This window comes from Pseudonaja textilis, chromosome 2 (assembly GCF_049901715.1).
Source record: "Pseudonaja textilis isolate UNSWEBS1 chromosome 2, rPseTex1.2, whole genome shotgun sequence".
Taxonomy (NCBI): domain Eukaryota; kingdom Metazoa; phylum Chordata; class Lepidosauria; order Squamata; family Elapidae; genus Pseudonaja; species Pseudonaja textilis.
Window position 1 is genome coordinate 92,914,694 of NC_141991.1, and position 72,089 is coordinate 92,986,782.

The 72,089-nt window shown below is 38.7% G+C and overlaps 1 protein-coding gene and 1 long non-coding RNA gene across 3 annotated transcripts; both read right to left on the bottom strand.

Annotated features, from left to right (window-relative positions):
- Positions 1-4,457: 4,457 nt before the first annotated feature.
- Positions 4,458-50,301, bottom strand: LOC148126964 (uncharacterized). Of its 2 annotated transcripts, XR_015741437.1 has the most exons (4): positions 50,251-50,301; positions 9,398-9,722; positions 8,169-8,240; positions 4,458-4,601 (listed from the first exon to the last, which is right to left on the bottom strand). It is a non-coding gene; the product is annotated as an uncharacterized LOC148126964 (long non-coding RNA). The 2 variants fall into 2 exon arrangements; XR_015741438.1 differs by lacking the exon at positions 4,458-4,601 and having other exon boundaries at positions 8,211-8,290.
- A 12,425-nt stretch (positions 50,302-62,726) lies between these two features.
- Positions 62,727-66,476, bottom strand: LOC148126965 (uncharacterized). Its single transcript, XM_087927677.1, has 3 exons — positions 66,255-66,476; positions 65,740-66,012; positions 62,727-62,879 (listed from the first exon to the last, which is right to left on the bottom strand). The coding sequence occupies exons 1-3, from the start codon at positions 66,474-66,476 to the stop codon at positions 62,727-62,729; spliced, it is 648 nt and encodes a 215-aa protein (XP_087783803.1).
- Positions 66,477-72,089: the final 5,613 nt, after the last annotated feature.

Below are 72,089 nucleotides of genomic sequence, written 5' to 3' on the forward strand. Positions count from 1 at the left end.
CCCTATTAGACAAATAAAATCCTTCCAGAACTGTGTGGTGAACTGAACCCCCTGTCAGATATAATCTGATGAGGTACCCCATAGAGTCAATATACATGGTTAATAAGTAATCTAGCTAAATGTTTGTCAGACGGTAGTCCCAAACATGGAATAAAATGGGCCTGCTTTGAAAATAAATTGAGGACTGTGCACATCACTGTATGCCCATTACTTTCTGGCAATTCAACTTTAAAATCCATTGCTATTTCTTGCCATGGTTAACTAGGATTAGCCACTGACTGTAACAACCCAGTGGGTTTTCCTGGTTTGCAGTAGCACAAATGGAACAACATTTCACATAATTTTCAATATCAGTTTTCATCCCAGGCCACCAAATTGTCTCAGACATTTCATGGGGAGGCAGTTCAGGTCCCATAGCCAAACATAATCATCGGCAATCCCCTGCCCTCCATATTGTTGGACCCCATTTATCCAACCATGATAAACATAATATTATAGATTCAGTCATTTTTACTACAACTACAAATCTGATCAGTTCCCAATGATCAACCATATCAAGTCTCACCAGTTCTGTAACATGGGTTGCTGGCACCCCTTCAAGAGTCAAACCATCCACCTGCTTTACCCATATAGACTGTCTCCAAGGTACCATCTGCAACCCCACTTTTTCTACCACATTTTGGCTTATAAGGTACCGAGTGCACCCTGAGTCAATTAGGGCCCCAACAGGATACCCTTGAGCCATTTGTAGATTCCTGATAAGCACAGGAACTATAAACAGATGTATAGGCAGTGATGGGATTCAGCCATCGGAATTCGGGAGAACTGGTTGTTAACTTCCTGAGCAGTTTGGTGAACTGATTGTTGGAAGAAATCATTAGGGCAGAGAACCGATTGTTAATTATTTGAATTCCACCACTGAATATAGGGTTGCTTACCATTGGATCTTCAGCACTGTCGTTCCCACTATCCGCCTCTGTTACTGGAACTGCTCAACTCACACTGGAGTCTAGCTGAGATATGGACTCCAATCAGCTCATCCATGGTGTTAGTTGCTTTGCTCCTCTGGACCCCTCTGGTATTCACCCCATTTCAATCGGTCTTCCTCTTCTACTTCCTCGTGTTCCAGAAACTGGTCTGTCTGCTGCTGGTTGTGGCAGTGGGGCTGTACATTCTGCCACTCGATGACCCCACATACGACACTGAAAGCATTGCAACCCTAGCCTCATTTGTCTCACTCCTGATGTTGAAGGTGCCACATCAGGATTGGCCTGACCAGGGCCTAGGTGAGACAGTTATGGTCTAACACCCACTGTTGGGAATTTCCAAACACCAGCGCCCCCCAGTTTCCAACTCCACAGTTATTTGGTACCATTCTACTAACCTAGGTGGTGACTCTCGGTATATACATGCTTGTCGGAGTTCTTTGTCCAAACCGGTTCAAAACTGGTGCACCAGCAGTCATTCCAGTTGCACCCTCAACTTACCAGGCAACCTTCTGAGCTCCATCACATAATCCTTCACAGCTTGTCCTCCTTGTTTCAATTTGGTAATTTCTGCTTCAACTCACTGGACTCTAGACCCATGCTCAAATTGCGACCTAAGCGCCTCGAGAAAGAGTCCAACATCTGCCAACATTCTCGCTTTTTCATTATACAATTCAGCCACCCACTTAGCAGCCTCTCCTTCCAGGACTTGAGTAATTGCTACAACCATTCCCACTGAGAAGGATAGAACCCAGTGTACAAGTCTAAATAACTGATTACCTGACTCATAAATAGTGGAACTCTATCAGGGTTCCTATCAAAAGTTACTTGTACAGGGGGTGGAACCCAATGGGCCTGGGAAGACCACTGCCCCATTGGCCCAGATAATCCCAAACCAATTCCAGGTCTAGGCCTAGAACCTCCAACAGTTGGTGGTGGTCTATTTCTCCCCTTTCCTGGAGCAACAAATTCCACCAATGATGAATCCTGTGATCGATGGAGATGTGTTCCCAATATCCCTGGATTGCCACTGGCTGTCTGCCCTGACCTTGTACCATCACCTCGGTACCTACTTTTTGGATATTGTAAAGCCTCCCTTTCTGAGGCTTGCTTGTCTATAATGCTAGCTTCTCCAAACCTCTCCCTCAATATGTCCAAGGTGCTGCTCCTGGCTTGGGTGGAATAACTCCACTCACTTTCATCTTCCACCAGAGTCATTCACGCCAATGTTGCCAGTGACTCCCACCAGACATAGACTCTTCCACCTCTGGACTACTCAGAGGCCCCAATCCCTGTACTACTTTTACAGGGGCCTAATGGCTGTCTCAGACCTTTGGGCATACCACTGGCTGTGGCACTTCCTGTTCTTCCTTCTCATCCTTAGGCCTCTGTTCGTCCACCTCTTCCAACACTTCCTCTTCCTCCAAAGCAGAGAAAGCCTCCATTGCCGTGCCTTCTGCCATCACAACCACAATATATAAATGTAAAATGGAGTCATTTCTTTCAATGTCCTGGCCAGGTCTGGTAGATATGAACACAGGAAACAAAGTCACCCAAACTCAGTTTGTTTATTGGAAGCACTCTCCAGCAAGATCCACAACAAAAAATGAGGCAACTCTGAGTAACCCCTCATGAAGGTAGCGCTGAGAATATCCATTTCCAACACTACCTAAATAATTCCATAATAACCGCCTTCTGCCCACACAAACCCCAATCCTTCCACATCAGCATCCACCTTTAATTAGGTACATTAATGTCTTTTAATTAAACAAATGTTTGCTAGTTGCACTCTCCTTCTGCTCCACAGGTCTGCAGCATCTCTTGGTGAATCATCACTCCTCAGCAGTCGCTTTCAGACAACGTCATCCACCAGTGACAAAGAGACATCAGAGACACCACAGCAAAGAGAACCTTCTCAACATTGTGGAGGTCAATACAGTTCTTGGCAAGCATGGTAAGGCTTGACACAAACCAACTCCAAAGAAGGCCACAATTACTTTAATTGACATTAGATATAATTGTATCTTATAAGTCTGTTTGTGCTGTATTTCCATGCCATTCTTAGACTCCACTGGATTTGGGGGGCATCTGTTGATCTGAAATTGTATAGTGTCTCCTTTTCGAGCAGAGGGTTTGACTACTAGAAGACGTCCAAGTTCCCTTCCAACTCTACGATCTATGTTTCTGAATGTTATCTTATTGCTCTGAACCTAAATTATATTTCAGCCCCTTTTTCCTACATAACTATTGCTGGATATTTCCGTAAAGTTAATCTTTCTTAACTGTTCTTTTAGTCTATAAATTCTACAGGATACAAATGAAAACTTTCCGGTGATTCTTCTGTCTGATCTGGAAATGGGCCAATGATAATAACTCATTATGGCTGTTTTCTTAAAGTTACGATGCAACAAAATCTGGTCCTCTGATTAACTACTCCCCTATTTTCAAGGAAAAAGCTTTTTCTCGTAGGGGGTTTTATGGTATTCCAATATAGCTGATAGAGAGATATTAAACTGTAGAAATGTGAAGGCTCTCCAAAATTTATTGTTTGCAAGATTGTCCAAATATTGTGTTGATTTAATATAAAAATTTGCTGCGACCCCCTTGAGCTTCAAGCTTTTAGATTCTTTTTGTTATTCTCTATTAAGAATCCTTTGTTGGAGAAACTCCATTGCCTGATCCTATATCAAAGACACCAGCATCTCACTTGAAAATGCCAATTTTGGTAATTTGTCTTTTATTTGATGTTTCCAAGAGAATTGATATTTATCTGTCAGGATAAGAAGTACTGTATCAAACTTTGAGGTTGAAAATAAGCTTTTAAACATATCTGAACACATATAGTTCTGCTCTCATTTCCTTTTGAGGCTCATTTCCTCAGCCTCCAAATGTAGAGCAGGGTTAGGCAATACTTAGCTACCTGGAATAACTTCCTTCAAAAGCTTTATTTCAACCCCCCCTCTCATTTCTCGTGATTAATGAATTATCTGAATGCTATATAGGATTGTGCCAGCATCTTGCCTTCTAAAAGTTTCAAAGCAGAGGGAAGGGGAAGAAAATTGACATGATTATTTGCTTTCCTAGCATGAAACCCAAATACTAAATGAAGAATTTGCTCTGTTTGATGTCCTTTGAGACTCTGATTTTCTTGAAGCCCCCTGCAAAATTCTTGACCTATGTCTTTACATAATTAATTTGTAATGATTGTTCCTTATAGAAATGGACTTCATGGTCCCATGGCATTTCTAAGATCTACCTATACAATTAAAAATGAAAATGGAACTCTGGTATGGTTTCAGCTGTTGCTCCCTTTTGAAATGATTTGGTCTGGAATAGTAATTTATCTTTTTATTTGACTGAAGTGCTGAAACATTCATAAACCAAAAGAAAACAAATGAAAATGATGAAGTGAATAGAGTTTATTTGGTATTGATCTAAGAACACTGCTGTGAAATATGGCAGGGGGTATAGTTCTGATCCTGTTATCTCCACATGACTTGGATCCCTTATACAGCTGAATGAATGGCACTTGGTGAGGCCCAAGGCTCCTGCTGAAGTTGTCCTTAAACAATTCAACAACTGGCAGTTGTTCAGTGGTACCCAGGAGTCTCTTTCCTAGGGAGAGAGGATGTGTGAAGAATGTGCTGAGCAAAATATGTTAGAAAAATATGATATCTTTTTACAATAAGAGAGAGACAAAATGAACTACCTTCCCAATAAGTCTGGGAAGCTCAAGGTATTTGTTCTCCATGTATTGCAATATAGCTGAATCTGCTCTATAGCCCCTGAATAACTTATACCATATATTATATGGTGGCTGAAAGAATTGTTTTCCAAAAAGAAAGTTCAATTTATTCTTTATGTTCATTTATTAGTAATGAAGTCATATCCTCTCTCTTATTATTTTTTATTAGTGTAATAATGAGTTATTAAATTATAATTTATAATATTGTAAAGCACAGAGTGTTATCAATGATTGGAATTTTGAAAGTCATTGGCCTGGTTGACTCATACATTGTACCACACTAAGTTTATTTAACTGTAGTTAAACAAGAACAGAACTAACTAAATTGTAGCTAAACAGAACATGGTTAATTCCAAACAATCAATCTTAAATGTTGTTTGCATCAGGCGTGTGTGTGTGTGTGTGTGTGTGTGTGTGTGTGTGTGTGTGTGTGTGTGAAATTGAAAGAGAGGGAGGGAGGGAGACAAATAGATACACAGATGATAGATAGATAGATAGATAGATAGATAGATAGATAGATAGATAGACAGACAGACAGATATGCTTACTACATATTGTTTATGTCCTAAGTCCTGTTCATGTCCTCAGTTCTAGTAGTTACCTTTTGTACAAATAGGTACATTGCAAAGTTATCACTAGATACCAGAAAAAGTATAAAAACAACAACACTTTGCTGCTTTTTAGTGATAATCTGCAATTCTGCAATCCAATAATGGCAGTAAAGTCTGCAGGGAAGTTTAATAGCAGTTCTTGCCCCACATTCAAAACACTACCGCTTTGATATATCTATATTTTGCAAATATATACATATACAACAGGGCAGGACTTTGCACAGTTAATACCATTTTCATTTCTTGTTGGATTTTCCTTGGATTTCAAAACATGAAAGCCAAACAAGCAGAAAGCAATACAGCATTTATATAAAAGTTCCTGTTTTACATCTACTACCACCTAAGGGTGCCTCCTGAAACATGTTACTTAATCAGGTCCATCCTAAACTTAACTCTAATAGGCAAACTTCAGTCTATTATAAAATACTTCACATCATCACATATATCATTTCTACTTTATTCTCTGGCTAAACTGAGCTCTGCAAAGGTATTGTGTTCATGCATGATACTATAACATGATTTGTTTGGTTGTCTTTTTCTTGCAAATGTGTGAGTTACTTACAGGTCTTGATGAAATTACAAAACCTTTGTAGAACTAAGCTGGATGCATTCAAGAAACAATCAACATTGTTTTTTAAACTAAAATTACTGACCTCTCTTTACAAAACATAAACAGCATAAATTGTGTTGTATCATAGAGCAGGGATTGCCATTGCTTTTGGACCTCAGGGACCACCAATCTCATAATTTTACATCTCAGGGACCACAGTTCTGTGGGCATGGCCTAAGTTGTGGGTATGGCTTGGTGGTCATGTGACTGGCTGGGCATGGCTTGTATGTAAATATGATAAATATTTATATAAATATTGTTTTTTTATAAAAAAGAGCAACTTTTACCCAAAATCAGGCAAAGCAGGCGGGCAGATTGAGTTGCTCACAGAATCACAGATTCATTCAGAAATCTATCTATCTGCCATTGGCTAGCTCAGTCTGTCACATAAAATTTGCTTTCAAGCAAACTCATAAAATTAACTCACAACACACCATGTATGTAAATGTTGAATTTTTTATTTAAAAAAAGATTAACTTTTACCCAAAACCAGGCAGGCAGATTGAGTTGCTCATAGAATCACAGATTCATTCAGAAATCTATCTATAATGCCATTGGCTAGCTCAGTCTGTTACATAAAATTTGCTTGCAAGCAAACTCGTAAAATTAACTCACAACACACCATGTATGTAAATATTGAATTTTTTATTAAAAAAGCAACTTTTATCCAAAATCAGGCAAAGCAGGCAGGTTGAGTTGCTCACAGAATCATTCAGTGATCTATCTATCTGCCATCGGCTAGCTCAGTCTCTCAAATTTGCTTGCCGTGAGTCTGCACTGAATTTGCTTGCAAGCAAACCTTCAGTCATAAGGAAGGTTTGGCTGTGCTTAGCTAGAAAGCAAGAAATCCAACCATTTCCTGTTTCCTAGCTAATCTAAATCTCCCGGCACAGCAGAACAGATGATGGTCGGAAAAAGGAAAAATAGCAACTTAGCAGACAAGTTTTCCGGGTAAGGAGTGAGTGGACAAGGAGGGGTCCTGTGGGCCATGTGGGCTGAGCAGCCTTTTGTTTCTGCACAGCCTGGATTAATTGCTTTGGGGGGGGTGCTCTGGGGGTGAGATTTTCTCAAGGCCCAACAATGGGTCACGGCCCACTGGTTGGTGACCACTGTCTTAGAGTGATGTGAATTCAGACACTGACATTTTTATAAACAATGTTTCTATACCAGTTGCAAAATAGAACCAAATAATTTGTTGGTGACTTAATAAGATTGGTATGGATAAAAATACATCTTTGACCTGTTAACTTTATGGATAACCATTTATTTTTCTACCTATCTTTCTGACAGTGAGAACAATCAACCAATGGACCAGCTTGCCCTCGGAAGTTGTGGGAGCACCATCACTTGAGACTTTCAAGAAGAGATTGGACTGCCATTTGTCAGAAATGGTGTAGGGTCTCCCGCTTGGGTGGGAGGTTGAATTAGATTACCTACACGATCCCTTCCAACTCTGATTATCTATTAAATCCTATCTAATCTAACTGCAGGTCCAACTCCATTCTCAATTCAGAAAATTATTCTTAATGGCTTCCGTATGCCTGCTCAGTAAATATCTCCAATAAAATGGTTCCCTGAAATTTATTTCTCCTATTATAATATTTTTTGGGAAAAAAGGGTGAAAAATATGGGAAGAATGGAAGATCATCTTGGAAAGGAGATACTTTATTAATGGAATTATATTTTTCATTAAAAAGGGCAAAAGTGAATAAATACAAAAGCCCAAAGAGAGGTTTCCTCAATTTAAGTTTTTTTTTTAAAAACATTGAGGACCAAGGACTCATTATTCTTTCACCTTTAGGTATGCAGAATATTCATCTTAAAGTGACAGTTGCTTCTCTAAACTCTGATCAAGAACACTACATGGTGAAGGTTCTACTCTTAGGCTGAATAGCAAATTAAAGGGAATTAATTTGCTAAAATACAATTAGGGGATGCAAATTCTAAACTACTGAAATGTAATTCTGCTTAATTCATGGTCCTATAAAAAGCTAATCAATTTCCAATGCAAAAAAGCAAAGCCTGAAACAGAAAGTGGTATTTCTGGAGAGAGAAAAAGTCCTTCTCTATGAAATGAAATGTCTTTCTTTAAATATAATCTATTTGTAGATAATTTGGTATCCTGCCTTTCCTAAGAAAACATTTTTATACTTAAAGAACATCAGCAAGGAAGCAGAGCATAACACATGGCAAAAATAAGACAGTGTCCAACTTACCAGGGTCTCTGGTCTGCTGAGTAGTATTTCCATTCTACTGAGTGTTATTTTGCTGAAAGGAAAGTTGGCTTTCTGGAAGATAATACTCTCCAGTGAGTATTATTATGGAATTTGTGTACTTTCTGGAGGAAAAGAGCTATGCTAGAAGTTCAATCATACTGTGTAGATCTCATCAGAGGAATCATAAAGAAACTTTAGACTTATTTTAGATAATGCTTTCTTCCCCTTAATGTGGGACTACTATAGGGCTAGGAAGCCTACCATAAAATTCAAAAGTCTTCAGATATTGAGGACCACTAGATTGTAGCAGAGATATACAGAAAATTCTAATTGGTCTTGTGGAACTTTATAACTTTATAGTAGCCTTAATGATAGATAACACTTTATTTTTGCTCTCTCTCTCTCTCTCTCTCTCTCTCTCATGTGTGCATGTGTGCGTGTGTGCACATGCATGTGTGCATGCATCAGAGTCAATATAGACTCTTGCAAATAACCTGCAGATTTTTTTGGCAACATTTCAGAAGTGGTTTGCAATTGCCTGCCTTGTACGGCTGAAAGGGAAAGGGGGAGGAAAGGGGAGAGAAGCAGTGAGAGAAGTTCAACGTTATCCAGCTATTTGTGCCTAAAGTAGGACTAGAAATCACAATTTACTGGTTTCTAGCCTGATGCCTTCACCACTACACCAAACTGGCTCTTAGATAACACAAATAGCTTCTAAATGCATGAACCATTAGTTTCTAACTATGTTTATTTTGTGGAATTCTTGGTGCTTGTCTATTTACTCCAGTATTTTTTGTGTTTTTGCACATTGCATACAACTGTGATAGTTCCTAAATTTAATTTTAGTAAGGCTTCTGTAATGTCATATCCTTGTATAGGTGGGCTAGTTCAGCTAAAGAGAGAGGATTCTTTTCCATCTCTGCTTATAATTCAGTTAGAGAGAAATGGGAGTAGGGCAGATATGATATTCAGCAGGTTCTGACCAGTTCTGGAGAACCGGTAGTGAAAATTTTGAGTAGTTTGAAAAACTGGCAAATACCACCTCTGACTAGAGATTTTACAGTATCCTTCCCCCTGCCACTCCCACCAGCCACACTCTTAGTAGTAGTAGTTTTACCAGTAGTAAAAAAACATTAAATCCCACCAGCCAGGTTCATAGTAGTAGTAGTTTTACCAGTAGTAAAAAAAAAAAAATTGAATCCCACCACTGGGGGAGGGTATAGACTTACCAAATCTATATAGTACATTTTCAAAAACCTGGTGTAGTTTAGATGTAAATCCGATTTATGTGTCCTCTAGATATTACAGAAGAATATTTAACTCTTGAAGTTAGGTTGAATGAGCTTTTCACAGATGAGCTTGGTGACATGGCATTATTGGAGAAGTATCCTCAATTTGTAGATTTTCAGAATGAAAAATGATCCATATAACTTTTTTTCCTCAAGTTATTGAAAAAAGAACTTGTTCGGATGTACTTGGCAGACATCCCTCCATCAATCTTTCTGCTCTATCTGGGAATCAGTGTTCTGTAGTTCCCCAGCATGTGTGAACATTCTGTTAAGGCAATTAAAGAAAAATCATTCTTCAAATATTTTTTTAGAAACTCTGATACATAAGAAAAAGGATTTTATTTTATTTTATTTTTGGCTAAAGAAGTGAAGTAAACTATTATAGGAAATCAAAGTGAATCATTCTTCAGGAAAAATAGAAACTCTGCTGTTATAATTCTCTGTTTCTTCTTCTGTCAAATAGTTAAGATCCCATGACCATTTTGCTTTGATCTTACTCATAGCTTTGCTATCTCTTTGAAGCAGCATGGCACAAACTCTGGGCACCAGCTTATTAAAGTAAAAGTTATTGTAAAAAAAAACAGCTGAGTACAAGCTGATTCAAATAAGATCCCTTCAAATTGTTTACTAAGAATAATGTTAAACTGGCAGGGAGAAAAAACAGGTAGAAAAGCTAGCCTATAATTTATTTTTGAATTATTTTATTCATAAGAACGATTTGCGCTCTCCCTCTCCCCCTGCCCCTCCCTCTCTCTCTCTCTCTCTCTCTCACACACACACACACACACACTCCCCAAAATAAGATAAAAAGAAAAAAAATGTTTGGCTTCTGTTCAGGTCCTACAAATATTGTCAGCTTACACAGGCCGATTTAGCAGATGAAACATTATACATATACATATACATATACATATAGATATACATATACATATACATATATTTCATCTGCTATTTTTGTATGTACATATGTAAGACAAGTCAAATGGTAAAGAGAATACATTTTTATTGTCTTCTCTTTTCATGGAAGCAATAGGAGCAAATTTCATCAAAAAGAACAAATGTTCTTTACTTGGCTTACATACGTAAGAAATAGTAGATAATATATATTTCATAACAGAACAGCCACCAATTTTACAGTATATGTTTCAGCGTTTGACCCCAATGATATATTCTCAAATACATTCCATAGAGACAAAAGCCTATATATCCGTGTTCTCAATAGGTAATAGGCAGGGGTGGGATTCAATTTTTTTAATAACCAGTTCTGTGGGTGTGGCTTATTTGGTGGGCATGGCTTGCTGTTCATGTGACTGGCTGGGCGTGGCCAACTCAACATCACTCATATCAAGGCACACATCTCCTCACCTGGCCTCTCATGACTGTGGGGATGCTGCAACAGTCGTAAGTTTGAAAAATGGTCATAAGTCACTTTTTTCAGTACCATTGTAACTTTGAATGGTCACTCTGCACAAGCAAAGTACCAGCAAAGGAGGAAAAAAAACTCCAGAGAAGTTCCAGAGACAGGAAGTCTAGTCCTGCCAAGAATGTAATAAGAGTTAATGGAGAGGCAGTTTCTGTAAGTAACTCCAGAATGTTTCCTTCCTGCCTTCCTTACAGGATTAGGCCAGTAATTTTTTAGATACAGATAATCAGAGTTGGAAGGGACCTTGTAGGTCATCTAGTCCAACCCCACATCCAAGTGGGAGACCCTATACTATTTCTGACAAATGGCAGTCCAATCTCTTCTTGAAGGTCTCAACTGATGGTGCTGCCACAACTTCTGAGGGCAAGCTGTTCCATTGGTTGATTGTTCTCACTGTCAGAAAGTTTCTCCTTGTTTCCAGGTTAAATCTCTCCTTGTTCAGTTACCATCCATTATTCCTTCTCTGACTTACAGGCGCTTTAGATAATAGCTTGACACCTTCCTCTCTGTGGCAGCTGCTTAAATATTGGAAGACCACTATCATGTCTCCCTTGGTCCTTCTCTTTATTAGACATGCCAAGCCCAGTTCCTGCAACCTTTCGTTGTATGTTTTAGCCTCCAGTCCCCTAATCACCCTGGTTGCTCTTCTCTGTACTTTTTCTAGAGTCTCAACATCTTTTTTATAATGTGGTGAACAAAACTGGATGCAGTACTCTAGGTGTGGTCTTATTAAGACTTTATAGAGTGGTATTAGTACTTCCCTTGATCTTGATTGTATCCCTCTATTAATACAATTTAGGATTGCATTAGCTTTTTTGGCTGCTGCTGCACACTGCTGGCTCATATTTAGCTGGTTGTCCACTAAGACTCCAAGATCGCTCTCACAGTTACTGCTATTGAGCCTGGTTTTACCCAGTCTATATGTGTACTTTTGATTTTTCTTGCCTAAGTGTAGGACTCTATATTGAATTTCATTTTATTAGATATGGCCCAGAGTTCTAGTCTGTCAAGATCCATCTGGATCTTGAGCCTATCTTCTTGGGTGTTAGCTATTCCTGCCAGCTTAATTTGCTTATCATCTGCAAATTTGGTAAGTTCCCCTTCTATTCCCTCATCTAAGTCGTTAATGAAGATATTGAAGAGTACTGGGCCTAAGACGGAACCTTGTGGCATCCCGCTGCTTACTTCCCTCCATGCAGACTTAGACCCATTAAGGACTACTCGTTGAGTATGGTTTGCCAGCCAGTTGCGAATCCATCTAGTGGGGGTGCTATCTATTCCACTTTTTTCCAGCTTACTAAGAAGTAGGTTGTGGTCTACTTTATTGAATGCCTTGCTGAAATCTAAATATATTATGTCCACAGTATTTTTCTGGTCTACTAATTTAGTCACTGTGTTGAAGAATGAAATAAGATTGGTTTGGCATGATCTGTTTTTAACAAACCCATGTTGACTGCTAGTTATTACTTTACTTGTTTCTAGATGTGTTTTTTTATTATCTTTTCCAGTATCTTCCCAGGTATTGATGTTAGGCTGATTGGTCTATAGTTTCCTGAGTCTGTTTTTTTTCCCCTTTTTTGAAGATGGGAACTACATCAGCTCTTTTCCAGTCCTTTGGTAGTTCCTTGGTGTTCCAGGATTTTTGAAAGATGTGGTGCAGCGGTTCTGAAATACCTCTGCTCCTTTAAAACTCTGGGATGTAGTCCATCAGGCCCCAGTGATTTGTTTTCATCAAGATCAGACAGGTGTTTTCTTACTATTTTTGTTTGCTTATTTTAACTTTTATTTCTGGTCTGTCTTTTACAGTTATGTTTTTGGTGGGTTGAGCTATAGTTTCTTTTTGCGCAAAGACAGAGGCAAAGAATGAGTTAAGCAATTCTGCTTTCTCTCTGTTGCCTATTACTTCCTTGCCATCTTCTCTCTAGTGGACTGACTGTTTCCTTGATTTTTTTCTTGTTATTTATATGTTGGAAGAAGCTTTTTTTATTATCTTTGGCTTTTGTTGCAAGTCTTTGTTCATTCTGAGTCTTTCCTATCCTGATGTCACCTTTGCAGATTCTGGCTATCTGCTGATAGTCTGCCTTAGTTGTATGTCCTTCTTTCCATTTTTTGTACTTGTCCTTTTTTTCTTTCAATTTGCCAAAGAGATCTTTGTGTAACCATGCTAGTTTCTTCTTGGAATTCTTGTTTTTCTTTCTCAGTGGTATTGTGCTGGTCTGGGCTTCTATGATCATACTTTTTAGAGTTTCCCAAGATTCTTGAGTTGTTTTCCCCTTTAGGATTTTCATCCATGGAATCTTTCCCGTTCTCTCTGAGTTTATTGAAATCAGCTCTTTTAAAATCCAACAACCGTTTTTTCTAACAACCTGCTTATAATGTTAACAACTGGTTCTAGCGAATAGGTGCAAACCTGTAGAATTCTACACCTGGTAATAGGAATCAATGATAATTTTTAAAGAATACTTGGAATATAACAAACTCATGCTTTGGTATTACACTATTATGGGCACCTATGGTATAGCTACAAAAATTATTGTGTGGACTTTATCAATGCAACAGTGAAATACTTCTCTGCAGATTATGTTTAGATAGTTATGATATTCAAACCTTGGCTGGTGTTTATTTTCAATCACAGCAAATCATGAGAAAATAAAATCCTTGGTTTTAAATTTCCTTTCTATTGAGTCTGGCCAACATAAACTATTATATTGCTTGGATAACATGGCAATTTTTTTAAACTATGCTGTTGTTTAAAAAAATACCCACTCTCTCATGTCAGAAATTAAACTAAATTGTCATTTTATCTTTCACACTATTGCTAATGTTCAAGCCAAGATGCCAAATGATTGTGTGAATAGTAGAAACTCTCCCAAAATCAAACGGTCAACATTATGATATTCTGAAAGCTCTATTAATATCCAATTTCTATGAAAGTATATTGTGTTGCAAGTTTATATTTGCATTAATCAGTGAAAGAACATTTCATGCAGTGGAAATTACTTAAAATACAATATTTAGCACTCATTATATTTGAAAAAACCTTTTAAATTTTTTTTGTTTTCTTTTTTTATTAAATGAAATACTGGCTGGCGATATTAATTACACTTAATATCACCTAAGAATTGATATTACTGAAGATGACTGATCAGAATAGCTGTTGGAAGTTGTAAATGGTCTGAACTGCCTATATGCATTTTTCAGGCAATTTGGGAATAATGCAATTTTGGGAGTAGTTTCAACATGCTGTGTTAAAAATCTTAAAGATATTCAAGATATTAAAGTGGCACTATAAATGGCAAGAAAAGTAAAAGAAATAAAGCAAATAATCATGTTGGAAGGGAACCTTGGGAGGGAATAATCATGCAATATTGGAATTCAACATTATGCAAGCACAAGCAACAGAACAAAGTCAAACTAAAGTCTTGGACTTTAAGAGAGCTAATTTCAATAAACGTAGAGAGAGCTTGGGAAGGGTTCCATGAATAAGAATCCTCAAGGAGAAAACAACTCAAGGAGCTTGGGAAATTTTGAAAACTGAAATTATAGAAGCCCAATCTAGCACAATACCAATGAAGAAGAAAAATAACAGCTTTCAAAAGAAACCAGCAGGGCTGCACAAAGAACTCCCTAATAAATTGAAAGACAAAAAGGATAAGTATAAAAAGTACAAAGAAGAGCAAATAACTAAGGCAGAATATCAGCAAATAGCTCGAGCCTGCAAAGATGAAGTGAGGAAAGCTCAGGCTCAAAATGAACTAAGACTTGCGTCAAAAGTAAAAAATAACAACAAAAAAAAAAGATTTCTTCAACAAGTAAAAGCAAGAAAAAAAAATCAAGGAATTGATTGGTCTACTACTAAGAGAAAGTGGCAAGAAAGGTGACCAGCAACAGAGAAAAAGCAGAACTATTTAACTCATTTTTTGCATCTGTTTTTTCACAAAGGGAAAAACAGTCTAACCTATCAAAAATAGTACCATAAAAAAAGATGAGAAACACAAGTTAAAATAGACAAGAAAATAGTAAGTGAGCATCTGTCCACCCTAAATAAGTTTAAATTACTACCACCAGATGGATTACTCCAAGGTTCTGAAAGAACTGCCAGATATGATCTCAAAACCACGGAACTATATCTGGATTCTAGAGCACAGGGGAACTATCAGAGGATTGGAAATAGCTGATGTAGTTCCTATCTACCTACCTACCTACCTACCTATCTAGGGGTGGGATTCTACAGGTTCGGACTGGTTTGATAGAATAGGTTGTTACAATTCTGCACAGTTTGGAAAACTGGAAAAATCGTGCCCCTGGCTGGCCCTTCCCCTCTTTGCCCACCCCCCTCCCTGCCCACTCAGTCCTTATTGCACATGCGTGACATCATTGACTGCATTCTCCCCTACCTGCTCTGTCCAGTCACTCCTTACGGTATTTCTTTTTTTTCTCCTGATGATCAGCTGTTCCAACAATCAGCTGTGCCGGGATCCCCCTCACTCTTACTGCTTCACCCAGGAGCTTTTCCTGAGGCCCAGGAGGCAAAAAGGGCCCCTGAGGGGGCAGGTGCTGCATGCCCCTCATGCTGGTTTTTTTTTTTTTGCTTTCTGGGCCTCAGGGAACACTCCTGGGAGCAAAAACAGCCTCCCAGGAGAGATCCCTGTGGCTCAGGAGGTAAACAAAATGGAGCACAGGGGGAGGGCTGTTGCAAAAAAAAGAATAAGAAGCCATGCCCACCTAGTCACATGGTTACTCCCACCTAGTCATGCTCACCTAGCCATGTCCACAGAACTATCTATCTATCTATCTATCTATCTATCTATCTATCTATCTATCTATCTATCTATCCATCCACCCATTTATATAAAATGGAGTATTAGATACTACTCCATACCCAATTAACATGATCACCTGCAAGCAGTGTCTTACTATAAGCTCTAACTATAAGCCTTTTCTACCTGATTAGAGTCAGATATTTACAATCATTTCTTGAAAGGAAATAAAATGTATATTTATTCAGTCATGCTTATTATTTAGCTGTGATAAAAATATGCAGAGAGCTATATACAATAATAAAATCTATAAGACAAACATGCATCCAATCAACAGTTCAAGAATAATTCATTTTGGCAACACTCAACAGAAGCATAATTGCATTAGTAAATCTGACAATAGAAAGATTAAGTACAAAATGTCTCTAACATAGAGACAACCCTTCTTATATACAGTGATCATTTATTTTGTGTAGAGCATAAAATACAAGGATAGCAGCAGTAAAGATGCATGGAAAGAACACATAATAGTATGAAACATAAAAATTCTATTATCAGAGTGACTGGTATTCCTCATTGGTGACATATACGGTGTACCAATGTACAAAATTATCTCATGTATTTTGCTTATAGAAGCTTTCTATAACACTTCTGGCTGTATCAATCAGAAGCACTGCTGAGTTGAATACATGAACACCATGTAGATGAGATACTTATACAAATAGACATTTTCCATACATCTCAAAATGAGTTTTTATACCATATACTTTGCATACTTACCTAACCAATAATCTTTGTTGCATAATAGACAACTATTAATATTTTACTCTGTAGCAAGTGATGTCCACTTATTATTTAGCAACTATCCTCACTTCTCTCTCCCTCCTTCTCGCCCCCTCTCCCTCCCTCTCCCTCTCTCCCTCCCCTCTCTCTCTCTCTCTCTCTCTCTCTCTCTCTCTCTCTCATTTTCTTTTTCAAGTCAATGTACTATATTGCCTTTGGGCTGCCCTTATACCATATTTTTAAATTAGGATTACAGAAAATTTACACTTTTCATAGTGCCTCTTTGAAGCCCTTGGAAAAAAGCAGTCACTTCTCAATAGTTTATACACATACAAACACACACAAACACTTTTTCCCTGCCAAAATACTTGACCTAACCCTTCTTGAATGGCAGAAATTTGTCTAAGCAAAATCTTCATTTCAAAACTAATTTCAGGCAGAATCTGAACTAGGTTAATATTTAAGAAACTAAGTAACACACCAAAATAAAACTTTTTTTCCTGACCTATTAAGTATTATAGTCATATGGTCCATATGAAATGCATTCCAACAGTAAACAATACTAGAAATGTCACCTCGCTCTTGCTGTGTTTTTTTTTTAAATAACACCTACTTGGGGGAAACTCAGTCAGTTTTTCAGTTCTGCTCTTGCTTAAACACTATTTTAGTGAGATGTCAATGCCCTTCAGCAGGGCTGCAAACTTTATAGGATAATGAATATTCTTCTGTTACAACGTAACTTTTATCAGGCAAGTGTGTTTCACTTGAAGAATTGCAAGAATTTAACTCAGCATTCCAGTCTGACAGTCTGTGTGCTAAGATGATATGTTGCCACCAACCATTCCAGTGAGTAGAAGCTAGTTCAGGTGTACCTCATAATATTATTTTTACCAAATAATATATTCAAGTACCAAAATAGTATTGCCATCATTCCACTCCCCCCAAAACACTGAATTTTAAAATTAATTTTATTAAGGATTATAAAGGAAAAGAGTAAAATCCAATCCAAACTGGAGGGAGGGAGGGAAGGAGGGAGGGAGAAAGAGAGAGAGAGAGAGAGAGAACAGAAAAATGCAAAAGAAAAAATGTGAAAAAACAAAAGAACAGGAAAAAAGAGGAAAAGAAAAAGAAAAAGGTTCTTCTTAACAAGTTAAAAACAATTTTAATACCTGTCTCTAAAGACAATGTAATTTCTATTCTCCCCTTGGCTCATCTCTTAATTTAAAAAAATCCAAATAATACATCAATCATTCTTTGTTAGCGAAAGTCCAATAAGGGCAGCCACATGTAATTAATTTCTTTTCTTAGCCCTAGTCAGGTAAGCCAGCCTTGTATTCTTTTCCTGAATTCTTAAAAAATATTCCTTAACCCAGGGGTGGGTTTCCACTGGTTCTGTCCACCTCTGTAGAACTGGTAGCTCTGAAGAGCAGCAGACATAGAACCGGTTCTATGTCTGCTGATGTTTTTTCCCACCCTCCTGCCCGGGCTCTTACCCGACCTTTATTTCCTGCTGTTTCAACTTCAGCTGCCGTGCGAGGCACAGCTGCAGTTTAAAAAGCAGGAAAAAAGTGCTTTTTCAAAGGCTGCTTCTCTGCACACAGCATAATTATGTTGTGCAGGGAAGCTCGTAAATCCCAAACCGGTAGTTAATCCTGTTGTATCCCACCCCTGGAACTGGCTTTTCTTTTTCTGTATTTCAAAACAAAAGTGTTTGAAAGTTAAAAAATATTTTGCAAGTTCAATAGGTAAAGTGTATTATTTTGCTTGCTGCTTCTCATAGAGGTTTCAAAACTGTAACAGAGGTTTTGTATCATTAGTAAAAAAAAAAAATCTAAATTAATCTCCTGTTCAATATCTGTACATTTCCTTTAGGGAATAATTCATCCATTAGTTGTGTTCCATTTATGTTACTCCATCAGAATGATTTAAAAACATCAAATGCAACTTGTTCTTATTATATGATTTCATCACAACAGTCCATTTTATCAATAAGGTCATCCATTCTGCAAAAAAAGATGCTTAAAATTTAAATATTTCTTTAGAAATTTTTGTTCCATTTTCTTTATCCTGTAGCTCCCTCTAGCATCCAATCTTCAAGGTCTCCCCTATCATAAAAATAGGAAGGCAATTGCTATTTTCTCATGAGACAATTTCTTAATTATTTAAATTATAATCCCAAATCTGCCTGGTTCCTTAATCCATTGTTATCTTTCTAAAATCCATATGCTAAATGCCTTTTGCTACATAATCCAAGGAGTTGTATATTTTCAAAACCAAATTTACACTGTCATTCTCTAAGGAAGAGGGAACGTGCCAATGAAACAGTAAAGCCTTGCTAGTCCAAAGGGTCTTAATCTTTTGAATATTCAAAGAAAAGCAATAATCCAAAAATGTGATAAAAATGAGGGCAAGGTTAAACTTGGTACCTGTAAAAGGCTCTTTTGTGAGTATGAGCTAGTTGAACTTCCCAGCTACTGCACACATAAACTGACTACCAAATGGCAGTCTCCACTCATGAGGAGTAGAGTCGCATGGATAATCTCAACAACCTAATTAAGGTAACTATTTTCAAAGGCACTTTGTAAAAAAAAAATTTTTTTAAGTCACCGTCCTCTTTTTCCATTTGAAATTTCTAGTATCAAAATCTTTTTGCCTTTAAACTTAAATTCTTTAAGGTATTTCTTTTCCTTCTTAATTTTAAAAAGACAACATTCACTAAGATTCTTTAATCTTCACTGCTGTTCAGAATATCTCTTTTTGGTTGTGAGGCATTGAAATCTTGTGATTAAGTGATTAAAATGTACAGCTTTTGCGAGTCGTGTACCATTAAAAGGGTACACAGCAATTACGGGCACATTGTAAATCCTCAACTCTCAATCAATTTGATTCACAATGAACCACAAGAAACTAAATTCCTTATGTGTGTTTTTTTTTTAAGGAAAAGTTGTTCCAGATCACAAACGGATAACCACCACCACACTTTTTTAATTCTGCCAGATAAATTTTCTATCAGCCATAATCAAGTCCTGGCTGGCATTTCCATTGCTGTGCTATCTGTAGGGCTGCTTGCAGAGAGTTCTAAACAGCCTCACTTGGAAGCCAGCTTTAAAAACCAAAGTCTCTCTAGATATTCATTTAGCAACTGTGAAAAAAGTTACCTTAGGACCAATCCTCACATTTATAACCTTTGCAGGGTTGTAAAGCAAGGAAAAGCAGAAGTTTTAGTTAGCAATAACTTTGTTTAATAGCTGAGTTTCAAGTCCAATTATGATCACTAAATAAGAATTATCTAAACTCATTTTACAAATTTAATCTAGAGAAGAAACATTTGATACCTCACTTATTCTCAGCTCCTAACTTTTACTCATCAAGCCAATTTCTATCAAGCACTTTTATGCATCTTCTCTCCTACCATTTCAAAATGAACACATATGTGCCATCTAGTCAGTACTGTTTTCTGGTAACTTCTTGGATAAATTCCTGCAGCTTTCTTGGCAATGTTTCAAAAGTGGTTTGCCATTGTCTGCTTCCTTGGCTGAAAGAGTATGATAGGCCCAAAATTGGCTTTGGGCATAAGGCAGGTATGGTATTCCAGTTTCTAGCCTCATGCCTTCATCACTGCACCAAACTGGCTCATTCCCATTAGCAAAGGATGATTAGAATTGGAAAACAAGATTCTAGAATCCTTAAGAATATAACAGCTAGCTACAAAAAAATAATATAAGTAATAGAATAGAATTCTTTATTGGCCAAGTGTGATTGGACACACAAGGAATTTGTCTTTGATGCATATGCTCTGTGTACTTAAGAAAAAAATAAAATACATTCATCAAGAATCATAAGATACAACACTTAGTGATAGTCATAGGTTACTAATACACAATCAAAACATGCTAGGAAAACAAAACAATATAAATTGTAAAGATACAAGCAACATGGTAATGGTCATAAGTGGGAAAAGATATGTAATAGGAAGAATGAGAAGAATAATAGTAATACAGTCTTCCTAAGTAATTTGACAGTGTTGTGGAAATTAGCAGAATGCTAATTTGTTTAGCAGATTGATGGCATTTGGGAAATACTGTTCTTTGGTCTAGTTGGTCTGGTGTGCAGTGCCCTATAGCAGGGTAGAAACTGAAGCAATGTATGTCCAGGATGTGAAAAGTCTGTAAATATTTTCACAGCCCTCTTTTTGACTTGTGCTTTATACAGGTCCTCAATGGAAGTCAGGTTGGTAGCAATTGTTTTGTGCCATTTTTAAAGATTTAGCTTGTTGTATTTATGAGTCAACTCCAATAGCACCAGATCTCACAATGGGGTAAGAAAACTATATAAGGTATTGTTGTCTAATACTTAAATGTATGTGTCAGAGAACTGCAAAGGAACAACCATGTGTCAGTTTTTATACATTACAAAATTAAGTGCATATGGAGCCTGCAAACTCTTCTGTTTTATTAAAACAAATTTCTCAACTTGTTTTTCTATATAAATGTTATAAAAATGTAACATTTTATTGGACATGTCAAATATTTATTTGAGAATAACATTATTATTTAAGAATACCAACGCAAACATTGCCAGATTGGAAGGTAGCTTCAGTTTCTAAAATACATGAAACCATTTTTCTTAACCTCGGTAATTTCCATACTTCTGCTCACACAGAGGTCTCTAGAGGGGAAAAAAAAAAAAGGTCTTTTCTTCAGGGCTTCCTGGACTGCCAATGCATCCTACCCGCCAAAAGAATATACTTTATATGAAAAAAATATCCTTCAAATGCAAATAGGATTCTTCTAACATTAGGAAAGTGCTACTCCTGCCATCTGTAGTCATTTGAGGCTTATTTCACAAGGCTTCTTCATTTGTAATCCTTCTAAGAAACCTCATGAGACCACACAAAGTCCTGGAGAATGAGAAGTCTCTCACTCAAGAACCCACACTGTTGTAAGGTATTTTATAGCTTTAGAAAGAAAGAAAAAAGATTGAAGAGAAATTCAGTTCCTTTGAACTTCCTCAGCCTCTCTCCAGACTTTTTAAATGAAAGATGAATGTTAACAGGACTTTTCTTTCAACATTTATCCCACCACTGAATAAAAGTCAAATTCATTCAAAATAGAACCATTGCTGGAATTATTTTACATTCCTAACATTCCCTCTCTTGGGAGTGTATATGAGTAAACAATTTATAGACTAAGCTTCCCCCTCTTGTTTCCTTTGCAGGAACACTTCTGCAGAACTCATAGAAAAACCATAAGAAACAAAAGAAAACACCAATATTATGTTTTTATTGCTCTGTAAGCTATAATTTATTCCTTGTAACTAATAAAAGAAAATCTAGTAACTGTCTAGGATATGTTTACACATATTTGCTCCAAGGTTCAATTGTTGATATTGCAAGAAAACAAGACACTATGACTGTCATAATAGTTTATGTGGCACTCATTTTGAGCAATATGTCTTTGTGATTGGAATGACGTTAATTCTTTCCCCAGTGATTTCATAACTGACTTCAATCACACAGCTTTTTCTGTAGGAAACCTCTAATAAACCCAATCTATACCAATAGATTAACTATGGGTTTTTTCTCTAGAGAATATGAAGGCAAAAATATTTGTTTCTTATCACATTCAATACAATTTGGGTACAATAGAATATATGTAAATAAATAAAAATATTTTTCTCAATAATCTTAAAAATTTCTATAAAGCTGATTTTTAATAAGTTTGTTGTTTCTTCATTATTTGACTTGAGAGTTATATTCTGAATAAGTAATGTGTGAAATGTAATTGAAATGCCCATGTTGATGAGCATGCAATTTAAATTGATTCATGGAATTTCCTACTTCTAAAAAAAAAAAATGAATGAAATTTACATGGCATCTCTTGCAGCTATGGGATGTACTAAAGGAAATCTCAAAAACAGTGAAAAGTATTTTGATAAGGTGAATAATGTATTCATTGTGCATCAACAAAGCTAAGCATTTTCCTTGCACAGGCCTAATTTGTACATTTGCAGTCCTAGAGAGGCTAGGAATTACTTTTGATAAAATTTCCATAAAATAAGAACAAGTCATCAAGCTTTGGTTTTAACCTTCTCCTTCTCACTCTTGAAGCCACTTTATAGAATTTTGTTGGCCAGTTGACAACTTACTTTTGGAACAGGGCTAAAATGTACAGTAAAAATATTTTTAAATAAAGTTTTACTACCTAATTCATTGAAAATTGTAAGAGTTCAAATCCAACACATCTGGAGAATAAATTAAAATCACATAGCAGATAAAGTCTTTGAGATTAATGCCAGTCAGAGTAGATAATACTACATCCAGTAGACAAACAGCTTTTCCTGACATAAGGATAGGTAGGACATAAAGCCAATTAAAACATTTTTTCTAACTCATGTACCATTCTAATACACTTACAGTAAGTTTCATATTCAATGTTTTATTTTCTGGGATACAGGCAATATCTTTCTTAACCTGAGTGATTTTCAGATGTGTTGTCTTCAATTCCCAGAAGTCCTAAGCCAGCTTAGGTGGTTAGGTTGTTCTGGGAGTTGAAGTTCACACATCTTAAGTTATCAAGATTGAAAAACACTGGTCTAGGGTAGTTTGTGGTACAAACATTTAATAAGAAAATGAAGCACAATTTTCTCAGCATGATGTTACAGATAAGAGGTCAGTATGCTGGTAAAACTTTCTGATCTTTCTGATCTTTTCTGCATTACTGGATATGTGACCCTTTGAGATTGCAGCTCTGCTGAAAATATATTTACATATTTATTTACATATATATTTACATATATATTTATGTATTCACATGCGCACACACATGCATACACAAAGAGAGCGAGAGGAAGTATCCCATTGCTTCATTCATTCCAGTTCAGCAAATGTCTCAAATGTCTCTGATGAGTCTATTGCTGCAGTTGGATGGCTATGGGTGTGTTAGATTTCTCTGTTATTTAACTCCCCTTTACTTGCCAATTTGGCATACTTCCTCTTCTCCTTCTTCCAGTCACCCCACAACTCATGCTTGCTTGCCAGACAAATTTCACCAAATTCTCAATGTTATAATTAAAAGCCACATTTAGTTAAAGTAAATTAGGAGTTACAATAAAGTAGAAGGAACATGTAAAATGAATAATTAACATGGTATAGACTTCGGCATCATAATTAAGATTAACTACTGCATATATTCAAACTAGATTAGTAAAAGCATTGAAAGCAGCAAAGAGCTCAGTGGGAAGTATCTATGCATTCACTAAATAATGTGTTATGAAGAGTGTTCCAAAAGCATTAAGCATAAGGTTGTCATATATAAGATGATTAAAGTTTTACACAAAAGAAACTGTAATTTCCAGTAAATGAAGTCATTTCATTTCCCTGTGGCTTCCACGTTTAGGAGTAGACTAAATGGAAATTGGCTCAATGTGAAATCTTGCTAAATAGAATATGAATCCCCTTGTCTTAAGCTAATGAGTCTTGGATACTTGCAAAGAAACACACACAATCTGAATTTAACCACATGGTTGCATCAGGATTTCCCCAGGAGTTCCACTTTTCATTCAAATTAACACTTCCATTGTTTTACAGTCAGATTTTTATCCCACCCACCCACCCTTGCCCCCAATTGTATATATCCCTAGCTTGGAAGTGATATCACTTTATCTGTTCCCTGTTAATAAAACACTGTAGCTTTTATAAAAATAAATGCATAACAATTATTGGTACAATATCAAATCCTGAAAAACCTAAACACAGCCAATAATGCACCCCTTTTAATCTGAAAATCAAAATTGAAATAAACCATAATTTCCAGGGATTTCAGAACCAATGTTTTGAATATGACTCCATCTTTTCACTCTCTGATCACTCACTTCCTTGTCTATAAGATTAAACTGCTATCTTTATCCTTGACAAGCATATCTTCTTAAGGGAATAACTCAGGGACATGAAATTGTTAGTGTGAGTGCAGCACAAATCAAATGCCCACAACCATACCTTACATGTAGTATTCTATATTAGTGAATAAAAGGTCATCCTTTTAAGAGAACTTTTCATGAAGCAACCCAAGGAGAGCAGACTGGCACCGAGTAAAAGTATCACTCTGAGACCCTTAAGCATTATGCCAGGCAGTGGAGTTAATGTCACCTCAAGTACAAGCTCACTCCATTTACTTAAAATTGACATATTCAAGATAGAGAATTACAAACAACTGATGTCAGAGGAAAAGTTTTATGGATGAATGGGTGGGTAGACATGGATGAAACAAAGGGAATGATGTGAGGGATTGAAACAATTCAGAAACTACAAATTGGTTTGAACAAATAGAAGAATTGAAGTAATTTATGGGTTGGAGAAAAGATAGGATCATAAAAAAAGCAAACAAGAACAGCAAAATATGCCCTGTATTTTCTCTTTCTTCTCTGTTAACAAATGGAAGAGTAAACCAATGCTAGCTGAACAGGAGAAAAAAGAATGTAAAAGAAGGATAAATCATCCAGTTTGAATTGATGATTAAATTCTATGGCTAGTACCTCATGTCATAGAGCCTATCACAAATTCAGCTCCCACCATGTTCAAAGTAAAATAAATGTACTGTTGATTATCTATGACATTGAAAACAGTGAAGCAATTGTTGAACTCAGGCATTCTACTTGTGAAAGTAAACATTTATGTGGCGTTTGTGATAAGGATGTAAATTTTTGCTAGGATAGATTGAGATTCCACTCCATTCACAGTTGATTCATGGTAGAACAAACTTTGACAAGAGTGAAAGAAAGAACACATAGCAGCAACTAAGTTCAAAAACAGTCCAGTAAGGAACTTGTTTTCTTACAATTCTTCAAATAAATCATTCAGAAATCTATTCATACAAGGAACCAATCAGCAGTGCAACTCAAAAAAACCAATTAGAAAAAAGTACTTTTAAAATTTTATCAAAGTGGACCAATTGAATGATGAACCAGTCAAGAACCAACTTTCTTGAACTCTTGGCTCATAAGCCAATCAGAGAACAGCTGGCTCAAATGCAAGAGCCCAATCAGTCTCTGTTTGGTTACCTGTGAGCTGTCAAAATTGCAATATAAAGCAACTTACTCTGCCTCTAAAAATGCCAGCCACAGCTGCTGGCAACATTTCAGATCAAATGAAAACCAGATAGACCACGAATGTTCAATCTCAAAATTCATCACTGCTTCATAATTTTGTTATGTTTCTTTTTTTATCTCCCTTTTTAAAATTTGCTTACTGTTGCAATCTTCTCATTTCCATAATTGAATCATTTTAATTAACCTGAAATGGAATATTGTGATAGGTAAATATTTAAGACAAACTTTGAAATGATTCCATTTTCATCAATCCACATGTTCTTAAGGCATGTATATGAAAAGAATGTTATATGCAGTGTTGAAGTGGGATTAAGAAGCTCTTCTTGAAAATTAAGATAATTGCATTGTAGAAGATTGGATATTAAAATATATTTGCTATGTAGTGAGGGTATTTGTTTTTCTTCTATTGAAAAAATTGCATTGCTGACCCCATAACATATAAACCATGTTTGTTATAGAGCCACCACATCTATCAGTAAGTGATAATTTACTTGATCAGTAATAAGTGGGAATTATATCCCATAATGACATTCCACTATTTTATGGAACATTATGTAAGCACAGTGCCAGTAGGATGTCAGGAAGCATTAATTGGAGTCATATGGCTTAATTTAAATAAACAGAATTTTGTCAAATTATATAAGCATCAGAAAGTATAAATTGATTTTCTAAATTGAAAAAAGTGGCTCTAGATGAAAGCTTTGCCTTATTTGAATTCATGTACCATATAAACAAACTAAAAATAGATTTAAAATCAAATTATTTTTCTTCTGGAAAAGGAGATAATTTCTCACTGAAAATGAAAATGGGAGAAAAAACTGGTAGGAAAGAAAGGATCCAGATTACATCTTTCAGTGATTATTTCTATATTTTGTTTATCTACATGTAGATAGCAGTTGCCCTCTCCCTCCTCCAGGGAAATGTTTATGAGGTTTAAATAATATGCAGCCTGTTTGTTCAATGATATTTTCACCATCTGAAAATAGAAATGTCAGAAGCTGAACAGATACAATGTTACAGGACCCTTTTAAATGGCATCCAGAAATAAACAAACATGGATATATCTGAAGCCCAGCTGCTTTGTTTTTCATTGGCTGCTGAATGCCAACAGCCAAATCCGGGAAAACTGAGTCACTTGAGAGTTACTACAATATTTTGACTCACATGTACTCTTTATTCACACTTCATTCACACTTCAATTCTTCATTTCTGGGGAAGATGAACAAGAAATATAACACTTAGTGTACATTTCCACCTACTATAATTTAGTTTTCCCCTTGTTTCTCCTCTCATCCAGAAAGAAAGCAGGAACATAACTTACTGTATAATACCATTCAGCAATGGGAACAGGAATGACCAGGAACAGATTTTTGATATCTAAAAGTTAATTGCCTTTTCCATATGCTGTGAGGAAACATTTAACTTCCATTAATATGGCAAAAAAGAAAGTGAAGAAAAGCCCTTAGGTCAACAGTATCTTTACATCCTTTTATTATAAGCAGTGGTTGTTGGTATGGTGATATAAACGTTTTTGTATAAATGATACTATCTCAACGTAGATATTAATGCAACTAATGTAATATAACTACAAAGCTCGCTTTTAGCAAAAACTCTACAATTGAATGTTAAATTAAACTTAGAAGAAATTTGAAATAACCATACATAGCCAATCATAACTTACCTATTTCCAGGGCCAGAAAACAAAATGATAAAAGATCTATTATAACATGTATTGTTATGATGGGTTGCATAATCAACCAGATGTTTACACTGGATTTGGGTTTTTTTTAATCCAACTATCAAGTCCTTCCCAAAGCCCTGGGATAGGCAGATGTTGTTGTGTGGTAGTATTAAGGGTATTGTAGCAGGATGTAAGCTGTTTGAACGGCCTTTTTTATTTGACTGGTGGTGATTTTGTCAGTGCCAATAGTATTCAAGTGATGCTCCAAAAGTTTTGGGATTGTACCCAGGATACCTATTAGTATTGGTTGTTGTTTTTTGTCACAACCATTCTACTTATACTCATGGGTATTTGTATTCTGTGATTTTCTCCAGTTCTTTTCTTCTTTTCTGCTCTGTCCAGGATCTGCAACATCTACTAGTCAAACGTTTTTTGTCTTTCTTATCAATAGTTGTTAGATCTAGGATGTTGTATGTGGAAAGTGCTTGTCTGTTTGAATTGTAAAATCCCGGAGCATTTTAATCTCTTCATTTTGTATTACTTCATTTACTCTTTGAATCCATCAGTTCTTACTTGCTGACAAATAGTCTTTCTTGCAAATCTTTCTTGCACCATTGAGCCACAGTGGTGCAGTGGTTAGAGTGCAGTACTGCAGGCTACTTCTGCTACTGCCAGCTGCTTCCAATTTGGCAGTTCAAATCTCACCAGGCTCAAGGTTGACTCAGCCTTCTGAGGTGGGTAAAATGAGGACCCAAAATTGTTGGGGGTAATATGCTGACTCTGTAAACTGCTTAAAAGGGGCTGTAAAGTGATATATAAGTCTAAGTGGCTATTGCTATTTTTTCTATTTTGTTATGTCATTGTTTATAGTCAATCTATGCAATCTTGTTGAACTATTATTATTATAGTGATTCATCACACAATTAGCCAGATGTTCAGACTGGCTTTGGCATTTCCCCCTCACCTATTGAGTCCTTTCCAAGGACTTGGGACAGGCAGATCTGGATGTTAGATGATGTTATAAATATTGTCACAGGATTGGAGCTGTTCTGAGTAAAGCTACCTATTATTTCTACTATGGTTAATCTTCAATTCGATTCACAGTCTGGGACTGGTAAAAACTTCATTTTTGAAAATTTTATTTGGGTTTTCACAAAAAAAAAACCATAATACAAATAAAGCATCTTTTTTTGAAAATAGCATGATCCCGGGTTACACTTCTTCATACAGACACAAACTCAATTTCACGCTCACTTTTATGTTCTATTCCATATCTTATTACTGTTTTACATTTTCTACATAGTTTTTCTCCTCTCTTAATTTTCTCAATTTTATTTTAATTATCTCATATCAATTCAAATCATTACATTTATACTTTTGTCTGCCCTGTTTCAATTTCATATTTTCTTTTCTCATTAAACAAATTTTCTCCTGTAGTTACTAATTGGAGTATGACACCTTTATATCTTTTAATTTTATCCATTCAACTCTTATTTAAGCTTCAGTATATACCTTGAGGTTATAACATTCAATATAATACATAACTTCCAATCGAATTCTGCTTGGTACATTCTTAAAATATACACTATATTCTTAAAAAGTGATATAAATATGTTATGTCTCACTTGTATCCACAGGTGAGAATCCAGAGTTCCAGAGTTCAAATATTCAAGCAAAACAAAACCAGACCCAAAAGAGTTAACTGCTCTGTTTTCACAGTCCTTGGCAGTCTTCCTGGAATCTGTCTGGCAAGTCTGAATTGTCCATAAATCACATCGGCCGCTTCAAACGTATCCTTCCGAATCCAAAAAGCACTTTGCTCCAAGCAAAGATTGAGAGCCAGCATGCCTCCTTAAATCCCCTGGATGGGCATGTCAGTCTCTCTAATTAATGCCTGGCTTGATGTCTCCTTTCAGATTGTGATTGACATTTCAATCTTCTTCTAGTCCTAGCATCAAGCCAACATCCGTCAGTCTCATCCTCACTCGAAGCCTCTGTCTCATTCTGTGGATCAGCTGCTGACATCCGAGGCATGAATGAAGTAGAAGGTTCTGGAGAGGACTGTCTCTCCGACACTCTCTCATCCTCCTGGCTCACATCTGTGTCCTCTGATAACTCAGACTCCACATTCACAGCAGGATCAAACCTTCCATCTTCAGAGGCATCAGAATCAAAACTCCCAGCAGGGTCAATCCTTCCAGTCACAACACAAATATATGTAATTAAAACACTCATTCCATTCCAATTCAATTCTATCATTAATATTCATTAAAGTCTTAACATCTTTAATATTACTTTTCAATTAAATATCATACTTCCTTGGGAACACTTATAAGCTTTCGGTAATTAATTCCAGCCTCCATTTCTCTTCCCTTATATTTTATAAAACATTAAATAATTAAAATGTTCCCATCCTTTCCTAATTCAATTCTCTCATTCATTTTATTTTATTTATTTATTAAACATTTCACTAGATTTCAATAACTATTTTATCCATCATTTTAATCATACATTGTTTCATATTTTCTAAAATTATTTCTATTTCTAATATAACAATACTATATTATGTACCTTTGCAGAATCCCTTTTTCAATTAAATTTTCACCCATTATCTCTGTAAGATTTTCACCCATTATCTCTGTTTCTCCATATCTTGTTTCTGTCCTTTATAACTTCTTTTCCTTTCCCTCTTCCCTCTCTTCTTCTCCCTCCCCTTTTTACCCCCTTGTCTCTCTAGTTCTAATTCTCTCTTCTGTATTCCTCTGTTCTGTTGTTTTCTAATATTATACTTATTTTTCAAGTTATTATTCCTTTTCTTGGTTGTTTTTTCAAATCTTAAACTTTTCATTCTCTTTCTCCCCCCTTTCCTTTTTTCCCCCACATAAAATTACTTGTTCATTAAATATGGCTTCTTCTTTGTCCCAGTCTTTTTGTTCTGCAGGCATTTCTTGTTGTTTCTCATAGTTCAAGATCTCCATTTCTAAGAATTGAAATATGAAGCCAAAAGAACCTCTCCCTTCTTCTGCATCATCTTTGTACTTTTTAAGTTCCATTTTCAGTTCATCTAAAAGTAGTGCCATTTTAAAATACTTTTAAACAACCACCCGATTGATTTTAGTCATTCAAATGCAGTAACCAAAAAACCAGAGATCACCAAATAATCCAAATACTCCCAAGCTGTTTCTTCATGCTTCTTTTTTCCACTTTCTCTTCCTGGGGTTCTATTTTTTTGTAGTCAAGTTTCAATTAAAATGTATCTTTTAGAAGTCTTGTTGAGGTTTTACTGTGAATTCCTTTTAATTCCAGGCAGTCGCCTCCCTTTTTTTTTCCAGATCCTGCCCTTTTATTCTTTTTCTTTCCCGCTTTTAAAAGGTTTTAAGTATCCAGAAATCTTTATTATCCCTTTGACATTTTATTTTCAGCTTAAATGCCTATTGATGTCAAAGTAGATTTTTTTTCCAATTTCTTATTTAGATCTCTTAGCTGTCAGTATAGGGAAAAGGAGAGAAGAAAAAAAACCCGAATCCTTTCCCTTTTCTCTCTCCTTCGCTGCTTCAAAATCTTCTTTGGGAACAATGTTACCCTTTTTTTAGTTTAAATTCCAGGGTACCTTAGTTGTTGCTTTTGCAGTTTAACCTGGTCAACCAAAACGTTCTCTTCTTATCTTCCTCCTGCACATTCTTTTCCAGTCAAGTTCTTCTTTGAGGTGGCCAATTCTGACCACCACTGCAACCTCCTTCAGGAAAGGGAGTAATGGCCAGCTGAGGAGGAGGGATGCAGCTCTCTTCAACCCTGATGGCAGTCTCCCCCCTCTTCACCATCTCTATGGGATGGCTTAGCCCTGAAACCAGCCCGAAACCAGGCGGGCACTCCAGCGGCAAGCACAGATCAAAACCGGGCACGATCGCGGTTTCGGTTTGTCTGCGAAGAGGCTCAAACTGGAAGTCAGGACTGGTAAAAACTTAACAGTTCAAGTCCTAATCAAGGATGATGATGATGATGATGATGATGATGATGATGATGATGATGATTTATTCAGAGGATTGTATATATTCTTTTTGAAACACAGCATGCTTTCTTAGAATATACCAAAGAGCTTTCTTAAAGATTTTATCTGGAAAATGAACATGTGTGTTACATTAATTTTGAAAAATATGTATGGATCAATTTAAATTATTATGCATTTTATACATAAATGCTTTATTTGAGATAATGTTAAAACATGGTTTTGCATTATAAGAGTGAGTATAGGACCTCTTACCTAAACACCCTCATCTTTCTACTTCCAGCATAGTTGGTCAGAGACTTTTACTTTCATGTAAATTTCATTATTGTTTAGTATTAGACATAGAGGAACTAAATAAATAAATAATTCAACTTTATGATCTATGATTTCAAGTTGTCATGTTTCATGTTTTTATGAAAAGGGAAGAATGTAGGAGTTCATGGAAATATTAAGTTTCTCTCAATGCAAAATGTGCTATTCTATTTTAGCACTGTATATTATGTGTATTCCCAATCTACATCTCAGTCACTACTTGGATATTAACATTGTTATATATTTCCTAGTGAGAGAAAGCAATGATTGATAAAAATGATTCATTTGTATATTTTTCTTTGAAATCCAATCCTAGCTTAGAAACTGAAACATAATCCAATGCCTACTGAATATGTAAATTAAGAGAAAGACCATCTGGAACACATGCTGAAAACTAGCAAAGATGAAAATAGAACATTTTTTGCACCTAATAGTAATAATATGGTGACTTTTTGCCACTTCCTTGATAGCAGCATTCAACACAGAGTAAGTTAAGTTGCAGATGACCTGTTAGGATGTAAAATTTATTATTGTTTTTTTAGACTTTGATGTGGGAGAGCCAGAATTTCAAATTAAAGTGATGAAGACACTTATATAGTTGCTGAATACATCTTTAATTTATCTGGATAACCTAACGAATAAAGGTGAAACATTTTCCACATGATTTCCAGGTGGGGAAACTGATTAATTAAAAGTACACTCTCCAAGTGCAATCATATTATTCCAAAGGAAAACAAATTTCAGCTTTAAAATGTTTAAAATATGATGTTTGATGTAGAAAATATAACATCTTTAGTTTTATAGTTTTCTATTAAAAAAAAAGTCAGGTCTCCAGCTGAGTGCTAGAAGAGATCATTACTGTAACAATGAATTTTACCTTATAACAGTATAATTACAGATTCTAAGTTGACATAATATTAATAGCTCTATTAATTGCAGTGTCATAGAACATATTTTACAGAGGTATAAATATTGATATTAATGCAATCAACCATCGGATGTTCTAATTCACAGTTCAGTGTCTGATTCAAATAACTCTATTCTGTGTTTGACTCTAAAACTGCTGTCACTGTGGATCTCTGAATATAATAATTTCATGTGCCATTCTAATCACATTTCAATATGGATGGAGATGAAATAAGCTCGGTTAAAATGAAGCAATTCAGGTGGAAGCAGTTTTCACCTGGTAAAATATATTCATTAAAAACCCAACCATTTTCTACAATGATAAAACTGAGATGAAATATTAATTTTAAACTTAAAGAAATAGTGACACCAACTCCTAACTCTAATATCAACCTAAATGCCTGTCACCGAAAGGTTAAGGAATCTGTCATCCTCCCTGGATAGCTTGTTTTTTTGTTTTTTGTTGTTGTTTTGCTTTGTTTTAAAATAAATCTGGACTTTTATGAACCCCTGTGCCAGAGAAGGACTTGTGACCAAACAAAGATAGCAGAAAAACATTCGTGTCTATCAGCCATTCACTGTTCTATGGTTGATAGTTTTCCCATGAACAGGAGATCTTTTCAGCTAGAATGCTGTTTGGATAACATCAAATAATGCCCAGCATCCTGGGGGTTTATACATACATCTGACTATGGACTTTTTTCTTTTATAAGAAAAAAGATTCTACTGTACTGGATTCTACTGTAAATAAACTGAGTATGTGAGGTTTTACTGTGACTATTCTTCCATTTAAAAAAAGTTTCCTTTAATTATTATTTATTTGTCCCTTAATGTGGTATGCTTTGCTCATGGAATGAAATAATTGTGATACCCAATCACAGGGGTGGGATTCAATTTTTTTAACAACTGGTTCTGTGAGCATGGCTTAGTTGGTGGGCACGGCTTGTTGGTCATGTGACTGGGTGGACATGGCTTGGTGGTCATGCTACTGGCTGGGTGTGGCCAACTCAATATCAGTCACACTGAGGTACACATCTCCTCACATGGCCTCTCATGACTATGAGGATGCTGCAACAGTTATAAGTGTGAAAAAGGGTCATAACTTACTTTTTTCAGTGCCATTGTAACTTTGAATGGTCAATCCACACAAGCAAAGCACCAGCAAAGGAGGGGAAAAAAACTCCAGAGAAGTTCCTGAGATAGGAAGTCTAGTCCTGCCAAGAATGTAATAAGGGTCAACGGAGAGGCAGTTTCTGTAAGCAACATCAGAATGTTTCCTTCCTTCCTTCCTTACAGGATTAGGCCAGTAATTTCTTCTAACAACAGGTTCTCCTAACTGTTTAGAATGTTAACAACTGGTTCAAGTGAATAGGTGTGAAACACCCCTGCCCAATCAGAAGTTTCACAAAGCATTGGCTGTTCCCACCTCAACCCAGATTCTCTCCAGTACTGAGAAATAATCTATAGTTGTTCAGTCCTAGTATGTAAGTAAAACTATAAATTCATTAATATAATTTCATTTTAATTAGTTTTAACTGAAATCATTTTTAGTTTTTTTCTCGGACTCTACTATGTGTGACTCAAAGCTACAACCTTTATTCATGTACTGTTGTTTTGCAAGTCTTCAATAGGAAAGGTAGCAATCCATTCTTTACTATTTCTCAAAGGCTAATACTGTATTTGCTCTAAATTGCAAAAAAAAGTTTTTATGTTCTTAAGTGATATATTACAAATAGATGAACATTTCAAGCTTTATGAGAGAAGAGTAAACTAAATATATAGCTGGTTGTAGTTGTCTCCAGACAAAGATGAGTGGCACATAAATCTATATGCGTGATATTCACTCACTCAAACAATCAATCAATCAAGTGACTTTTGTTTCCACTTGACCCTTCTTTCACCTCCCCCAGTTCAGGTGACTACTAAGCCTGATTGCTGATAGCAATTTCAAATATTATTTTGTACAATATATATATTTTTAACTATATATATATATATATATATATATATATATATATATATATATATATATATATATATATATATATATATTTTGTATATTGTCCACAATCTGACTGAAGTGGCATAATGATTCCTAGCATCTGAAGATGTTTTGACTCTATTTTCCATGCTTGAAAGTTTGAAAATATAATCTATATTTCCCAGTCAAAGTTAGGTATTCATTTATATTAACTTGTGTCTACTACTTTTGTTGGAAAAGTTCTGTCATTTGTTTAATCACATCACAACTTTAAGTATGGTTTATTTCCATAGAGAAATGTCTGGTAGAGAAAAAAACCTAACAAACATCCTTAGCTTCCCGAACTAGAGAATGCTGCATGGAGATGTAGACATGCTCAATTAGTCAATTAATGATTGCCAGAATGCTACTGGGATTTCTTGTTTTAAATGTATCCTCATTGTCAGCCTGATGAAAGTATCAGTAAAGACCATGCCATTTCACTAGAGGTCTGTGTACAATTGTTTGAGGGCTATTGTTTTACAATCTATGTAGAACAGATAGACATAAGTATGCCAGGTAATTAATGTTAACTCACAGCTATAAGGTTAAGTACTGCAACCAGAGTGCTTGTTATTCACCTTGGAGAATGTGTTTCAATTTCAACATAATCTTCAAATTAAAAAGATAAACATGTTGCCTTCAACTCCACTTTTTATTATAGTAGATCACAGTGTCCAAAAGCATCCCTTGTGCCCTCTTGCTTTATAAGCCATTAAAATTATTCTCACTTGTGTACTAATCCAGCATGGGTGAAAATAGGTTAAAAGAGTAAAAGGCTTGAAGAAAGATCTCCAATTAAAGAAAGCACAATTGTGAGCCTAAGGAAGACCTTGTCTCAGTGTGCTAGCTAATATGCAAGGTACATTGAACAACTCTAAGATAAAGAGTTATTTTACTTTCTAACTGTATGTATGTATGTATGTATGTATGTATGTATGTATGTATGTATATATGCAGCTGCATCATTACCCGCTTCAAACCCCTCCGACCCATATATGAAGCAAATTGACGCCCACCATGAAGATGTGGCACGACCGCGAATGTGAAGCCAAACAGCAGGATCACAGCTCACCAACTCAAATCCCCCAGCAACTAAAACTAACCTGAGCACAACCAAGCCCCCACCTGAACAGAACACACCCCAGCCAATCAGAACACAGCCAACCCCCCAACCAATCAGAACACAGCCAAACCCCAAAACAATGAGAACACCCACCCACCCAATCAGAACACAGCCAAGCCCCCACCCAATCAAGTAACACCCCCACTAGCAGTTAAAAGGATGAAGCACTGAAAGCTCACAGTGAGAAGCACAAAGCCGAAGACACAGCCTGAAGATGATGAATGAGACTTCACTGAAACGTCGCCTAGATGCTTCCAATTTTACGCGGGAGAAAACCCGAATAATCAAAGATCAACATATAAATACCCACGAAAACCTCCGAATATATATATACACATACATACATACATACATACGTCCATTTACTCAGAGCCAAGCTGCACTAAAAGCCTCCAATACAGGAACACAATGCAGCCAGCCAATCAAGACAACAAAAGCCACAAAAGAGACAGAAGATATTAGAAACACCAATCAAGCAGAACACAGCAAATTCCAAGACCAATAAACACAGACCAAGACTCCCAATCAATCAGGATAAAGAAAAAAACCATTCTGATACAGCAGAAGGCTAGCCCAAATTTAAAACTGAAATGGCTGTGAAAGTCTGACTCACAGATGAACACAATACAGAAGCCTGATGATGGCAGATAAGATTCTGCCGAAACGTTGCTACAACTTTAAAAGCACGACTATAATGACATGGGAAAATACCCGAACGAAGCTGAATACCATATATATATATATATATATATATATATATATATATATATATATATATATATATATATATATACATATACATATACATATACATATACATATACATATACATATACATATACATATACATATATACATATATTCAACCAGAAGCCTGATGATGGCAGATGAGATTCTGCTGAAACGTTGCTGCAACTTTAAAAGCACAACTACAATGACGTGGGAAAATACCCAAACAAAGCTGAATGCCATACATGTAAATACCCTGAAAACTTAAGAAAAATATATATATATATATATATATATATATTTGTTTTCTGAGGTTCTCATGGTATTTATATGTAGATCTTTGGTTGTTCGGGTTTTCTCCGCGTAAGATTTGAAGTATCTAGGCAAGCGTTTGATGAAGTCTCATTCATCATCTTCAGGCTTCTGTCTCCTGCTCTGTGCTTCTCAGAGTAATGGAGATTGCAGCTGCTTCCTCCTTTTAACTGCCAGTGGGGTGGAACTTGATTGGGTGGGGGCTTGGCTGTGTTCTGATTGGGTGGGGGTGTGTTCTCATTGGTAGGGGTTTGGCTGTGTTCTGATTGGTTGGGGGTTAGCCGTGTTCTGATTGGTTGGAGGCGTGTTCTGTTCAGGAGGGGCTTGGTTGTGCTCAGGTTAGTTTTAGTTGCTGGGGATTTGAGCTGGAGAGTTGTGATCTTGCTGTTTGGCTTCTAGTTCGTGGTCCTGCTGCATCTTCATAGTGGGTGTTGGTTTGCTTCATGTATGGCTCAGAGGGGTTTGAAGTGGGTAGTGATGCAGCTGCAGTGCAGCTTCTGGTCCATGGTCGTTTCTCCCATCAGTGAAGAAATCCAGCAAGGAATCATACCCAGAGAAAAATCATCCAGATGCCCCAAGCTTTATGGTCTCCCCAAAATACACAAAGAAGGAACCCCACTCAGACCAATAGTCAGCTCCATAGGCTCACCTCTACAAAACCTGGCCAAATTTCTTGCCAAACAACTACAACCCTATGCAGAATCCATCAACTCACACGTAAGAAACTCATTCCAGTTCATCGAGATCATAAAGAAACAAAACTTACAACCTAGCGACCTACTAGTAAGCTTCGATGTCACATCCCTCTTCACCCAAGTGCCAATAAAAGAAGCCTTGACAGCCATCCAAAACAAATACAACCCCCCCCAAGCACATCCTAGATCTAACCAACCACTGCCTATCCAATACTTACTTCACCTACAATGGACAAAAATACAAACAAATAGAAGGAGCACCTATGGGATCACCCCTCTCACCTGTCATCGCAAACCTCTACATGGAACACTTTGAAACACAAGCTCTAGAAAAATACGACCACAAACCCAAACTCTGGCTCAGATACGTAGATGACACCTTCATAATCTGGCCACACGGGAAAGAAAAACTGAACAACTTCCTCACATACCTCAACAGTCTACACCCCAAAATACAATTCACCATGGAAACAGAAGCCAACAATCAACTTCCCTTCCTAGATGTCTTGGTATACAAAAGATCCGATGGCTCCCTAGGACACACCATCTACCAGAAGAAAACACATACTAACCGCTATCTACATGCACTCTCACACCACCACCCAGCACAGATCAATTCCGTAGCCAAGACACTCATCTCCAGAACAAAATGCTTAGCCGATGAACAACACCAAAAAACCGAACTACACACTCTCACCAGCGTACTTACAGCCAATGGATTCCAAAGAAAGAAGATTACCCACCTAATCCAAAAAGAAGCCCCAACCAAAATCCAAGACAGAGAACAAGAAAACGGAAAAGCCCTCCTCCCATATATAAAAGGCACTACAGACAAAATTAGCAAGATCCTCCAAAAACACAACATCAAAACAGCATTCTGCACAAACAAAAAAATATCCACCATCCTAAGAAACCCCAAAGACAAAATCGAATTAGAAAACCAAGGAGTATACGAAATCCCCTGCACAGCCTGCCCTAACACATACATTGGACAAACTAACAGAAGAATAAGCGCACGCATTGAAGAACATAAGAACTCAATCAAAAAGAAGAAACGACCTCTTCCCTGGTCCAACACCTCAAAGCCACAGGACATGAAATTGATTTTAAAAATACCAGAACTATCGCCAAAACCGAACACTTCAACAGCAGAATAATCAGAGAAGCCATAGAGATAGAAAAACGCCCACACAGCATGAACAAACGAGATGACACCTCCGCCTTCCAGCCATTTGGAAACCCGCCCTCATGAACAGACGAGTACCTAACATGAAGAAGGACACTGGACCCACACCCATGAGAGCCACACAAGATGCCACCACCACACTTCCATGTAGAAAACAGACTCCCACCCATTCAGAAAATGAGAAAGCGACCATGGACCAGAAGCTGCACTGCAGCTGCATCACTACCCACTTCAAACCCCTCTGAGCCATACATGAAGCAAACCAACACCCACTATGAAGATGCAGCAGGACCACGAACTAGAAGCCAAACAGCAAGATCACAACTCTCCAGCTCAAATCCCCAGCAACTAAAACTAACCTGAGCACAACCAAGCCCCTCCTGAACAGAACACGCCTCCAACCAATCAGAACACGGCTAACCCCCAACCAATCAGAACACAGCCAAACCCCTACCAATGAGAACACACCCCACCCAATCAGAACACAGCCAAGCCCCCACCCAATCAAGTTCCACCCCACTGGCAGTTAAAGGAGGAAGCAGCTGCAATCTCCATTACTCTGAGAAGCACAGAGCAGGAGACAGAAGCCTGAAGATGATGAATGAGACTTCATCGAAACGTTGCCTAGATACTTCAAATCTTACGCGGAGAAAACCGAACAACCAAAGATCTACATATATATATATATATATATATATATATATATATATATATATATATAAAATTCAGCTTTGTTCGGGTATTTTTTATAAATATATAAATATATAAATATATAAATATATAAATGTTGTGACTCCGGAGTTGAAATCTGTTACGTTGGCAGATGTGAGCTCAAGTGAAGAGGAAATGGCAGTGAATTATGAGCCGGCACTGCTGAGCGATTTGGATTGTAGTCAGGATGAGGAAATGGATTTAACTAGGAGAGACGAACCTGATTTAATAGAGATGTCAGGACCTTCGACCTCCCCTGATTCTTCTCCTCTGGCTGAGCAACAGCCGGGAATAGCTAACCAGGAACACATGCAAGAGTTTTCCAGTGGAGAGGAGTCTTTGGAAAGACCCTGGTTAGATGTGAGAAACAGACGGAGGATGAGGCGTCAATCTCAATTAGGGAGGACGCGTCGAGCCAGTGACTAATTAAGGAGATTAACATGCCCCCATAGAGGATAAAAGAAAACGGCTTGGCTGGCGAGCTTTGTCAGAAGCAAAGTGATTTATGGGAGTGAACACACGAAGAGAACTCTTTGAGGCTTTGGGATTTATAGCCACGTCAGGTTTGCCAGACAGAGTTTGGATTTATTGCTGAGGACTGAAAATACTTCCTCAGTCCTCTTGTGAGAGTTTGCTTTTTGGTTTGTGATATTTTGGAACCACTTGTTTCATTTTGCCCTCCTGCATTTGCTTCTGGCCAAAAACAAACCATCTTTCAACCAAGATGGATTCAACTCAACTGCAGCATTTGGTGGAGCAGCAACAGCAACAAATAAACCAACTGCTACAAAGTAATCTGACCCTCCATAACCAGGTAACCCAGTTGGTGAATCATATTTCAAGTTTGCAAATTCCTGCTGCTCCTTCAGCTCCTCCCTTGAGGAAAAGCCCGGTATCCATGCCGGAGAAATTTTCAGGACAAATGGATGTTTCCGGCATTTCTGGGGCAGTGTCAATTATTTATGTCCTTGAGGCCTGAAGACTTTCCAAATGACCAGGCTAAGGTAGGATTTATTATTAGCCTTTTGTCTGGGCAGGCTGCCAAATGGGCTACTCCCTTGTTAACTCAAGATAGTCCTTTATTAGATAATTTTCAGGGTTTACAGCAACAAATGAGGGTTATGTTTGAAAACCCAATTAAAACTCAAACTGTGGCAAGACGGTTATGGGACATTTATCAGGGGAAACGTCCCCTGCAGGAATATATTGCAGAATTTCGTTTACTTTGTATGGATTCCACCTGGAACGAATCAGCCCACATGGATGCGTTTCAGGAGGGCTTGGCAGATAACACCAAAGATGAGTTAGTGCATGCGGAGCGGGCTGCAACTTTGGATGCACTAGTAACACAGTGTTTGCGGATTGAAGCTCATTTACAAACCACGCCACCGAAAGTTTCTCAAACTACGGTTAAGACTGAGAAGCCAATGGAGTTGGGTGCACTCTGCCCTCGCTTAACAGTGCGAGAACGTTCAAGAAGGTTTCAGGAAGGCTTGTGCCTTTATTGCGGGGGTTCGGGACATTTTGCTAATTCCTGCAAATGGAGAGGGACCTGCAAACCTGTGCCTGAATCCATTCCTGACCCATCAGGAAATGGGGTAGGCCTGACCTCGGGGAAACCCTAGGTCAGGCACGTTCCACACCCCCACCCCAAATTGCTGAAGTGAATCCTGGGCCTCCCCGGCATTTACTTTTGGACACTAAAATCTTTTTACAGTCTCAGAAGGAGGGAATCCCTGCGGTTGCGTTGGTGGACTCAGGGGCTACAACCAGCTTTATGGACCAAGCTTTTGCTACGCACTATGAGATCCCATTGATTGCTGTGGAACCATCTATTAAGGTGGAAACCGTGGATGGGCATGAGCTCAAGTCTGGGCCCATTCGTTTTGCCACCCAGCCAGTGCGTATGGTCATTGGGGATCACGAGGAGGCGATAAGTTTTTATATCACCTTGAACCTTCATCTCCTCTTGGTACTCGGCATGTCCTGGCTGTGCTTGCACGATCCGTTGGTGGCTTGGGTGCAGAATGCCATTTCCTTTCCAAGTCTCCAGTGTGTGGATCATCTGAGACATATCTGCGCTGTCCAGGATATCACCTCCGCTCCTGCTGTTTCCATACCTCCGGAGCTATCGGACTTCTCTGACGTTTTCAGCGAGAAGGAGGCGGATCAGTTACCACCGCATCGTGCTTATGATTGTCCTGATACCAGATGCTCCACTGCCCAAGGGTTGGTTATACTCCATGTCGGAGCCTGAGTTGGCTGCGCTTCGAGAGTTTCTAGATAAAAACTTGGCTCAGGGGTTTATTTGACCATCATCATCTCCTCTTTCAGCTCCCATTCTTTTTGTTAAAAAGAAGTCGGGAGAGCTTTGCTTATGCTGTGATTATTGCCGGTTAAACTCCATCACAGTGAGGAATAGTTATCCTTTGCCGCTCATTTCGGAATTAATGGAGCAGTTGCAGGAGGCTACTATCTTCACTAAACTCGATCTGCATGGGGCCTACAACCTGGTTCGGATGCGCAAGGGGGACGAGTGGAAGACGGTATTTGGCACTCGTTATGGTCATTTTGAGTACACCATCATGCCATTTGGTCTGACCAATGCTCCTGCGGTATTCCAGCATTTGATGAACGACATTTTTTGGGATATGCTGGATAGGTTTGTCGTGGTGTATCTGGATGACATTTTGATCTACTCCCGGTCCAGGGATCACCACCTTCATCAGGTCCGTCAAGTGCTTCAGCATCTTCGGGAGCATAAGCTCTATGAGAAACTGGAGAAGTGTTTCTTTTTTCAGTCTTCAATAGAGTTTTTAGGGCATATCATCTCTCCCGAGGGCATCGCTATGGACCCTAAAAAGTTGAGGCCTTGTGTAGTTGGGAAGCTCCTCGTCGAGTAAAGGACGTGCAACGTCTTCTGGGGTTCGCCAATTACTATAGGACCTTCATTCCAGGTTTTGCTAAGTTAATGGATCCTATCACTCAGCTCCTTCGTAAAAAGGTCCCGTTCCGGTGGGGGCCTCCACAACAACAGGCTTTTGAAACTTTAAAGAAAGCGTTTGTGGCCGAGCCGATATTGAGGCATCCCGATCCGAATCGTCCATTTGTGGTCAAGACAGATGCTCCAATGTGGCTATCGGGGCGGTATTGTTGCAAGCTCCAAAGGATGGCGCACCTCTTTTCCCCTGCGCATACTATTCTAGGAAGCTCACAGATTCTGAGCATAATTATACTATTTGGGAAAAGGAGTTGTTGGCTATTAAGGCTGCATTTGAGACCTGGCGACATCATCTAGAGGGGGCTCGGCATAAGGTGGAGGTTCGGACGGATGACCGAAACTTGGAACATTTGTCTACCACCAGGAAGTTGAACCAATGCCAGATCCGGTGGTCGTTGTTTTTTGCAAGGTTCAATTTTTCTGTCACTTATGTTCCAAGCGGACAGAATAGGAGAGCAGACACGTTGTCTAGGAAACCCGAATATCTCGGTCCTGAGGATCCTCTTCCTCCACGAACGGTGTTGCCACCAGAATCTTTGGCTGTGCTTCAAGATCCAGTAGATTTACAGGCTCAAATACGGGAGGTGCAGCGATTAGACGCATGGACACAGCAGAGAAGGGGGGAAGTTGGACCTGATTCCCCATGGTCTTTTGAAGAAGGCTTGCTACGACATCGGGGTTTATTGTATGTACCCACCAGGTCACTTAGAGCTCTCATCATGACGCAATGTCATGACAACCCTGCTGCTGGTCATTTTGGTTTCTACAAAACCCTGCACTTAGTCACTCGGACTTTTTGGTGGCCTCGGGTTCATCATGATGTGTTCTCCTACGTCGCTTCTTGCGTACAATGTTGGTAAGCGAAAGCAGCGTCAGGTGCGCCTCCAGGACTCCTGCAACCATTGCTGACTCTGGACAAACCACGGGGAGCGATCTCCATGGACTTTCTCACGCATTTGCCATCCTCGTCGGGTTTCACGAGAGTGCTCGTGGTAGTCAATATGCTGACGAAAATGGCTCATTTCATTCCCTGTCGGAAACTACCATCAGCCCGCACTACGGCTCAGTTATTCTTACAGCATGTTTTTTGTTTACATGTTTGCTGGATAGGGTGGTTTCAGATCGTGGGGTCCAGTTCACTGCGCAGTTCTGGAAACGTTTAATGTCGGTGTTACAAGTTCAGGTGGGTCTAGCGTCAGCGCACCATCCGGAAACTGATGGCGGGACTGAGAAGGTTATTGGCATTCTCACTTAGTATTTGAGATGTTTTGTCAATCATCAGCAAAACGATTGGGCAAAATACCTCCCTTTGGCAGAATTTGCCTTTAATAACTCTCAACATACCTCCACTCATGTAACGCCGTTTTATGCGAATGTGGGCTATCATCCCCGATTCTTTCCATTGACTATGATGGACTCCCCGGTTCCCGAGACACAAGACTTTCTTGAGAAATTACAAGCGGTTCACTGTTTAGTGGTGCAACAACTAGAATGGGTGAAGGAAGATTACAAACGGTTTGCGGACCGTTCTCGTAGAGCAATGCCTCCGTTAGCAGTGGATGACAAGGTATGGTTATCCACAAGGCACCTTCGAGTCAATCGCCCAATTAGAAAGCTGGACCATCGTTTCATCGGTCCATTCCTGATTGAGGCGGTCATCAACCCTGTGGCATATCGACTCACCTTACTGCACTCCATGCACATTCATCCTGTCTTCCATTGTTCCCTCCTGGTTCCTGACTTCCCGGAATGTCCTCTTTGTGCTCCCGCTGGTGTGGTTTCTCCATCACCATCCAGAGAGGAGGCTGATATTGAAGACTCGGTAGTCAGCATTACTGACTCTCGTTGGCTAAAGGGTCGCTTCCAGTATTTAGTCGGAAGGAGAATGAATGGTTTGGAAGCTTTTTCATGGACGAATGCTTCCACGGTTCATGCCCCAGACATTGTTCGGAGGTTCCATGAACATTTCCCTTCGAAACCGCATCCGGATAGTCAGAAGACAATATTTTAAATATTATCACTGGAGCAAGTATTTGCATATATTATAGTGCAGAGGGAACTTGAAGGGGAATAAACCCTTTAGAATCATCTCCATTTGTACTTTAATGAGCACAGCTTGTAAAATTCTTCTGCTGATTTAAAAATAAAACGCAAACAATAATTGCTATAGCCATCCCCAAGTAGACAATTCTTAGAAAAGTTTGATTTATTATGCAATCCAAGTCCAATAATTCTTCAATGGGTATCTCTTAAAGAATCATCACTGAATTCTTAACAAAGACAGATTTCATCAAGCACCAATATACATACATACATACATACATACATACATACATACACACACACACACACACACACACACACAAAAACACGTGAGTGTGTGTAAATAAATAATTAAATAAAATTTTGGGAAACTGAATTAATTGCATTGGATTTTCCAAGTGTTTTTTTTTTTTTAATGCAAACTGCTATCAACTATTGTCACCTTATTGAAAATAACAAAGCTAGATAAATAGACAGATAGAAATATAGAAAAATGCACAGATGAAAATGGTTTAGGAAATTAAAGGTGATTCTCACCACAATAGTATCCTAGAATAGCTGCTCATGACAAGATATTATGAATTGTATAAAAGAACATTGCAGATGCTGAATTTTTTTCTCATTTTTTTTCTCTGTTAAAATATTTAAGTTTGCTGATGACACAAGAGTGATTGGTCTCATTTGAGACAACAACGAATCTGCATACAGACAGGAGGTTATACAACTTGCTTAATGGTGTAACCAGAACAATCTGGAACTGAACACACTTAAAACCGTAGAAATGGTGGTAGACTTTAGAAGAAACCCTCACATACTACCACCTCTTACAATTCTAGACAACACGGTATCAACAGTAGAGACTTTAAATTTCTAGGTTCTATTATATCACATGACCTAAAATGACCTAACATCAAAAACATCATCAAAAAAGCACAACAAAGAATGTTCTTTCTGCACCAACTCAGAAAGCTCAAACTGCCCAAGGAGCTGCTGATACAGTTCTACAGAGGAATTATTGAGTCTATCATCTGCACCTCCATAACTGTCTGCTTTGGTTCTGCAACCCAACAGGACAGACACAGACTTCAGAGGATAATTAGAACTGCAGAAAAAACAATTACTACCAAACTGCCTTCAATTGAGGACCTGTATACTGCATGAGTCAAAAAAAGGGCTGTGAAAATATTTACAGATCCCTCATGTCCCAGACATAAACTGTTTAAACTCCTTCCCTCAAAATGATGCTATAGAGCACTACACACAGAACAACTAGACACAAGAGCATTTTTCCCCCAAAATCATCACTCTGCTAAACGAATAATTTCCTCAACACTGTTCAACTATTACAAAGTCTACACTATTACTGTTACTCTTCTCATCACTCCTTATCACCCATCCCCCCCCCCACTTGTGACTGTATGACTAATTTTGTTGCTTGTATCCTTACTATTTATATTGACTATTTCCTAGAATGATTTGATTGCTTATTGTACCCTATGACTATCATTAAGTGTTGTACCTTATGATTCTTGACTCTTGATGAATGTATCTTTTCTTTTATGTATACTGAGAGTATTTGCACCAAGAAAAATTCCTTATGTGTCCAATCACACTTGGCCAATAAAGAATTCTATTCTATTCTATTCTATTCTATTCTATTCTATTCTATTCTATTCTATTCTATTCTATTCTATTCTATTCTATTCTGTATTTAGATATAGATGATGTAGATATATACAGTATATATAGTTAATAGTTTAATGGTACATTGTAAAAGCAGACATACAGGGAATGCTAAATTAAAAGACAAAAAAGGTGGACTTTATTTAGGAGTGTACGTAGAGAATAGCTTAAAAATAAAATCAAGACTGAAGCTCTGCCAATATTTCACGTTCAAATGCCATCTTTTAAAGCTGGATCTTTTAAGTCCAGCTTCCATGTATTAAATAAATTAGATGATCTAGTGGCTTGGATAATGAGCATACAAGAGTTAATAGCCTTTAACATTGTAAACCTTGGTTAAGATAACAAACTAAAAAGATTTTTAAAAAACTTATTAATCAATTGTAAGAGGTTATATAACGAATCAAGCTGGATTTGTTTTCATATAATTAAGATGTTCAACAAGTTATGTCCATCACTTCTGCTATTTCACAGCTAGGAATTACTAAGAAAGTAAGGTAATATCCATCATTTATCCATTTATTCATGCAGGTAATTTTTCAGCTTCTATCCCATTTCAAAAATAAATCGCAGAACATGACACAGCTTGAACAATTCATTAAAAACAGCTAATGAGTTAAAAACAATTTAAAATGGTTGCAAAAAAGAATTCTAAAAATCACTTTAAATACTAAAATGTAGGACAACACTATAGGCAACTGATTAGAAAAGGAGTATAGATGGGTTTTATCCAAAAGCCTGTTTAAACATGCAGGTTTTAATTAATATTTTAAATGTTGTACAGAAATTATGAAATCATCTTCATTTGCTGTGTTATATTGTATTTCAATTTAAGCTTGTTATCTGTATTACTGGACATAGTGCTAACCATTTAATTAGTGCTAACAATTTAGTTAGAGCAGATATGACCCTGCACCGTACAATATATGTACCTTGGATTGAGAGTTGTGATAGGGGCTGCTGGGGTATTGAGTACTGAAGGCAAAAGTGTCCCTGGCTTAGGCAGTCCTTGTGATGGGTGATTGATATGATAGGATAAGGACCCATTGGCCTAGGAGTACATTGGCAGGTAGGTAGGGAAGAAGATGTTTTGCAGTGTGGGATGAGGACAGCAGAAATGTCAATATGGTGACATTTAGAGGGATACATGGCCAGAGATATGAGGCAGGGTGCTCTCAAAGAACGTGGTTCCAATTTTGGTTATTAGCCACATTCAAGCCCCATGGACTCAGTCTTTAGTCCTAGTCATATAAGGCTGCTTGTGTTAAATATCAGGGCAGTCTTTGCCTCATTATCTATGCCATGGATAGCTAACATGGTGTGTGTTATTGAAACTTGGTTGCATGAGAAGAGAATAGGTAGTATCTAGAGGTGCTGTTCTACAGGTGGCAGTATGAGCTCCTCTTTGTTAAATAGGGATCTAGGGATCAGATAGGACTTCTGTTTTAGCGTCCTTGCTATTTAGCAACATCCTTGCATGAGAACCTTGACTCCAGAAAATCTGAATTGTCTGTTTTCTTTAGAACAGAATAGAAGATAGCTTGTGTGTTCAATTGAAGCGTGCCTTTTCAGATGTTTTATTTGTCTTCTGGAACACTTCAGCTGAATTTAGGCTGGTACTAACCTCTAGCCTTCTTCCTAAAAAACTTATAGGATTACTTTTAGCCCCAAAAGGAAGTGATTCTTGGTGCGATCATTATTTGGAGGTCTTTATTCTTGACTACCACTTTTTTTCCTTTTATTGTATGGTATATTTTTTAGTTATTTATATACTGTTGTTTTATTTTAAAATTCTATTCACTGGCCAGAGTTGCTTTCGTAAGAGAGGGCAGCCATATACATTTAAACAAATAAATCTGCTCTGACAGTTTGGCAGATTAGCCCCACCCCCACCCCACATTCCTTCCATAAAAAGGTGTTATGTTAGCAAAAACATAACGTGATTGCACACAAGAAATATTGGTGTTAGTCAAGGGCAGTTTGACCCTTCAATGTTATTTACAGTGTTGTGCTAGTTCAATGAAATAGAGCCATTCAAGCATACACATCCTTTATATAAACCCATTTCCCCTCACTGTCATAAATTATCAGCAAAATCTTATACCCAAGCATTGGACTGGTGAGCATGTTCAATAGGTTTTGGAGGTGCTCTGTTTCTTGCCCGATGCAATCCCATTGCTTTGAGCCTTCTCTTGCACAGGGAAGTCATTTTGCCAATGAACAAGGAAATTACAGCCACTTCCTTGAATCATTATGAAAAGCCCAAGGCTTTGCTGTTGTTATTGCTTTGCAGACATATGATCAAGGTACAGGTAAGTCAGCTTAAGCTTTACAAGTATTTCCCCCCCCCCCCCATTCTATTACAGATGGTAACAAATCTGTTCATAGAAAAACAACATTGCCTTTAGGGTGCATGTAATAACTTAGTGGTTTAAATTAGTTACTAAGGGGATTGTTTAGCTGAGGCCTGCACTGATATTGGTAATGAGATGCCTGGTGTTTCTGAAGAGTTGCCCGCAGAACTCTACATTACATGACAATATCCAGTGAACAAAATCTCCCAGTTCCAAGACTCCACAAAGTTTCGCTGATATTACAATTGTATAGTAGAGATATTAAGTTGGCAAAGTAGTTCACCACTATCTTGATTTAAAAAAAAAACAGCAGATAGTTATTAGACATGGCTATCCTACCTGATGTGTATTTACAGCCTGTGATAGACTTCCTGTTTGTACTACTGATAACAAATGAAACTAAATCATGCTTTCATTATGTAATAATTATATTAATTTTAATTATTAATGCAAGTATGGCACCAGGGAAATCTTAATAATGGTATGCTTATAAATAATTTGTACCCTTGAAATAGGCTGAAAATTATTTGTTCTTAACAGTAGGTATATAAATATTTAATAGCAACTAGTAATGTAGTTTAGAAACTGATGTGACTGTACCATGTTTAGCACACAAAAGGTGGTTCTCAAAGATGCAGATATGAACATAGATAAACACATCAGTTGTTTGAACCAATCTATATTCTGATCAGCAATTATCAGTTGAGGGCTTCTGTTCTAAACAAATGTACTTTTGAAAAGAAGGCCCACGGAAAGAAGTGAACCTTTTTTTACCAGGACATCATAGTCTGTTTTTAGTCAAAGTGATGAAACTTGCCTCATTATATCACAACACAAACTCATTTTGCACTTCTGTTGTGATGTTGTGATGTGTACAGAAGTAAATATGGACAGACTATTCATCATAAAATTGTGACATATGTTTCTTCACTTGTACCCATCTTCCTCTTCCCCCTCCCCCCATGCCTATGAATAAATGCAGATATTGTTAGCTGAATATTGCATAATTTATATACAATGCCATATTGATTGGAATCCCATTCTTATAGACAAACACTTTATAGAATTATAACTTTTCTTTAGCTTTAAGAATTGCTGTAAACATAGCTATCAATGGTACAAATGAAGTTCCTCAATCCTGACAAAACAAGCTTGCAAAAATTCTTACCTATAAAAAGATTTTATTTAGGCTGTTATTTATGCTGTTTGCAGTTTCCTTAGGTTTATCTTGACAGGCCAATAATTTATTAATTTGATGTTATGGGTTAAAATAATGTATTTATATTCTTAAGAGTACTGATGCTGATTTGCCAAATATCTAGGGCAAATGTTATTTTAAAATCTGGCTTAACTGAAGACATACTTGTACTTGTAGCCTGAGGGTCACCTTTGCTGACAATGTTTGTCAAAATGGTAATCTCTGGGAGAATTCTACAGCTACTATATTAATTCAAAGAATTGAAAGTGGCCACCTGCTGAAAGCACACCTGGAAACTTGCAGGCTTGTCCAGCTGTTGAATGTTGATTTATAATCAGCTAATTTGACTGCAATGCTGTTCTTACTTGCCTGAGAAAAAGCTTCACTGAACTTAATGAGACTTAAGTTTTGGAAGACATATTTAACTTTGCACTATAACTAGTATCCCATCCCAGAAAATAATTCCTTTTAATAATCAGATTAATTTCTTCACTATGCAGAAATATGTATTATTAACAATTCATGATAAATTACTCCCTTCTCTCTTCCCCCATTTATATAATTACAATTTTTCCATGGTGATAATCAAACTTCTTGTGTAACATTGTAAGTTAAAGTTTGCCTTATAAAGTTATTCTTCATTAGACAAAAATAGTACATGCATTTGTTTTCATTTGTATGGCCATCCAGCTCATGATGTGTCTGGATGTCTTATAAACAAACAATTTTTAAAAATGCATATCAAAGTCATAGCCTTACCCAACTGACAAGGTGAAGTTGAGTTTTGAAGAGACGCTGAGGTATTTTGTTAATTGAAAGGTCTGATAATTGCATTGGTTTCTATTGGTTTTTATTACTTTCCTTTGATTGTACAGTTAAATTTCAGCATGCTGTTTACTATATTTTAAACTGTGAGCTATATTTTTTCTTCTCTGGGTTAATTAGTGACTTTTTAACTGCATATCTTCATTTCCTTGCAAGATACATGCTGTTTCAATGCTCCATTCCTTTACTGCTATGTTTGGGTAATCACTCTGTCAGAAAGCATATTAATTTCATATTAGCATAATCATTCTCATTTCAGCTTTATTAATCTAACTCTATTTGGCATTGGTTCACAGCTATTATGCCACACAAGGACATAAATACAATCTTTCCAACTGAGATCAAAAGGATCTTCTTTCTTACAATGGACAGTTAAGATTCCTATAAAAACTCACAAATGACATGAAAACATCAGCTTTCTTTTTTTCATCAGCTATTATATTCCATGAATTGACATCCAGAGACATGCTGTTTCTGATTCTGGAAATGATGTATATAACTATGCTTTATGCATATTATGCATAACTCTATGATTACTAAGAACAGCTGGTCTTCTATAGTCCACTCTGCATTGCAGGAAAATGTGCTCTCTTGAAACTTAAGCCAGCTGTGTCAGCTCATCTTAGGTTTTAGCTGTGAGAGAAAACGTACTTGGAGTTTATCAGGATTCAGAGTGCGCAGCTAAGTGAGGCAGCACAAAGTTGGTCTTGTCTGCTAAACCTCTCACCTGAATAATAAAATTTGAATCAAAGTTGGAGTCAAGTTTGTTTGGCCACAAATAGTATGAATAGTATGAATAAATGGGAACAGTAGGACAGGGGTGGTGCACTTATGCATGCCCCCTTATAGATCTCTTAGGAATGGACTGAGGTCCATGATAAACAGTTTAAGGTTAAAGTTTTGGGGGTTTGAGCAGGGGTGGGATTCTACCAGTTTGCACCTATTCGCTAGAACAGGTTGTTAACATAAGCAGTTTGGAGAATCAGTTGTTAGAAGAAATTACTGGCCTAATCCTGTAAGGAGGGCAAGAAGGAAACATTCTGGTGTTGCTTACAGAAACTGCCTCTCCATTAACCCTTATTACATTCTTGGCAGAACTAGACTTCCTGTCTCAGGAACTTTCTGGAGTTATTTTTCCATCTTTTGCTGGTACTTTGCTTGTGTGGAGTGACCATTCAAAGTTACAGTATCACTGAAAAAAGTGACTTATGACCATTTTTCACACTTACGACAGTTGCAGCATCCCCACAGACATGAGAGCCAGGTGAGGAGATGCATGCCTCGATGTGAGTGATGTTGAGTTGGCCACGCCCAGCCAATAACATGCCAACCAATCCATGTCCACCCAGTTACATGACCACCAAGCCATACCCCCCAACTAAGCCACGCCCACAGAACCAGTTGTTAAAACATTTGAATCCCACTTATGAGATTAATCCAATAAGAGACATATGGTAAAATATTTTTGAGTCTTAACAATTCTCTCCTAATCACCAGCTAAATTCCTTGGCTACATAGAGGTAATGGCTATATCATTTACCTAGAGCCATGGTGTTGAACCTTTGGCATGCATGCCCTCTCTGTGGGCACCATCACCCCAGCTTAGCTCCATTGTGCATGCGTATGTGCCTCCCACTGGCCAGCTGACCTTTGTGTCTCTGCCATGCATGCCGGGGTGCGGTACACGTGCAGGGGCACAGGTGCATGTGTGGTGCAGGTGCATGTGGAAGCGTGCATGCACATGTGGAATCATGCATGCACAGGGAGGCATGCCTTGCATTTTGGGTATGCACATGTGTGCATACATGCACACGCACACTTTGGGCATTCAGTGCCCAAAAGATTTACTATCACTGGCCTAGAGCCGGGGTGGGATTCCACCAGTTTGCACCTATTTGCTAGAACCGGTTGTTAACATAAGCAGTTCAGAGAATCAGTTGATAGAAGAAATTACTGGACTAATCCTGTAAGAAAGGCAGGAAGGAAACATTCTGGTGTTGCTTACAGAAACTGCCTCTCCGTTAACCCTTATTACATTCTTGGCAGGACTAGACTTCCTGTCTCAGGAACTTCTCTGGAGTATTTTTCCCCTCCTTTGCTGGTACTTTGCTTGTGTGGAGTGACCATTCAAAGTTACAGTAGCACTGAAAAAATTGACTTTTGACCATTTTTCACACGTACGACTGTTGCAGCACCCCCACAGTGATGAGAGGCCAGGCAAGGAAATGCATACCTCGATGTGAGTGATGTTGAGTTGGCCACACCCAGCCAATAACATGACCGCCAAGCCATGTCCACTCAGTCACATGACCACCAAGCCACACCCACCAACTAAGCCACGCCCACAGAACCAGTTGTTAAAAACTTTGAATCCCACCCCGGGTTTGAGGATGTAACAACAGAGTCAGATTCCAGGCATTGACTACTCTGTTGCTGAAATTGTATTTTCTGCAATCAAGTTTGTAGCAGTTTACTTTGAGTTTGTATCTATTGTTTGCCTGTGTGTTATTCTGGTTGAAGCTGAAGGGGTTTTTTTATAAATCTTTTTTTTTTATATTGTGATTTTGGATGCCTGTCAAGGCTCCTTTTATAGGCACTTGGGTGAAGAGGGAAATGACATCAAAGCTCACTAGTAGGTTGCTGGGTTGTACATGAGGACATGAGGTTGATCTCGATGAATTGGAATGAGTTTCTTATGTGTGAGTTGATGGATTCTGCATAGGGCTGTAGTTGTAGGGCTGCATAGGGCTGTAGCAAGATACACAAAGAAGGAACCCCACTTAGATCAATAGTCAGCTCCATAGGCTCACCTCTACAAAACCTAGCCAAATTTCTTGCCAAACAACTACAGCCCTATGCAGAATCCATCAACTCACACGTAAGAAACTCATTCCAGTTCATCGAGATCATAAAGAAACTTACAACCCTGCGACTTACTAGTGAGCTTCGATGTCATATCCCTCTTCACCCAAGTGCCAATAAAAGAAGCCTTGACAGCCATCCAAAACAAATACAACCCCCCACAAGCACATCCTAGATCTGACCAACCACTGCCTATCCAATACATACTTCACCTACAATGGACAAAAATACAAACAAATAGAAGGAGCACCCATGGGATCACCCCTCTCACCTGTCATCACAAACCTCTACATGGAACACTTTGAAACACAAGCTCTAGAAAAATATGATCACAAACCCAAACTCTGGCTCAGATACGTAGATGGCACCTTCATAATCTGGCCACGTGGGAAAGAAAAACTGAACAGCTTCCTCACACACCTCAACAGCCTACACCCCAAAATACAATTCACCATGGAAACAGAAGCTAACAATCAACTTTCCTTCCTAGATGTCTTAGTATACAAAAAATCCAATGGCTCCCTAGGACACTCCATCTACCAGAAGAAAACACATGCAAACCGCTATCTACACGCACTCTCACACCACCACCCAGCACAGATCAATTCCGTAGCTGAGACACTCATCTCCAGAACAAAATGTTTAGCCAACGAACAACACTTAAAAACCAAGCTACACACTCTCACTAACGTACTAACAGCCAATGGATTACAAAGAAAGATTACCCACCTAATCCAAAAAGAAACCAACTAAAATCCAAGACAGAGAACAAGAGAACGGCAAAGCCCTCCTCCCATATATAAAAGGCACTACAGACAAAATCAGCAAGATCCTCCAAAAACACAACATTAAAACAGCATTCTGCACAAACAGAAAAAATATCAACCATCCTAAGAAACCCTAAAGACAAAATCGAGTTAGAAAACCAAGGAGTATACAAAATCCTTTGCACTGCCTGCCCCACCACATACATCGGACAAACTAACAGAAGAATAAGTGCACGCATTGAAGAACACAAGAACTCAATCAAAAAAGAACTGACCTCTTCCCTGGTCCAACACCTCAAAGCCACAGAACATGAGATTAACTTTAAAAATACCAGAACTATCACCAAAACCAAACACTTCAACAACAGAATAATCAGAAAAGCCATAGAGATAGAAAAACACCCACACAGCATGAATAAATGAGATGATACCTCCAGCCTACCAGCCATTTGGAAACCCTCCCGCATGAACAAATGAGTACCTAACATGAAGAATGACACCAGACCCACACCCACGAGGGCCACACAAGATGCTACCACCACACTTCCATGTAGAAAGCAGACTCACACCAATACAGAAGATGAGACACGACCACGGACCAGAAGCCGTACTGCAGCTGCATCACTACCCACTTCAAACCCCTCCAATCCATACATGAAGTGAACTGATGCCCACCTTGAAGATGCAGCATGACCATGAATGCGAAGCCAAACAGCAGGATCACAGCTCACCAACTCAAATCCCCCAGCAACTAAGACTAACCTGAGCACAACCAAGCCCCCACCTGAACAGAACACACCCCCAACCAATCAGAACACAGCCAAACTCCCAACCAATCAGAACACACCCCCACCCAATCAGAACACAGCCAAGCCCCCACCAAATCAAGTCACACCCCCACTAGCAGTTAAAAGGAAGAAGCAACTGCAACCTCACATTACTCCAAGAAGCACAAAGCCGAAGACACAAGCCTGAAGATGATGAATGAGACTTCATCAAAATGTTGCCTAGATACTTCCAATCTTACGCGGGAGAAAACCCGAATAACCAAAGATAGATAGATAGATAGATGGATGGATGGATGGATGGATGGATGGATAGATAGATAGATAGATAGATAGATAGATAGATAGATAGATAGATAGATAGATAGATAGATAGATAGATAGATAGATAGATGTATGTATGTATGTATGTATGTATATGTATATGTATATGTATATGTATATGTATATGTATATGTATATGTATATGTATATGTTCATCCAGGTGGGTACTTATTCTTCTATTGGTCTGTCCAATGTATGTGGCAGGGCATGATGCACAGGGGACTTCATATATGCCTTGGTTTTCCAGGTCAATTTTATCTTTGGGGTTTCTAAGGATGGCTGCTATTTTTCTGTCTGTTTTGAAGGCATATATATGTATGCATGTATGTATGTATGTATGTATGTATGTATGTATGTATATATATATGTATGTATGTAAAAGAAGAAACAGACATCTTGCAATCTCTGGAATTAAAATTGTATTTATTATACTTACTAAGCTTTCCTCGGTCTCTGCTGACATCATCAGAGTATTAAGCTACCATTACAGAGATCTATGCCTTTATATATCATTAATCAATTTAGCCCTTGAACATGTAATAGGCCCTTCCAATCACCTCCCACTTGTAATAAACTGTTGTTTTTGCTTCAGTCATGTTGGTCGAAGGAGGTTTATCTCTTGTTATTTCCTCCCTTGTCAGATGCAGCCTGGAATGCTTATTTCTAAGAAGTGATGTTAACCTATAAGCTTACATTATAGTTAAGCAATAATAAACAGGAATAATGAAGAAGGAGCCAGGCTGACCACAAGATCATGAGCAAATCAACCAATTGCAATAGCTGGCAGGTTAACATCACTTCTTAGAGATAAGCAATCCAGGCTGCATCTGACAAGGGAGGAAGTAACAAGAGATAAACCTCCTTTGACCAACATGACTGAAGCAAAAACAGAGTTAATTACAGGTGGGAGGCATTTGGAAGGGTCTATTACGTGTGCAAAGGCTAAATTGATTAATGATATATAAAGGCATAGATCTCTATAATGGTAACTTAATACTCTGATGATGTCAGCAGAGACTGACAAAAGTTTAGTAAGTATAATAAATATAATTTTAGTTCTGGAGATCACAAGATGTCTGTTTCTTCTCTTACAAATATACCTGGAACTCATATATAACACACACAAACACATACATGCTTGATTTTATGGATGAAGTTTTGATTTTTTTTAAAAAAAAAATAACCAGACAAACCAGTAACTGAATTTCCAAAAAAAGAACTCGGATTTGATGATTAGCAAGTTGGACAGCATATTAATAAAGATATAATGTGAAAATAAATTTGCTATCAATGATACATCTTAGAAATTTGAAGGCAAAAATTACCTCCTCTTCTTTTTTAAATCATCTATGAAAGAAATAGGCCACTTATGTGGCAGGCATTCAAACACAACTTTCTATTTTTTAAAGGTTTCTATGTAAACAGAAAGGATTAGCAGGTATATTGCCAATTGTAAGAACTATTTTTTTTAAAAAAAAATCCAACAGTGAAAGGTGTGACACAAACTGACACCAAGTAGAAAATTCAGGTTTGAATCTGACATATTGCCAAGAACACATGCTGGGTTGCTGTCACAAATTAGAGCTAGACATGCAGTGGTAGCTCAAATGTTGACTTAAGGAAGTAATTTAAATATTGTTAGCCAAGTTATAGCTTCCCCTACAGAGCCATTCAAAACCAACCCTCTTTATAATAAGAAATCACAAAAGGAGAGCAACTATAATGATTCTGATCTTGCTTTCTGAACAATATTATCCTATGACAGCATGCTTCTCTTCTTTCTTTTTAAATGCTTATATGGTCCATGTTAATATATCTGTAACTTCCTTAAATTGCTTCTCATCATGCTGTGTTGAATTCTGCCTTTATTCCAAATAAGATTACCTTATTTATGTTTTATTGCAATTTCAGAAGTTATTTCTAGTTTCTCTTGGCAACATTTTTGAGTTCATTTCTCTGTGGAAAAGGGTTTTGTTGACCATAGTGTGGTTTTCTTATTTTTTATTATTTTGAAGCATTCTGATTGTCCAATTCTAAATTTTAAGGGGGAAAAGCTGTCAGATGAAAATATCCTTCAAGATATTATTGTCTTCTCATGTAATTTATATCAAATGGAGGAAGGTAGGGCTGCTGGAGAAATTAGTGTACAAGAAATACAAACATTTTACAAATTTTGGCCACTTGATAATTAAGCATATTAAAGAATAGAGAGAATTGTATTCTAGTCTATAGGACTTTCACTAAAATTTCATTTTGAAATTTCAAAAATCCCATTCATTAAATTGCATGAGAACTGATCCCAAAGAAAATATAAACATGAAAATAAAGTATGATACCTATTTTCAGTAGTTTTCCTTTGTTGCAGAAGTACTGAGTAGGGAAGAATATCAAACAATAAACTCAATGACCATAGGATGTACTCAATCCAACCTATAGCTTCTATACATTCCATGGAAGATATGTACAGATAATCCCTATATAAAGTCATCCATTCAGTGACTGTTCAAAGTTATGGTCGCTCTGAACAAATGGAGCTTACAACCAGACCTTGAGGTTATGGCCTTTGCAGTTTCCACACAATCACATGTTCAACATTTGGGTGGTTAGCAACTGGCCTGCATTTATGATACTGGTCATCCGTGGGATGAAGAACATAATGAAGGTTAACTGGGGAAGTCAGGAGCAGCAGAGGTAGACAATGAGGGAATGCAGGGTGATCAAAAGGACAGACATGGGTGGGAGAAGATAAAGCAAAAGTGAGCAGTGTAGGATGCTGAAGAGATTTGCTGGTCACAGCCATAGAGGAGCTAGCAGTTTGTAAAGAGAGAAAAAAAAATGAGGTTTATTTTTTCATTTATTTGATTTGTCAAACACTTACAAAATAATAGATATAAGTATAAACATGAGTAAGAATACAGAAAATAGGTATGATTAAATGGACACAATAGGACAGGGATGGGAGGCATGATGGTGCACTTATGCACACCCCTTACAGACCTCTTAGGAATGGGATGAGGTCAATAGTGGATAGTTTGAGGTTAAAGGAGTGGGGGTTTAAGGATGTAACTACAGAATCAGGTAGTGCATTCCAGGCATTGACCACTCGGTTGCTGAAGTCGTACTTTTTGCAATTAAGTTTGGAGCGGTTAACATTGAGTTTGTATCTGTTGTGTGCTCTTGTACTGTTGAGGTTGAAACTGAAGTAGTCATTGACTGGTAGGACATCGTAGCAGATAATTTTGTGTACTATGCTTAAGTCCAACTGTAGGCGGCATAGTTCAAGATTATCCAAACCAAAAATTTCAAGTCTGGTGATATAGGGTATTCTGTTGCGAGCAGAGGAGTGTAGCACTCTTCTCGTGAAATACTTCTGGACTCACTCAATTGTATTATTAGGTTCTCAACTAATGACAGTGCAGTCCTCATCTAACAAATGCAATCAAAATTACTGGAAATACTACTGCTAAATGCTGCAGTCATGTGATGTTTGTGATGTTAATGCTTCATTTAGCATTGGAAATTTGAATGCCAATCGAATTCCCTCTCAAAGTAGTCTCTTCCACAAGATGTATATGAGAATATGTGTGTGCTAAGTATGAAATTTAATTGACCATTTCATGTCTTTGATGAATGATATGTTAAAGCTGAGAAGAGCATTCTCATAATATGTATCAGAAAAAGGAAGTTATTTTTCTCCTATTTGAAGGAACAATATTGGAATAAAATTAGTGGTGAGCAAAGCTGGAACTGAAGTAGATGAGATTGTTTCTTTTCCTCGACCATCTCTCTGCTGCATCATCCCCCTCCATCTCTTCTTCCCTGTTTCCTCTTTATTCTATCCCATGTTTCTGTCTCTCTGAGAAATAACAGATTATTTCTGTCAGAGATTTGACTTGTTCATTTTTTAGTAACTTGTTAAAATTGGGTCTAGTTGTGAGGTTGTCTATCCCAATCTATCATTTATTGTTCAATTTGATAGTAATAATAATAATTTAATACAATTTGTGAAGAATGTTTTCACTGAGCTGCAGACCATTAAAATGGATCTCTTGTGCTGTTATACTACAGAAATATATCCTGATGTTATCCACTATATAGCCAAAAAAGTGGAAAGCAACAGAACAACTACAATAAATGCCCAATACTGAGAAAGAGTTGGACTTATAAAATTCATGATATTCCTTAAATCAGGCGATGCATAAACAGTTTAGGTGTCCATCAAAAAGAGACTCATATAATCAGTGCAAATGAACCTAGTTGCTGCAAAATACTAATAATACTCAAAATATTCAAGACACAATTCTAACTGAAATAGCTTTCATATAAACATTTTCATAGAGTGAAATTTACCAGAATCTGCTTATCCTGAAGAAATGGGAAAAATCTTATTATCTGGATGAGAAATGTCCAGGTGCACCTTAAAAATAAATTTTAAAAATTCTTGTAAGATAGAAATGTGAATTGCCAATCAACAAATGTAGGTGTTTGTGTTCTTTTTAACCAAATTATTCTAACTTTAGCTCATGTAACAATTTTAATCATGTAAATGTTTGATAGTATAGAAACAGGCTAAAGGCATTCTGATATATTAGGATTAAGATACCACTGATTGGCAACAAAGCATAATTAGTCCTTTCCAATTATAATAGCAGTGTTTTCCACTTGTAGCATTGGTGATGAAATAAATCTAAAAAAACTGCTATGTATAGAGCAATATCTTCAGTGGACACCCACCAATTAAAACAAACAAACATAATTTCCTGTAAATCAATAATGTGCATTTGGTCTAGAATAGTGAAATGGCACATTTTATTTCATGCACATTTGATGATCCCACTGACTCATTGGCTTAATGCCTACTTAAACATGTTTGACCCTATAATCTTACAACATTCCATTTTTTCCTTTAATTTTTTCTTCCATCCTTTCTTAGTGACCTGATAAAAAACACTGACTTTTTCATACTATTATAATCCATCATGTTAATTTTGACATTATAAGATTTACCTATTCTATTAAAAATCTAACAGATATGGTCAAGAGGAAATAAATAAAATAACCCCCCAGAACATTTTTTAAAAGTAATCCGTCATTCTTTATTTTTACCCAGTGCTGACCTTAATCCATCCAAGAAGTTGACTGTTACTACAATTAAGCTCTTAACATTAATTATATTTACAGTAATGTATAAGCATATCTCACTTTTTTACATCTGTCCTCTAATTCACTCTTTTAAAATAATATGCTGAATGTTTGCCTCTATCCTAAACTGCTATATTTTGACCTTTAAAAAACAATCTGAAGACCATGACCTTGGTTGTATGATATATTTAACTGTGTCAAAGAGGAAAAATGCATTGTGTGAACACGATATCCTTGACAACTAGCCTAGAAGTTACAGTGAGGAAGGTAAGCAGGTTAACAAAGTCTTCTCTTCTTGTTTCTGGAAGAGAAAGAGAGTGCTAAAGTATCCTCCAATTCTGACCATGATGGTGCTGAACCTAATAGACCAGGGGTCGCCAACCTTTTGTGCCTCAGGGACCACCAAACTCATAATTTTAAATCCTAAGGACCACTAACCAGTTCTGTGGGCATGGCCTAATTTGTGGGTGTGGCTTGGTGGTCATTTGACTGTCTGGGCATGGCTTGTATGTAAATATTATAAATATTTATATAAATATTGATTTTTTTATTAAAAAAATAGCAACTTTTACCCCAAATCAGGCAAAGCAGGCAAGCAGATTTAGTTGCTCACAGAATCACAGATTCATTCAGAGATCTATCTATCTGCCATTGGCTAGCTCAGTCTGTCACATAAAATTTTCTTGCAAGCAAACTCATAAAATTTGCTAGCAAGCAAACTCACAAAATTAACTTACAACATGCAATGTATATAAATATTGAATTTTTTTATAAAAAAGAAATTTTTACCCAAAATCAGGCAAGGCAGTTTGAGTTGCTCACAGAATCATTTAGTGATCTATCTATCTGCCATCGGCTAGCTCAGTCTCTCAAATTTGTTTGCTGTGAGTCTGCACTGAATTTACTTGCAAGCAAACCTTCAGTCCTAAGGGAGGAGCTGAAGATCTATAGACTAGCTAGAAAGCAAGAAATCCAACCATTTCCTGTTTCCTAGCTAATCTAAATCTCCCGCACAGCAGAACAGATGATGGTTGGAAAAAGGAAAAATAGCAATTTTATCAGGCAAGTTTACCAGACAAGGAGTGAGTGGGTGGGGAGGGTTCCCGTGGGCCATGTGGGCAGAGCAGCCTTATGTTTCTGCGCAGCCTGGATTAATTGCTTTGGGGGGTGCTCTGAGGGTGAGATTTCTCTGCGGCCCACCAAAATTTTCTCACAGCCCATTCTCACACCGTTGTAATAGACCATATCATTCATAACAACAATAAAAACAACAGCCAAGAGAGAACTACCTCTCAGCCTTATTTGTAGTGGTTGGAAAGATTCCAAACCTTGGCAACAATTTGACTATGTTAATCTATTGTTGTATGTGGCTAGAAGTCAGAGATTGCCTGAACACAATCTCTGTGTACATGTCTGGAGGATTTTAGGGTTACACATACCCTGAAGAGTCAAACACCTTAAAGCTCCACTTTGTACTCTCCCACATTTTCTGTAGCCATGGCAGAAGAAAGCATTTGTGAGATATGTTTATGGAGATTCTCAGTCATCCAGGTTATGGTTATCCTAAAGGTGCTTTTTTCAAGAGGCAACTGGACTTTCTGGTTTTTCTTTGAAGAAGTTTTGCTTCTCATCCAAGAAGAGCTAAAGAAGCTTATTGTATGAGAACATCTTCAAAGAAATCCAAAAAGTCCAAGTGCCTCTTGAAATATTCCTTTGGAATGTTTGTGAGATACCGTATTTATCGGTGTATAACACACACAGGCGTATAACACGCATCTTCATTTTAAGAGGGAAATTAAAGAGGATTCCGCTCCCTGGACATCGGCGTATAACACGCATACATCATTTGCCCCCTATTTTCAGGGGGAAAAAGTGCGTGTTATACGCCGATAAATACGGTAATCAGAGATAGCAAAGCAGATATCAGTGAAGACATAGGAAAGGAAATAAGCAAGTGATGGAAGACAGCAAAAGAAGTAGGGAAATAACATGATTGCTGATAAGCTGTAACAGCTCAGACCAATTGTGGACTTAAGTGTAGGAAAATATCACAACAAAACAACAAAGTAGGCTTAAAATATGTACTTTAATTTAATTTTATTTTTTTTAAAAGGAATAATGAACATCAAACATTTTTCCAGGAAGGAAAAAAGGACACTTGAGTAAAAACAAGAACAGAATATTTATGTTTCCAGAATGCATATTAATTTAACTAATTTCCTTATATAAAGAGTGTTAGATCGGTGGATCGGGCCACATAAGAGGCGGGACGCGAAAGTGAACAATCAGCTCTTTATTGAGGCATCTGAATAAGGACAGTTAAAGTGTGCGAGCCGCTTGGCTTTATACAGCCGGCCGGCGGCTCGGCAGCCAATGGCAGCGCTTTGAATCTCCCGCGATCGGCTCGGCCAATCGCGGTAGATTCTTAGCGCTCCAATCACAGTTGTTTAACGGACCAATCGGGTTGCGGTTCGGGTGGACCAATCAGAATGCGAGTCTTTGAGAATGCTAATACAGAACACCCCTCCCCTCATGGTTTCGTCCGACGCAGCGTCGTGACGTAGTCACGCAGGTAGGTGGGGCTCCCAATCTGTCTGGCTGACCTGCGTGGCTCAGTGTGTGTGTGATTGTTGGCTGGTTCGGACGGGTTCCGCGTCGCTCTCCACTTCGCTGATGGAACCGCCTAGAAGGGTGAGCCGGGCCTGTCGCCGCAGCTCCCGCCCGGACTGCCTGGGTTGGTCGAGTTGCGGTTCCTGTTGCTCTCGCTCGGTCTTTCTGGGCTGGTTGAGCTGGCTTGGCTGTACCTTCCAGGTGAAGATCCCGTCTGCGACAGTTCGAGGTCTGCTGGTGAGTATGGCTGGTTTATTTGGGCGTTTCTGTCTTCTGGTGGGGGGTGTTCGGCTTGCGTTGGGGGGTGTGCCGTTGATGCTTCCTGCCTGCCGTTGTTTACCGGCTTGGATGTTGGGGCTTCCCCTCCCTCTCTGCTTTCCTTGGTTGTTGTTGTTGAGGTGTCGGGGGTGCTGGTGGCTAATCTGGACTGTAGCTGGTTGATGTGCCGCTTCCAGTTCCTTCCGTCTGTCGTTTGGAGTCTGTATGATCGGGGACCGGTTACCTGTGTTATTTGCGCAGGTACCCAGATGGGGTCTCCCGTGAAGTTCTTCGCGTAGACCGTGTCCCCGATGTTGAATGCCCGGTTCCGGCTGGAGGAGTCCGGGGGTTTCTCTGGGTTGTAGGTGGGGTGTAGGCGGTCCAGTGGGGATCTCAGTTTCCTTCCCATTAGTAACTCTGCTGGGCTCTTGTTCGTGGTCGAGCTCGGCGTGATGTGCTGTATGAAGAGTAGTTTGTTTATTTTTTCCTGGATGTCGCCGGTTTCAATTTTTTGGATGGCTTTTTTTGTGTATTGGACCATCTGTTCCGCCCTACCGTTCGCCGCCGGGTGAGCCATCGAGGTCAAGGTGTGTCGGATGCCTCGTTCGGCCAGGTATTTCTCAAATGCCAGTGCTGTGAACTGTGGCCCGTTGTCCGACACTATGACATCTGGTAGCCCGTGCGTTGCAAAGAGTTTGTTGAGCTTGTCGATGACCGCCTCTGTTGTTGTTGCCCTCATGGTGCTTACCTCCAGCCAGTTGGAGTAAGCATCTATGGTGATGAGGAATGTATGCCCCTTGGTTGGCCCGGCGAAGTCTATGTGTATTCGCGACCATGGTCCTCTCGGGGTCTCCCATTCCAGGACCGGGGTGGTGGGGGGGTTGGCTCTCGACTCTTGGCACCTGCTGCAGCCGGCGACCCATGTCTCGATTTGTTTGTCCATCCCTGGCCACGAAGCATAGCTTCTGGCCAGGGCTTTCATCTTGATGATCCCCGGGTGTCCCTCATGCAGCATTGCCAACACTCTGTTTTGCAGCGCTTCCGGTATGACTACCCGGTCGCCCCAGAGTATGCATCCCCTTTGTGAGAACAGCTCAGTTTGGCGGTTTCGGAAGGCTTTGAACTGCTCGCCGCCATCATTTTCTGGCCACCCCCGCTCTACCCAGCTCAATACCCGCGCCAGCCATTTGTCTTTATTTGTTTCATGGGCAATGTCTGGCGCGGTTACGAGTGTGCTGGGTAGGGTCTCGATCTGTAGGGTCGTCGTTGTGGGCGCTGGGTCGCCGTCTAGGTCGGGTAGTGGTGACCGGCTTAGTGCGTCAGCGTGCGGGATGTTTTTGCCGGGCCGGTGTGACAGTTTGTATGAGTATGCGGCAAGGAACTCGGACCACCGCGTCATCCAGGGTGACAGGATGTTTGGGGTGGCCTTGTTCCCTGCAAGTATCCCGAGCAGGGGCTTGTGGTCTGTTATGATTGAAAAGTTCCTACCGTAAAGGTACTTGTGGAACCTTTTCACCCCGGCGACGATGGCGAGGGCTTCTTTGTCCAGTTGACTGTAATTTCTTTCTGGCTTGGCCAGTGTTCGGGAGAAAAAGATGATGGGTGCTTCCTTCCCGTCGGGTAGGGTGTGGCTGAGGACTGCTCCGATGCCGAAAGGTCATGCGTCGCACGTTACCGTGAGCGGGAGGGTCTCGCTATACTGGATCAGGACTGCGTCCGATGTCAGCAGGTTTTTTGTTCGTTGGAACGCAGTCTCATCCCACTTCCCCCAGGTCCAGATGGCCGCTTTATCTAGTAACCGGTGCAGGGGTTCCGCCACGGTCGCCTTTTGGGGTAGGAAAACATTGTAAAAGTTAAGCAGTCCCAAAAATGCCTGTAGTTCTGCCTTATTTGTTGGTGTGGGGGCTTCCTTGATGGCTCTTAGTTTCTTCCCGGTTGGGTGTATTCCGTGCCAGTCCAGGAGGTACCCCAGAAACTCGACCCTCTCGGTGTGGAGTTGGCATTTGTTTCTTTTGACTTTAAGGCCGGCGTCTTTGAATTTGTTAAGCACCGCCCTTAAACGGGTCTCCAATTGTTCTTTGTTGGCGGCTGCGATCAGCACGTCATCGAAGTAGGGAACCACCCCTTTTATTCCCTGGAGGAGCCTCTCCATGAGACTTTGGAAGACTCCTGGGGCGACGCTGACTCCAAATTGGAGTCGGTTGCACCGAAAAGCCCCCCGGTGTTTGCGCTTCAGCTGTCTCCGCATCGACCGGCAATTGCTGATACGCTTGCGCCAAGTCGAGTTTTGCGAAGACCCGGCCTCCCCCCAGTGAGTGCAGAAGGTGCTGCACTACTGGGACTGGGTAGGCGCTTTGCTGCAGCGCGTGATTGAGGGTGGCCTTGTAGTCCCCGCAAATCCTTATGGAGCCATCGGGCTTGATGGGGGTGACTATTGGCATTTCCCAACGGGCATGGTCGATGGGCTCTAGTACCCCTTGCGCGATGAGCTTGTCTAGTTGCTTGTAGATTTTCAGCTTGAGCGCAAAAGGCACTCGCCGGGGTTTGAGGCAGATTGGGGCAATGTTAGGGTTAAGGTAGAACGATATAGGGGGCCCTCGGAACTTGCCTAGCGAGCTGTCGAAGACCTCCTGGAATTCTTTTACGAGCGTCGCTTCCCAGTCGGCCTCATCTGTGTGATGGATGCCCGTCACTTCGATGCCCAGTGGGGCAAACCATTGCAGGCCGAGCAAGCTGGGGCGGTCCCGGTCCACGATTGTGAGTGGCAAGATGTCGGTGTGGTCCTTGAACGTGACCTTAAAGTGCCCGATGCCAACCATAGGGATGCGATTTCCCTGATAGTCTTTCAGGATCAGCTTCTGGTCATCTAGTTCGTTGCGGTGGATGGTAGGGACTAGGCGCTTGATTGTGCACCAAGAAACCATTGAGAGGTAGGACCCGGAGTCCACTTCCATCTCGCAGGGCTGGTCCTCGATGCACAGGGCCATGTGTACCTTTCGGGCGTCCATGGTTGATGAATGGCCGATGACAACCGTCTGGTGGGTTTCCTCGCACCGCTGTGCTTCGCTGAGTCGTCTGCTGCGGCTGTCGCGGCTCCACCGGCTCTCAGTCGGTCGGTCTCGGTGCCTGGGGGGGTGCCGTCTCGCCGTCGTGGGCTGTTTCCTCGTCGCTGGGGGCTGTAGCTCTTTTTGTTGCGGCACACCTTGGCGATGTACCCCCGCTTCTCACAGTGCCTGCAGATGGCGTCGAGAAAACGGCATTCAGAGCGGGGGTGATCGCCGCCACAACCGGCGCAATGGAAACTCGACTTACGTCCCCGGCAATCCCGGTGGTCGCGCTCGGTCTGTAGCCGATGGATTTCCTCGTCCTCGTCCTCGGTGTCGGATTGGGGTTTGAAGTCGCCATGATGCATGGTCGTTTCTCGACGGCTGGGTTCCCCAGGCTTCGCGGTGGTTGGGGTCGCTTCGTTGGTCGGTGGCCGTTCGGTCGTGTTGGCTTGCCTCATCCGGGCTGCTGCCTGGCGGGTTGCCTCGGCGGCGGTAGCCTCGGCGAGGGCGTCGGCAAGGGAGATGTTGCCTCTGGCCATCAGCCGGCTCTGCAGCATGGGGTCTTGGAGTCCGAGGACGACTCGGTCCCGAAGCTCCTGGTCCAGGTCGGGGAATTCGCAGGGGCCTCCCAGGTTCTGCAGCTGGGCCACGAAGTCGCCGATGGTCTCGCCTTCGCGCTGATCTCGGCGGTAGAAGTCATGCCTACGGATGAGGATGGGCACGGTAGGGGCGTAATGGCGGCGCAGGATGGGCTCGAGGTCAGCCCAGTCCATCTCCTTGACGTCGGTGGGTTTCGCCAGCGCCTTGGCCATTTTGAACACTGCGGGCCCGCAGTGTGTTAGGAATACTGCCCATTTCCTCTGGCCGTTGGAGTCCTTGAGGTTGCTGCATTCCAGAAACATCTGGAAGTGATCGATGTAGGATTCCCAGTCTTCGGTTGCTGGGTCGAACGGAGCGGGTGGCAGGGTGCTGTCCATCTTGCAGGGCGCTGGTCACCATTTGCCACGTGCTAGCTGGTCCTCGCCTCACGATCCGACCTTCGTCGCCAGTGTTAGATCGGTGGATCGGGCCACATAAGAGGCGGGACGCGAAAGTGAACAATCAGCTCTTTATTGAGGCATCTGAATAAGGACAGTTAAAGTGTGTGAGCCGCTTGGCTTTATACAGCCGGCTGGCGGCTCGGCGGCCAATGGCAGCGCTTTGAATCTCCCGCGATCGGCTTGGCCAATCGCGGTAGATTCTTAGCGCTCCAATCACAGTCGTTTAACGGACCAATCGGGTTGCGGTTCGGGTGGACCAATCAGAATGCGAGTCTTCGAGAATGCTAATACAGAACAAAGAGTAAGAAATTGTAGAGAATATTCATAGCTTGTGTTGTAGATTAGGAAAAGGTTTGTCCTCAAAGTTTGCTGCTTGGCTCCCAGACATTCTCTAAGCAAGTTTGGTAACAAAATGTCCAGGAGCAAAGTAGCAAGCTCAGAGGTCAAACTTCAGCCTAAGAAAGAGTAATCATTAACATGCACAACTTTTAAAAAAAGATTCCTTATATCTGCATACTGCATTAAAAATTGTAGCTTGAGAGCAGACATATTAAGTACTAACAAGAGACTAGACTGGCTATATGAGCTCTTCAGATCAGTTAGAGTTTACTTCAATAAAATTTTTGAAGACAATCTAGTTTCTGGTTTGATTATAATGTCATCAAGTTGTTGTCTACCATAAGTATCTCATGCTACACATCTCGTAGGTGGGACTTCTTTTCATGTTTATTAAGGTCTTATTTTATTATATAAAACACAAAGAAGAGAAGAAAAAAATAGAGAGAAGAGAAGAGAAGAGAAGATAATTAAGGGAAAGAAGGGGGGAAAGGAGGTGTGAGATACAAGGCAAAGAGAAAAAAGAAAGAAAAGGGGCATTGACTTCCAATTCTTCTTATCACAGTACAAGATAAACACACTACAATCTCGACTTTTTGCTTTTACACATTAATATATAACTAACAATTCCTATAACACCAAATTTTTATGATCAACAAAACCAAAGTCAATGTTTCATTTTTTTTTCTTCACATGCACAAATTCCAGAAATGATATCCAAATAAAACACATTTTCCTCTTTGAATAGTTAGGACTTCTAAGTCACAAAACCGGACCACTTAGAGTTTACTTCAATATTTTTTTTTATTGTCACAGGTTGCTGGGACTCGACAGAAAAAATGGAGACAGCCCACTCCTGGTGATGCCATGGAGAAGGGGACCTGGCTATGCAGCTGCCCAGCACTTCCTGTAATGTACTTGTGCCTTACTGATGCCCTACATCTACATTGCTGCTCTAAGAATATATAAATGGACTCTAGAGAGTTCTTTCGTGTTGGGAAGAGCCTTAATTGGTCAGATTGCAGACTACATCTATTCAACCTTGGCTGATGTTAAAAACTAAGTAGGGTCATGCTTGGCTGGTATTTGGACATGAGACCTCTAGGCTGAACTGTGAAGTAAAGAAAATCAATTTTAAAAAATGTTTCAAAAGAAGACAGTGCCAAACTGCTTCCATGCTGTTGCCGATGAAACTACGTGGCTACATCACCAAGTCAAGCTGACCACAAAATCTTTATCTTTACCTCCTCCTATGTAATAGCTCTCTATTAATGCATGTAAAATGTATTGTTTCAAATGCTGTAGAATAAGATGAAAAGAGGATAATAAAGACCAATTTTGTGCAATTTAAACACTGCATTTGAGAAAGCCGGTTAGCAATGTGTGCTCTTTAAAATTCTTCATTATTAAACTGCTTTTAAATGTCACCCCTTTATCTTTTCTTCTATATATGTCTTCTGACTCAAAGGATGAATATATTGAGCATTCCTTCCTGTGTTTCTATAGCCTTATTCTCCATTCCTTGCAGTACTTCTTTGGAAAAAAAAAAAGCCCTGAAATAAGACAAGTAGGAAAGCATACCCTCTCTTTTCCTCTGCCTGATTCCATTATACTGACTATAACAAAGTATCAAATACTATTTGTTTTTATTTTTATATAGACTATTTCAATTTTCTTTAAATCGGGTCTTTGACATCTGGAAATACCAGAGCTTTTGTCATTCTAATACCCAATGAATTTAGTGATTGGGAAATGGCAGAGGTCTCACCTCCCTAACAGACAATGATTTTTAATGACTTGTTAAATTGACCTGTTAACTTAGAATATGGTTGAACTACATATTTAGGCTGCAAAAACATTTTCTTACAGATTGTTCTTGGATTTATGTGATATGTAGAATATATCAGAAAATATGTGTATCTTGGACGAAATAAATTTTTAAAATAGTTTCATAATTTTGCATGGGATTGCTCAATAGTTAAAGATGATGAGCTTGTCAGATGGAAAGCTGGCAGCCCAGGTTCGAGACCTGAGCACTGTATGAACAGGGTAACCTCCCATTACTTGCTCCAGCTCCTGCCCACCTAGCAGTTCAAAAGCATGCAAGCACCAGTAGATAAATAGGTAACAACATTCTGTGTGCCTCAGCATATAGTCATGCTGGTCAAATATCTTCAAATAGCTCTGGGACCCTCCGTTAAGAAACGGAGATGAACACTGCCCCCTAGAGTAAATCACAACTGGACAGGAGAAATTTTTACCCTTGCCTTTAATTTTTTTTTTTTTTTTTTGTCTTTCAAATAAACACTTCTGTGAATCTATGGAGATTCTCAGTCATCCAGGTCATGGTTGTCCCAAAGGTGCTTTTTCAGGAGGCAACTGGACTTTCTTGTTTTTCCTTTGAAGATATTTTGCTTTTCATCAAAGAAGCTTCTTCAGCTCTGATAGGATAGTGGGAAGTGGAAGGATTTATATTCCTTACAGACAGCTGGTATTTGATGGTCTGACAACTGGTTATTTATAATGATTGTGAATCAGACAGAGTTTAGGAAACTGGAGAGAAAGAGAGAGAGGGAGGGAGGGAGGGAGGCAACACCTACTTCTGCCTATTTCCCTCATAACAACAACTCTGTGAGGTAGATTGGGCTGAGATGGAGCAACTGGCCCAAAGTCACCCAGCTGGCTTGCATGGTTACAATGGGACGTGAACTCCTCATCAGTACCTTAATACTAAACCAAACTGGCTCCCTCTATATATAGAATGTATGTTTGTTCTATCAACCACTGATAATTCTTGTATTATATTTAAGAAACTAATCAGGTTCAAACTACCCCTTATACCAGAAAAATGCAGAGCAGAGGAGTATGTCAAACTCAAAATATAACATGGAAAACCTGTTCTACTGTGTGTTAGGGGATTTCTTTAATAAATATTTGGGAATCAGGTTAACAAAGATTGTTAAATAAATGTCACAGCCTGGTTTTGTTATTTCTGATCATATTAACCACTGTGAGTGAATGGGACTTGATTCAATTGTAAGTATGTAGGGCTTAAGCCAAGAAAGTATATTTTTCTTTCTGTATTTGATTATGCTTTCATACATTTTTAAAGCATTACTTTTACTGAATTGTTACATACCCTCTCCAAAACCCTTCTCAAATTGTCATCTCCAGAAATCTTTTATTAGATTTCACTCTAAGTAATTTTTTTAGTGTATGTGGATATAGATGAGTGGTGGAGAAAGATGATTTGTTTGGTGCCCAGTGAATTTATTATGTTTAAATCACTGTAAAAATTGATCAGTTCAACTCAGTGCCTGTATCCTGAGTGAAATTTGGAAAATAAGAACTCTATATGTCTACTGTTAACTGAAGGAGAAAGAATAAATAACTAATGATAGAGACATATGCATTTCTTTTACTGAATTTGTGAAAGTTTTGGCCGGGTTAGCATTTCTATGATGAAGCTCATCAAACTTCATAAAAATAATGAATGGTTTTATGACTATGTTCCTTTCAAAACTATGTTTTAATGTGATCATAATATTTCTATTTGGGATTTAAAACAATAATGCAATTTATACAAATGGTAGTAATCTGTACAAATAGTGAGAAAGGGCTCTACCTCTATGAGAAGAACAGGAGGAGCTGGGGTTGGGCTCAGAGTCCTTGTATTGCTCAAAAGATCTTTAATTCTGTTGATCCTTATCTAGAGCAAATGTAGTGCTAACTCAGATTCTTGGGGACAGGGTTGAATAAATATTATTGATTTTTTTGCACATAAATTTCCCAAATTCAAAAAGATATGGTGGAACTCTTTTGTTTAAAATAAAGAGATTAGAAGATGAACGTTTGTGTAGTATTTTGTTCCTGGACATAGATCTAATTGTTGGAGATTAAAATAATAAGAATGAATCACCAATTTTATCAATAAAAATAAATTGGGTATTTTCCAAGCCACCTTGGTAATATCCAAAACATCAACATCATGGGTGAGTACATAGGCAGTAATGAGATAAAGTAAATGGTAATACTAATTGGTTTGTCAACCTCATGGTTCTTCAACCCTATAAGACATTCTAATCAGATAATCAATTATAATCAGGTCACCACATTTTATTCACTTATGTGTTACTTTCTAACATGGCCTGTGTTTGTTAATGTACTGTATTTATTTGTTTAGGTGAAATTGCTAGTACATCCCATGAGATACCAGTTTTGAAAAGAAACCAGAAATAGACCTCTGAAAGGCCCACAATCCAAACAGAAAGAGTTAGCTCCCAGCTGCTATTATCAGGATGAATGAAACCCTGTTCCAAAATAACAGTTACCTATTTATTCAGTCTTTTGCCAGATCTCATGCTTATTCTAAATACTGTAGTCCTACACTGATTCCAAAGTTAAAGAAGGAATTGTGATATAATACCAGTGTTTAAACCAAATTACATAATTAATAATTAATAGAGTTGCAAGACATTTGTGAGAGTAGAAGGGTTCGCAATTCAACCTGACTTCTGTGATGTTATGCTTTGTCACCTCTGATTCCAATATTTTCTAGAGTGCTAGTAAATTTCAATAATTAACAATTTGCCACTTCTGGGA

Bases quoted from the DNA above. Each gene is read 5' to 3' on its own strand.
- LOC148126965 (XM_087927677.1), bottom strand. From the start codon at position 66,476: ATGCATCATGGCGACTTCAAACCCCAATCCGACACCGAGGACGAGGAC. The intron at 66,013-66,254 runs AAAAAGAGCTAC...TGCGAGATGGAA, and splicing joins TCGCCAAGGTGTGCCGCAAC to GTGGACTCCGGGTCCTACCT. The intron at 62,880-65,739 runs ACAGATGAGGCC...TCACCCTTCTAG, and splicing joins AAGTGACGGGCATCCATCAC to GCGGTTCCATCAGCGAAGTG.